The sequence below is a fragment of the Triticum aestivum genome, chromosome 3B (assembly GCF_018294505.1).
Source record: "Triticum aestivum cultivar Chinese Spring chromosome 3B, IWGSC CS RefSeq v2.1, whole genome shotgun sequence".
In the NCBI taxonomy this organism is placed as follows: Eukaryota; Viridiplantae; Streptophyta; class Magnoliopsida; order Poales; family Poaceae; genus Triticum; species Triticum aestivum.
The window spans coordinates 514,410,278-514,481,709 of record NC_057801.1 but is presented as its reverse complement, the minus strand read 5'-3'; the positions used below and the strand labels follow the sequence as shown (position 1 = coordinate 514,481,709).

The 71,432-nt window shown below is 47.9% G+C and overlaps 2 protein-coding genes and 1 pseudogene across 4 annotated transcripts; 1 reads left to right on the top strand and 2 right to left on the bottom strand.

Annotated features, from left to right (window-relative positions):
• Window positions 1-29,707: 29,707 nt before the first annotated feature.
• Window positions 29,708-36,955, bottom strand: LOC123070666 (ATP-dependent 6-phosphofructokinase 6-like; annotated as a pseudogene). The gene is made up of 16 exons (XR_006433876.1): window positions 36,371-36,955; window positions 35,521-35,567; window positions 35,375-35,414; window positions 35,221-35,283; window positions 34,998-35,135; window positions 34,394-34,552; window positions 34,258-34,311; window positions 34,014-34,082; window positions 33,762-33,891; window positions 33,423-33,463; window positions 32,995-33,219; window positions 32,636-32,681; window positions 32,389-32,540; window positions 31,260-31,461; window positions 30,737-30,763; window positions 29,708-30,638 (listed from the first exon to the last, which is right to left on the bottom strand). The product of XR_006433876.1 is annotated as an ATP-dependent 6-phosphofructokinase 6-like (transcript).
• Window positions 36,956-39,050: 2,095 nt separating this feature from the next.
• On the bottom strand, window positions 39,051-46,669 carry LOC123070665 (mitochondrial-processing peptidase subunit alpha). Of its 2 annotated transcripts, none has more exons than XM_044493956.1 (14): window positions 46,517-46,669; window positions 44,992-45,213; window positions 44,610-44,906; window positions 44,372-44,539; window positions 44,113-44,280; window positions 43,933-44,013; window positions 43,687-43,753; window positions 43,496-43,593; window positions 42,643-42,715; window positions 42,476-42,546; window positions 42,097-42,146; window positions 39,994-40,106; window positions 39,706-39,879; window positions 39,051-39,388 (listed from the first exon to the last, which is right to left on the bottom strand). In XM_044493956.1, exons 1-13 carry the CDS (start codon window positions 46,553-46,555, stop codon window positions 39,827-39,829), a joined length of 1,500 nt encoding a protein of 499 aa, XP_044349891.1. In that variant the 5' UTR covers window positions 46,556-46,669; the 3' UTR covers window positions 39,051-39,388; window positions 39,706-39,826. The 2 variants fall into 2 exon arrangements, with proteins under 2 accessions (XP_044349891.1, XP_044349890.1); XM_044493955.1 differs by having other exon boundaries at window positions 39,051-39,374.
• A 1,501-nt stretch (window positions 46,670-48,170) lies between these two features.
• On the top strand, window positions 48,171-52,114 carry LOC123070663 (phosphatidylglycerophosphate phosphatase PTPMT2). Its single transcript, XM_044493954.1, has 6 exons — window positions 48,171-48,706; window positions 49,446-49,568; window positions 49,758-49,851; window positions 51,066-51,148; window positions 51,235-51,324; window positions 51,424-52,114. Exons 1-6 carry the CDS (start codon window positions 48,485-48,487, stop codon window positions 51,820-51,822), a joined length of 1,011 nt encoding a protein of 336 aa, XP_044349889.1. The 5' UTR covers window positions 48,171-48,484; the 3' UTR covers window positions 51,823-52,114.
• The last annotated feature ends 19,318 nt before the right edge of the window (window positions 52,115-71,432 follow it).

Sequence of the window (71,432 nt, the reverse complement as noted above, 5' to 3'; positions counted from 1 at the left end):
GAATCCGGCGTTAACTGCCGTATCCTCCGCATTGTCACCGTTAATGCAGCGCTTGTGTTTGTTGCGACGCGACCTGCCATTGTTGTCCTTGGTATCCGAATTACCAGGGCTCTTGGTCATGTTATTACTACGAGCTAGCCAGCTGTCTTCTCCCACGCAAAAGCGGGTCATGAGTGTTGTGAGGGCTGCCATGGATTTCGGCTTTTCCTATCCTAGGTGTCGGGCAAGCCATTCGTCACGGATGTTATGTTTGAAGGCTGCGAGGGCCTCTACGTCTGGACAGTCAACTATTTGATTTTTCTTGGTTAGGAACCGTGTCCAGAATTGTTTGGCCGATTCATCTGGCTGCTGAATGATGTGGCTGAGGTCATCAGCGTCTGGTGGTCGCACATAGGTTCCCTGGAAGTTGTCGAGGAATGCGGCTTCTAGGTCCTCCCAGCAACCAATTGACTCTGCTGGCAAGCTATTAAGCCAATGCCGAGCTGGTCCTTTAAGCTTGAGTGGGAGGTATTTGATAGCGTGTAGATCATCACCGCGGGCCATGTGGATATGAAGAAGATAGTCATCGATCCATACCACAGGATCTGTTGTGCCATCGTATGATTCGATGTTTACGGGTTTAAAACCCTCAGGGATTTGATGATCCATTACTTCATCTGTGAAGCATAGTGGGTGTGCGGCGCCTCTGTACCTGGCTATATCACGGCGTAGCTCAAATGAGCTGTTGTGTTCGGCCTGGCCATATTTGCCATATCCGGCGTGACGGTTACCGTCACATGCCGTGGGGCGACCACGCGATCCGTAGATCGATCTTGTTTGCCTTGCCTTGTCCTCCAATATGTCTTGCAGGTCCGGCGCATTTCCCCGTGCCTTGGTATAGCGGCGCCAGGGTGCGGCTTGAGTAGATGGCCGAGAGGCCTCTCTATCGCGGCCACGAGGTGGCCGGTCGGCCGCGTCGTGCGCTGGTGATGTAGGTTTAGGTGCTTCCTCCTCTAATCGTGGTAGCAACCTGCGCTTTGGGTAGCTCTTGGAGGGGCGTTCGAGTTCATACTCTTCGGCCGCAAGGACTTCAGTCCATCGGTCGGCTAGCAAATCTTGGTCAGCTCTAAGTTGCTGTTGTTTTTTCTTGAGGCTGCTTGCCGTGGCCATAAGCCTGCGTTTGAAACGCTCTTGTTCGACGGGATCCTCAGGTACGACAAATTCGTTGTCGTTGAGGCTTGCCTCGTCTTCGAAGGGAGGCATGTAATTATCGTCCTCGACCTCTCTGTCTACCGCTCTCTCATGAGGGCTGGCTTCTCCATCCTCCTGTGCTGAATCCTGCTGGAGGGGGTTGTCTTTGGCACTGTCCGGGGTGTTATTATCTCCCGTGCCGGAATCACCGTTTTTGCTATGGCGGGATTTAGAGCGGCGCCGCTGACGCCGGCGCTTGGGCTGCTTCTTGGAGAGGTCATCCTCCGTTGTTCCATCGCCATTCCCTTCTTTTGGGTTGTCCACCATGTAAATGTCATATGACGAGGTGGCCTTCCAGTGCCCTAGAGGCGCTGGGTCTTCGTCGTCTCCTGCATCGGCGTCCATACCGTCGATGCCTTTGGAGTCGAAGTCGAGCATGTCGGTTAAATCATCGACAGTGGCTACGAAGTGGGTGGTGGGTGGGTTTTGAATTTCTTCGTCGTCCGCATCCCAACCTTGCTGACCATAGTCCGGCCAGGGCTCTCCTGATAAAGAGAGAGACTTTAGTGAATTCAGAATGTCACCAAAGGGCGAGCGCTGAAAGATGTTTGCGGTGGTGAACTCCATGATCGGTGCCCAATCGGGTTCAATTGGCAGGGACACGGAAGGTTCGGAGTCCGTATAGGAGTCCGGAACCTTGGAGTCGCGAGCTTCGCAAAGGACAAGACTGGTGTTCGGCTCGATCGCCGTATTGATTGCAGCCCCCGAAGCGGTGTCCAGCCACCCGTCCTTGATTGGCGCAGTCGGCTCCGAACTAAGGGTCGAAGCGGACACCGGGGCGGCCCCATGGGCACTGTTCGGCGGCAGAGCTAGATCATGCCCATCGCGACAGTGCGGCGCGCCCGGCCGTGGCTCGAATCCGTCGAAGATCAAGTCTCCGCGGATGTCAGCCGTGTAGTTCAAGCTTCCAAATCTGACCTGATGGCCAGGGGCGTAGCTTTCGATTTGCTCCAGATGGCCAAGCGAATTGGCCCGCGGAGCAAAGCCGCCGAATACGAAGATCTGTCCGGGGAGGAAAGTCTCACCCTGGACCGCGTCATTGTTGATGATCGGAGGAGCCATCGGGCCTAAAGATGACGACACAGAGGAACTCTCAATGAAAGCACCAATGTCGGTGTCAAAACCGGCGGATCTCGGGTAGGGGGTCCTAAACTGTGCGTCTAGGCGGATGGTAACAGGAGAAAAGGGACACGATGTTTTTACCCAGGTTCGAGCCCTCTCGATGGAGGTAAAACCCTACTCCTTCTTGATTAATATTGATGATATGGGTAGTACAAGACTAAATCTACCACGAGATCAGAGAGGCTAAACCCTAGAAGCTAGCTTATGGTATGATTGTTGTTCGTCCTACGGACTAAAACCCTCCAGTTTATATAGACACCGGAGATGGCTAGGGTTACACAGTGTCGGTTACAATGGGAGGAGATCTACATATTCGTATCGCCAAGCTTGCCTTCCACGCCAAGGAATGTCCCATCCGGACATGGGACGAACTCTTCAATCTTGTATCTTCATAGTCCAGGAGTCCGGCCAAAGGTTATAGTCCGGTCATCCGGACACCCCCTATTGCAGGACTCCCTCACCGCCTCGAGGTGTGGAACGACGAGGCGACCCGCCTCCTCCTCCGCCTCGTGGGGAGAGATATCCCACCCCGCCGCCTGTCGCGCATCCGAATCTCAGCGGCCGACTAGGTCGCCGCGAAGGAGTCGGCGAGAATGATGCCCGCCATCAGATCGACCACCTTGCACGATCCCTGACTTTAGAAGAAGATGATGATGTCGACCCGCCTTGCTTCGGCCCCCGCATCCGCGACGAGCCCTTCCCCAAAGGGTTCTCGCTTCCAAGAGACACGCCCAAGTACAACGGTTCCGTGAAGCCGGAAGATTGGTTGATCGACTACTCCACCGCAGTTCGCATAGCAATGTCCCCCTGATGCTCCAAGGCACGACACGCACCTGGCTCGATAGCCTCAAGCCTTACAGCATCAACAGCTGGCTGGACTTCACGGAAGCCTTCATACGCAACTTCACCAGCACCTAAAAACGGGCTCCGAAGCCCCGACAGCTCTCCTTGTGCGTACAAGGACCCAATGAATCAACCCGCGACTACCTCACGCGTTGGGCCGAGCTCCGCAACTTCTGTGAGGGGGTGCACGAGGTTCAAGCCATAGAGTACTTCACCGCCGGGTGCAGAGAAGGCACCCTCCTCAAGCACCGACTCCTCTGCGACAAGATGACTACCCTTGATGAGCTGCTGATCATAGCAGACAAGTACGCCATGGTCGACTCCTCGATGAAGACCGAGCTCCGAGTAGACACCTCCGGAAAGGTGCTGGCGCCGGCTCCCAAGACGCCGGCTGCAGAATCCATCTGATACCCGTACCAGAACGACCACAAGCGCAAGGCCCCTATGCCGTCTTCCACCAGCCGGCAGGTGGCCACAGTCGAAGACGAACAACCTGAAGGGCGGCCGGCACCCAAGAAGCAGAAGGGCGGCAGGGCGGCTTGGCATCCGGCTTTCTCCTACGAGCAAACCCTCGATGCCCCCTGCAAGTTCCACAGTGGCGTGAAGCCGTCCAACCACACAACTCGGAAGTGCCATTGGCTCACACGAATCTCCAAGGGTGAGGGGCTATTGCCGCCTCCGCCTACAGGCCAGCCACCTCCAGCCCCACAGCAGCCGGCCGCTCGGCCAGCGTTCGGAGCTATTCAAGACGAGTTCCCCGATGAACACGCCGCCTACATCGTCTTTACAAGCCAAACTGAAGACTGGCACAACCGGCGCCGACAGCAACAAGAAGTCAACGCGGTCGCCTCCAACAACCCCGGGTTTATGCACTGGTCGGAGAAGCCCATCAGCTGGAGCCAGGCCGACCACCCAGAGGTGATGCCGTCTCCTGGCTCCTATGCCTCGGTTTTGGATGCCACCCTCGCGACAGAAAGGCGAGCCGCCCGTTTCTCCCGCGTGCTGATAGACGGCAGGAGCAGCATCAACATACTGTACCATGATACCATGGAGAAGCTCAACATCAAGCCGAAGCAGCTCATGCCAAGCCGGACCGTGTTCCATGGCATCGTACCCGGCCTATCCTGCTCACCAATCGGCAAGATCAAGATGGATGTCCTCTTTGGGGGCAAGGATCATTTCTGCCGAGAAGCAATATGGTTTGAGGTAGTGGATCTGGAGAGCCCGTACCACGTGTTGCTTGACCGACCTACTTTGGCCAAGTTCATGGTTGTGCCACACTACGCCTACCTCAAGATGAAGATGCCGAGTTCCAAGGGCATCATCACCATAGCCGGAGACTACAAGAAAACCTCTGAGTGTGCGGCTGCTAGCAGCCGGCTGGCCGAGTCTCTTGTGATTACTGAAGAGAAGAAGATGTTGGATCGAGACGTGGCCATGGCTGGCAAGCAGCCGGCCCTGTCCCCCGACCCCAAGGAATGTGATGCTCAAGGTTCTTTCCAGACGGCCAAAGAGACAAAGAAGATACCTCTGGACCCGGAGCACCCGGAGAGGTACGCTGTCATGGGCACCGGCCTTGACAGCAAATAGGAAAGCGAGCTCGTCGATTTCCTCCGTGAGAATCGGGACATCTTTGCATGGTCTCCCAAAGACATGCCGGGTGTCCCAACGGATTTCGCCGAGCACAAGCTACACGTCCGATCTGACGCCAAGCCAGTCAAGCAGCCCTTGTGCCGCCTATCAGAAGAGAAGAGAAGAGTAGTCGGAGAAGAGATAGCCCGACTTCTGGCAGCCGGCTTCATTATGGAAGTGTTCTTTCCAGAATGGCTTGCCAACCCGGTCCTGGTGTTAAAGAAGAACAAGCAGTGGCGCATGTGCATTGACTACACCAGCCTCAACAAAGCATGCCCTAAAGATCCTTTTGCTCTCCCAAGGATTGATCAAGTGATAGACTCCACAGCCGGATGCGAGCTGCTGAGTTTCTTGGAGCTTACTCGGGCTACCACCAGATAAAGTTGGACCCAGCCGACCGCCTGAAGACCACCTTCACGTCTATGCAGACGATGTTGTGGTGAAGACGGAGAAACGCGGCACCTTGCTGGGAGACCTTAAGGAGACCTTTGAAAATCTGCGCCGGTTTCAGATCAAGCTCAACCCTGAGAAATGCGTGTTCGGGGTACCGTCCGGCCAACTCCTAGGCTTCCTGGTCTCCGAACGCGGCATCGAATGCAACCCAGTGAAGATCAAGGCCATAGAGAGAATGAAGGTGCCTACCAAGCTGCGAGACGTCCAAAAGTTCATCGGATGCCTGGCATCCTTGAACCGCTTCATCAGCCGGCTCGGAGAGAAGGCTCTCCCCCTCTACCGACTCATGAAGAAGTCCACTCACTTCGAGTGGAATGACTAGGCGGACCAAGCTTTCCACGAGCTAAAGAAGATGTTGTCCACGCCGCTTGTCTTGGCGGAACCGACTGAGAAAGAGCCCATGTTCCTCTACATTGTCGCCACTAGCCGGGTGGTCAGCATAGTTATCGTGGTTCAGCGTCCAGAAGAAGGCCGAGCTCAGCTAGTCCAGAGGCCAGTATATTATTTGAGCGAAGTACTGTCCACCTCGAAGCAGAACTACCCGCACTATCAGAAGATATGCTATGGTGTGTACTTCGCCTCCAAGAAACTCAAGCCCTACTTTCAAGAGCATCCCATCACGGTCGTATGCACTGCCCCACTCGCTGAGATCATAGGCAGCCGGGATGCATCTGGTCGAGTGGCAAAATGGGCCATTGCGCTGGCTCCTTACACAATCTACTACCAGCCCCGCACTACCATCAAGTCCCAAGCATTGGCCGACTTCCTTGTCGACTGGGCCGAGACCCAGTACCTGCCACCGACCCCCAACTCCACTCATTGGCGGATGCACTTCGATGGATCCAAGATGCGCACCGGCTTGGGAGTCGGCATCGTCCTCACCTCTCCCAAAGGAGACAAACTCAGATACACATTGCAAATCCATTTTGCCGCCTCTAACAACGTAGATGAGTACGAGGCACTCATACACGGGCTCCGGCTGGCCAAGGAACTCGGCATCTGCCGGATCCTATGCTATGGCGACTCAGACTTGGTGGTCCAGCAATCATCCGGCGACTGGGACGCCAAGGACGCGAACATGGCAAGCTACCGCTTCCTTGTTCAACAAATCAGCGGATACTTTGAGGGGTGCGAGTTCCTCCACGTGCCACGGGCCAACAACGAGCAAGCAGATGCCCTGGCACGAATAGGCTCCACTCGGCAAGCTATACCAACCGACGTCGCCCTCCAACGCCTCCTCAAGCCGTCTGTCAAGCCATCTCCGGAATATAGTTCCATCTTCGTGCCGCCTGACCCCGACGCAGTCAGATCCGACTTCAGGAACCAAGCAGGCGGCTCAGCGACTACCATAGTCGAACCCGGCCCAGGGACTACTGCAGCCAGCCCGGGGACTGCACCGACAACGCTGGCAGCGGCCGACTCCAACTCTTCATAGCCCAGCCCACCCGCCCTGGTTGTAGTAGCCGTTTGGCAATAGAAGAAGTCACAGCTCCATCATGGGCCCGGCCCATCCTCCACTTCCTGATAAACGGAGAACTGCCGACTAACGAGATCTTGGCAAGAAAAGTCCAACGCCGAGCCGGAGCATACACAATAATGAACCAAGAGCTTGTTAGGCGCAGCGTTACCGGAGTCTTCCAGCGCTGCGTCGAGCAAGAAAAAGGCATAGCAATCCTCAAAGACATCCACCAAGGTGAATGTGGCCACCATGCAGCCTCAAGGTCACTTGTCGCCAAATCTTTCTGCCATGGATTCTTCTGGCCGACTGCTTTGGAGGATGCCAAGGAGTTAGTCAAACACTACAAAGGGTGCCAAATCTTCGGCTCCAAGCAGCACCTGCCGGCTTCTGCACTCAAGACCATCCCCTCACCTGGCCTTTTGCCATCTGGGGACTGGACATGGTGGGCCCATTCAAGACGGTGCGCGGCGGCATGACACATCTGCTTGTCGTCGTGGACAAATTTACCAAGTGGATTGAAGCAAGGCTGATCAAGAAACTGAATGGGCCGACTACTGTGACATTCATTGCAGATATTACAACCCGGTATGGAGTACCACACAGCATCATCATCGACAATGGCACGAATTTTGCCAAGGGAGCACTGGCACGTTTCTGCGCGACACAGGGCATCCGACTGGACTTAGCGTCTGTTCCGCACCCGCATTCAAACGGCCAGGTCGAGCGAGCAAACGGCCTCATCCTCTCCGACATCAAGCCCCGACTGGTCGTGCTGCTGGAGCGTTCGGCCGGCTGCTGGCTCCACGAGATGCCAGCCGTCCTCTGGAGTCTGTGCACTACCCCGAACAAGTCAACCGGCTTCACCCCTTTCTTCCTTGTATATGGTGCCAAGGCTGTCATCCCAACTGACATCGAGTTCGACTCACCTCGGGTGACCATGTACACGGAGGCGGAGGCCAAAGAAGCACGAGAAGATGGTGTTGACTTGCTGGAAGAAGGCCGGCTGTTAGCCCTCAGCCGGTCCGCCATCTACCAGTAGGGTCTACGCCGTTACCACAGCCGGAAGGTCAAGCCAAGATCCTTCCAAGATGGCGATCTTGTGCTCCGGCTGATCCAGCGAACAGCCGGCCAGCACAAGCTCTCGGCCCCTTGGGAAGGCCCCTTCGTCATCAGCCAGGCCTTAGGCAACGACTCCTACTACCTGATCGATGCGCAGAAGTCGACGGCACGCAAGAGAGATGATTCCGGCAAAGAATCGGAGCGACCATGGAACGCCAATCTTCTCCAAAGATTTTACAGTTAAAATGCAGTATGTACCACGCTACCTTTTGTATTAAAGTATGAGACAACGGGCCCCCCGAGGAGTACTCGGGGACTACCCTCTTTTATCTATGAATGATGGGTATCATACCCATGATTATGCCACTACATTCGCTTTTTTCGTCCGGCACCAGGTTCGACAAGTCGGCTCGGGGACTTGCCGCCTTGAGTTATGTCCAAGTTCCACCTGCAGTCAGAAAAGTAATGTGCCGGCACCCAAGCCCTCTCTTGTGAAAGTCGCAGCTCGAAGAATCGGCTGTCCGACTGGCAAGAGCCAAAGGCGGAAAAGGAGGCCCACATGAAAAACGGCTATGGACTAACGAACTTACATAACACAAGCCGACTCCCCCCCAGCCAACCGGCTACCGAAGCAGCCGGCTAGCCGGCTTCCCTTCTTACTCTGCTACAATCTAAGAAAGCTCGAGTACTTGCCCTCCCAGACGGCCAATTCCTTACCCGACCACAGACTGCAGAGCAGCAGTCCGGCTGGAAAGGCGGCAACCAAGGGAGGGCGGCAAAGGAAAACAACCAAAAGATAAAAAGCAAGTAGGAACGGAAGCCAAGCACATGCATAGTTATATTTACACAAAAGGCCTTTGAAAGGCCGGCATTCGACATAGTTTGAATACACCCCCAGTGGGTGGAACTGCGCAAATTTAATAAAAAGTTGTTCAAGAAGTAACAAGCAGGAAAGCAAAGACGGCGAGTCAGGCCAGGGGAGCAACTGGGGCATCGGGAAGGTCGGTGGAGACGGCAGTGTTGGTTGGAGGAGTGGCCGGCTGGCGAGTCTCGGCTTGATCATCACCTGCGGCAGGTGGTGCATTTGCACGCGCCTCGTTGCTGGAGGCACGATCAGGCTGAAGTTGGCTGGCTACTTCACCATCCGGCACAGTGTCTTCGCCATCTTCTTCCTCCTCCTCTTTGCACTCGTCGCTGGAGTCAATCTCCTCCGCCGAGTCTTCACCGTCTTCCAGGTTTAGCCCGAACCATTCCTCCGGCTGAGCAACGCCGTCTTCATTTACCTCAGGAGCAAAGGTGCTGGTGTCGGTGAAGTCGGCGATCGCCGAGGCGTGCTGAATGATAGCGGGCCGCACTGCCTCCAGCTCCTCATCAGCCTCCTACCGCCAGGTGCGCAGCTGGTCCAAGTTCAGCCCAGGACAGCAAGCCCGGACGAACTCTAGCGCTCGTCGAGCACCGGACCGAGCCGCTGAAGCCTTCCAGGCCTCGAGGCGGCCGACTGTTACCTCCAGCCAGTCGGCAGTCTGGCTGGGGTGCGGGGAATCACCTCGCCGGGCCAGAGGGCGGCTAGCACCTGCGCTCCATCACACTGAAGACGGCGGAGCATGAAGTAGGCCGGCTGGAGGCGGGCTTGGATCGCCAGATGCTGCTCCTCAAGCGACCGGTTGGCGTCCGGTGTAATCTCAACCCCATCCTGCCGCCGGGCCTCACGGTGAGCTTCGATGGCTTGGTTGGCAGTGACGGAGCAGCCGGGGAAGTATTCTGCGCAAAGAAGAAAGAAATAGAACAAATCAGGAGATAAACCAAATTACAAGGACGAGCAAAGAAGTGAAGAAGAAGGCGGCCTACCGTCGATCAAATCTTCAACCTGGCTGTAGCCTTCGCTCAGCGCCTGCTTTGCCTCGGCCCAGCTCGCCGCCTCGGTCTCATACTCGGCTTTAAGGGTGGCCTCGCTATCCTGCGCCGCCTTCAGGGCCGCCTTGTGGTTCTCCTCCTGGTCGGCCAGTTTCTTGGCCAGGCAATCACGCTCCTGAACCAAGGTGTTGAGCTCACCCTCCCTGGTGCGAAGGGAGGTCTGGGCCATGCCTAGCTGCTGCCTCAAGTCGGCATTGGCTCCTGCCGATATGGAGAAGAAGAAGTTAAGGAAGAAGTCGTCAGGAAAGATCCGACCCGACTGCTCAGCAGTTGGCCCGAATCTCGGGGACTACACCCAGTGGGTGCACTGACACGCCCCCACATGAGATAAAAAACAAAAGCACTCACGCCGGCTCTCCGTCAGATCGGCGGCCTTCTGATTCACCTCCCGGGCCTGGGAGTTGAAGGTAGCAGTGTGGAGGTTGTGATAGTCCTGCAAATAGGACGAAGGTGCGAACAAGAACAAATTATTAAAATCAAAGTCTTCCGAGAAGTTCCAAGCCGCCTGCTCAGCAGCCGACTCGGAACTCGGGGACTACACCAAGTGGGTGCGCTAACGCGCCCCCACGGAAGAAATCAAGATCAAGAAGACTCACCTGAATAGCCAACCGCGTTGCAAGAAATTCTTGGGTGTACTGCTTCAGCGCGGTGGACTGAGACTGAAGCCGGCTCCGGACATCCTGCGCTGCCACATTCAGCACGGTCGTCCCACCGCCCGGCGTCCACCCGAGCGAGCTGACGCTGGCCATCTCCAGGTCATGCGACAGCGAGCTGGAGCCTACAGCCTTCTGCGGGTACGGCTGTGAAGCCGCCCTCCCTGCACGTCAACGAGTCGGCAATAGGACCACAAGATCCGCCCTCGCAGTCGGCTCGCCTCCAGCCGGCTACTCAGGCAGCGCCTCGGGCTGGCCGCCTTGGCCTGTTCCGGCCGACAGTGGCGGTGCCGCCTCTCCCTCTGGGACGACTATGTTGCGCCCTCCCTCTCCATCACCGGCTGGTCGCGGCCGGCTTCCTCTGGCGGGGGCACCGCGATTTCGGGGGCTATGGTGCAGAGGGGGATGACAAGTTGTGGAGGCTGGCTACACAGGGCCTCCGCCGCCCTCTCTGCGGCTGCGGCCTCCGCCTGAGCCTCGGCCGCCACGTCGGTCGGTGCCTCAGCCGACTCCACCGTCGTCTCCTGAGCCACCTTGGTGGCGGCTGCCCTCTGCTTCTCCGCCTCCTGCTCCTCCCGCGCCTCCCACGTGTTCCGCTCCGTCGCCGCTTGGAGCTTGGCACGGGGGTCTACGTGGCAGGAACTTGCAGATCCTCCTGCCCCGCTGACTATGGAGGCGGTGGTAGTCCGCTCAAGAGAGAGCGGAGCCCTGGTTGATAAAACAAGAAAAGGCTTAGAAGAGTGTCGACTGAAGAGAAGAAAGAAAGGCGTGCGAAAATTAACACTTACGCCGAAACTGCCTGCGGCTGCTTCACCACCTTTCGGAAGCGGGCCGCCTTCGCGGCCGCCTCGTCCCGCTTGGTCGCCGTCGCGGAACCCTTGGGCTTCTTCAGCCGCCCGCCGAAGAGAGTCGGCGCCGCCCGGCATTTCTGCGCACCGCCCCGTGCAGCCGGTCCGCCAGAAGGGCCCGCACCCTGATGGTCGGATGTCGGCTGGCGGCGCGGAATAGGATCAGCCTTGTCATCATCAGGCCAGTCATCGAAACTGGCGGTGAACCCGAAGCCGCATGTCTCGCCACCTCCCCCTACGGCGTCGTCATCTAAGGCGGCCGCCCCCAAGTCGGGGTCGTCAAGGTTGTCCGCCACGCGGTCGGGAGCAAACTCACGTTCTGCCCCGTGGTCCCGGCCGACGGATGAAGGAGGGGGTTCTGATTAAAAACAAGCCGACTGGTCAGAAGCCGGCCAGAGAGAACTCGGCAACAAGAGAAGAAGAAAAGAAGGAAAGCTTACCACAGGCGGGGGGTTGGCGCGAGAGTACGGCTCCTTGCCGTACTGCCACTCCTCGGTGAGCTTGCAGTTGGCGATGTAGTTCACCATGTAAGATACCTCGTCGTGAGGCATCGCCTTGGTGCTCAGCCGGCTTGGGTCGAAGCGGCCGCTCATCTGGCAGATCGGATGAGGGCGGCCTTGGAGCGGGAGCACCCGGCGCTCGACGAAGGCGGCTATCAGGTCGGACCCAGTCAGGCGCTCCGACTGGATCAGCACCCGAAGCCGGGTGACAGCGCCAGCCCCAGTCGGTGTCAGCGACCTGGCCCGATAGGACCACGAGGGCTGCCTCCCAGCCGGCGGGCCGGCTACGTAAGTCGGCAAGTTGACGTAGTCGCCCTGCGGAGCGATGCTCTTCAAATAAAAAATAGGATTTCTGCCAGAGCTTCACCGACTCGATCAGCGCGATAGTCGGAAACGGGTTGTCGGTTGCCAATCTCCGCATGGCGATGAAGGCCCCGCATGGAGCCGGCACGCCCGCGACGACCGTACCGAGCTTGGACTGGAAGAACTCCCCCCGAAGTTCGATGGTGGGGAGGACACCGAGGAAACCTTCACACAGAGTAACGAAGGCCGACAGCAGCACCACCGTTTTTGGAGTGAGGTGGTGCGGCAGAAGATGTGGTGCTGCGGCAGAAGATGATAAAATTCAAGAAACGAGCGGAAGAAGCCGCTCGCTGGAAGGCCAACGCCGCGCAGGCAGTGCGAGTAGAAGATTACTCGCTCGCCCTCCTCCGCCGCCGGCAAAACCTCCCTCGCCAGCGCGAGACGGACCCGCACAAGATCTTCGCCCGGCAATCGCCGCGTCTTGCAGAGGAAGTCGATGTGGTCGTCACGGACATTAGAGCCGTCCCAGGAGCTCGATGTCGGAGCCATGAGGACGGGAGGGCGACGGAAAGTGCGGCGACGGAGAGCATGCGGTGCGGCGGCAGCAAGACTGCAGCATGCTAAGAAAAATGGCGGAACGGTGGCATCGTGGAGAGCCGCTGCAGCGACGGAGAGGAAGAAGAAGAAGGTGATGGCAGAGCGAGGGCGAGTGTGCGAACGACTGCCGCTCCCCCTCCCGCGTGAGGCGAAGCCAAGGAGGCGAGGCACGGGGGGCGTGGGATTAACTGCGCCCACTTCCCCACGTCCCGCGATTATTGCGCCTTTACGGTGAGTGGAAACCATCGTCGGAAGACATGCGGTCAGTTCGGGCCGCAAAAGATCCGCGCCCGGGCCGAGGCGTGGAAGTGGCGGGCCTTGGTTTGCAGCGGCGTCCCTTCACGCGCGTGGGCTGGCAGGCCCTTCCAGCTGAAGGGCGCCACATGGCGCGCAGGCGGCGGGCGGCCAGCCCGCGGCCCGGCCAGCTAGTTCCGGCCTTCGGATTTCGAAGAAATTTCGCTGAGAAGGCAGGCATAAGTGAAGCCGACTCCTAGCTACCGGCTCTCCGGGATAGGAAGCTGATTGCACTTCTCGTTCCCCTTTCAGCCACGAAGCCCAACCAGCTTCGGGGACTACTGTCGGAGTAAATGACCACGGGTAGCCTAGCCGTCTCCCTTTGGCCCCTTGAAAAAACAACAGGCCGATCGAGCGCTTAAGAACCTAAGACGCGGGGCCGCCTTCCTCCGGCCGGCTACCTCACAAGCCGACTATCGGAAGGCGGCCCAGCCCTAAACTCTCTTGGAGGAAGCCACGATAGGGTCGACTCCAAGAAGCCGTCCATGAAGGGGCCGACTCCAAGAAGCTGGACCAAGAAGATCGACTCCAAAGGGCCGGCCCCTGGCAAGCAGCCAGGGCCATGCCCTAAAAGTCTGCACCCCCATAACGATGATGGGACGGAGTGTGGCAATAGTGGACCCTGCCACCCCCGAATCCCGGAGCACGCATGGCTACAGTATGCCGTACGGGACAGCCATCACCCGTCCGGCGTGGCACTATTGCCATGTTGATCATGACGCCCTCCACGATGGACTGCCAGTATGGCCCGCAGATGGCGGGCCCCTTCGGTCAGAGAGACGCAGGAAGGTGGCCCGGCCTCCCCCAGCCAGCCTGGGGCACGACCGGCTTCCCATGGCCGGCTTGCCCCCCTCCTCGGGGCGCGCACACCATTAAGAAGACAAGACGAGGTAAGGCTACAGTGAGAGCCCACAAGACGGCGGCACTGTAGCCATGCTTACCTCGACAAAGCCCTCATCATTAGAGACAAGGCAACAGTAACCAGCCCCCGACAAGACCTCCAAGCGGTGGGGCCGGCCTGTCATCCAATGAGCCGGCAGCCGGTGGGACCCACCAGTCGGCGGGCCCCAGCGGCCGGCGGAGAAGCCGGCGGCCATAGACGCTGACGGCTAGGGCCCGCGCCCAGCCGGATTACCATTGTACCCCCGGGGGGTAGGCCTATATAAACCCCCCGGGGCACCCATGCAAAGGGTTGATCTCATAGAGTTTTATACACTACCATAGGGAGATAAGAGAGCTAGCCTTGCCCTTCTTCCTCCTCCCACCGAACAGCTCAAGGAGCCTCTTGTAGCTTCTTATCGATTTAGTGATCATGCGGAGACCCCGCAAAGCAGGAGTAGGGGTATTATCTCCACGGAGAGCCCCCAACCTGGGTAAGATCCGTCGGCGTGCATGTCTTCACCTCATCCCATTTCCAGGCACCGGCGATGTCTTACTGGCTCCCACAATGATAAGCCATCCGTTGGCATATGTCGCACCTACCACCCGACACTTGGGGGATCATCCCAGACCTGTCCTTCCTCGGGATCAGGGGCGCATCCTCCCCCTCTCGCCTGGTGCCAGCCTCGTCGTCGTCAGGCAAGGAGCGGAGGGCCCTGGACCTGCGCCAGGGGGAAGTCTCGCCCGTCCCCTCAAAGGTCGCCTCCGAGTCATGCTCCTCATCCTCGTCGCCATCTCCCTCCTCTTCTCCGCTGGATTCACCGGAGGACAGGTTCACCGTAGCCATCGCCGCCTGACCCTCAGGATCCTCTGCCGGCACCAGGCCGACCCCGTCGAAGATGGGCATGGCGTCCACCACCACCTCCCAGTCATCATGGAGGAACAAAGGGACCGGAGCACCCGCCGGGCCTGCCACTTCCTCTCCAACCAAGCAGCGCAGGGTCGCGGTCAGATCCTCGTCGCTCAGGGCGTCCAAGCTCAGGCAGAGGATGACATCCGCATCCGCGAGCCTCCACAGCGGGCACGAGTGCACCTGAAGAGGGGCCACCCGATGCGACAGAAACTCCCTCAGGAGCGAGCCTCCACAGCGGGCACGAGTGCACCTGAAGAGGCCCCGGTCAGCTTCGCCGCCCTCGAACTGCCCGACCTTAGGTCGGCGTTCATCTTCTCCAACACCCGCTTTGCCCGCCGTTCGTTGAGCTTCGCGCGGGACCATGCCTCAACGGCCTCGGGCTGCTTTGTCGGCAGCTCCAGCAGGGGGTCGTGGCGCTTGGCATCCACCATGACCCACTTGCTCCGGAAGCCCTCGGCCCTCTTCCCGGCCTTCGAGATAGCGTTGGACTTGGAATACGCGACAAAACTCGGGCACACCGAGATGTTGCTACCGGAGACCCGGAGGGAGAAGAAGTGGCGCAGCAAGGCCACGGAGGGCGCCACCCCGACATGCGCCTCACAGTAGTAGGCGAAGATCAACAAGAGGAGGATGGAGTTGGGGTGGATGTGCAGAGCATGCAACTGATACTGGCGAAGGATGGCAAGGAAGAACTCAGAGAATGGAGGAACCAGACCAGCGATGACGGCGTTCATGAAGAGGGGATAGAAGGTGCTCCCCTTGTCCTCCGGCTGGGCGGAGCCAAGACGGAGCTCGGTCTCCCCCATCTCGTTGATCTGCGATGCCGCCACCCGTCGCGTGTGGGCAAGATTCTTCCCCGTCACATTGGGAGAGACCAGGGCCAGCGAGTATCAGGCCGATGCAGCCCCAGCCGGAGTCTTGCGGGGGGCATAGTTCGCCGGAGGAAAAAGAATGCGGCAGATCTGGAGATTTTGGAGGCAGGTAGGCGGAGAGCAAGGAAGGGGATCTGGAGCAAGGAGAACGAAGGTAATGAGGTAAGGCTAACCCAGAGCCAGCCTTTTATCAGTCGAGCAGTTGTTGAGGCAGTGTGGGGAAGCGGAGACGCCCACGTCCAATCAACCGCCACGCGGCGCCCAAGGCCGCAGGCTGATGGGGCCCGTGGCGCTCCGCACTTTCCCCTTCGCTTCTCCGCTAAGCCAAGTCCGAGCGCGCCTTGGGCCCAGGGGCTACTGTCGGCGTTCTGAGAACGGGGATCCCCATACTTGCCTGCCTGCGGCCTGCGGCATGGCTCAAGTGGTGGCCCAGTACGGCCCGTCTTCATCAGTACAAGACTCAAGACCCTCGCGAGGGGCCAAGCCTTGCGGGGCGAACGACGCAAGGCTTCCCCAGGGACGGCCTCACCAGGCATGCTTGCAAGGAGGCGGAGAGATCAAGGCAAGATACCTCGCGAGGTGCTTGTGACGCAAGCCATGACGATCGAGACCGGGCGGGCGCTAGGCGGGCGCCGGCCTGCGCAGTGTCCTTGTTTCCTCTTTGGTGCAAAGGGGGCAAGCACAAATGTGGAGTACCAAGGCATCAGGCAAAGGTTGACATTTCAGTGCAACGAGACCAAGACCAGCGGAGCGGCAGGATAGAGGTCACCGTGGAGCCCAAGACGGCGTCATCACCAGTGCTTTTAGCAGTCGAAGACCAATTTTAGTCAGGATAACTTGTACTAGATGTTGCCCTTCAAAATGGTCATTGTTGGCGCCCTTCCCGCTCGATATTTGGGAAGAGGCCCAGGGCCTCTATAAATAGAGATAGCCACCACAGAGTAGGAGGATCCAGATTTTGGGAAGACTAGAGAGAGAGAGGCGATCGAACTCACCCAAGTAGTTCATCGCACCAGCTCAAGAACACCTCTCGCGAGGCCGTTCTTCCCATGTACTGTTCGTCATCAGCCCCTGAGGCAATCCACCACACCACACACTGGAGTAGGGTATTACACCACAACGGTGGCCCGAACCAGTATAAATCTCGTGTCTCTTGTGTTGTTCATCGTTTTCAGCTTAGATCGCACGAGATGATTGGACGTAGATAGATAGGGGAGAGATCTTCATGCGCACCCTAGAGTTCGAACCTCAAGGGTCTGCCGGAACCCAACATCCGACAGGACTCATGTCTTCGATTGCCTTGACCTTCTCTGGGTTGGCCTCAATCCCTCTATGAGACACGAGGAAGCCCAGAAGCTTGCCGGAAGGAACGCCAAACACGCACTTCTCTGGGTTGAGCCACAGGTCCACCTTGCGGAGGCTCGTGAAGGTCTCCTCCAGATCCGGGATCAAGGTCTTCACCTCCCAAGACTTTACCACAATGTCGTCGACGTAAGCCTTGGTGTTCTTCCCAAGCTGCCGGCCCAAGGCGATGTGCATCAGCCGCTGGAAGGTTGCGCCCATGTTGCGCAACCCGAACGGCATGCAGGTGAAGCAGTACACCCCACATGAGGTCAGTAAGACTGTCTTCTCCACGTCTTTTACCGCCATCTTGATCTGGTGATAGCCCAAGAACGCATCCAAAAAACACAGCAGGTCGCACTTGGCGGTCGAGTCAACAATTTGGTCGATGTGGGGGAGCAGAAACGGATCTTGGGGGCATGCCTTGTTGAGGTTGGTGAAGTCGACGCACATGCGCTCTTTCCCCCCCTTTTTCGGCACCACAACAGGGTTTGCTAGCCATTCGGGGTAGCGAACCTCGCGAATAACACCCGCAGCCTCTAGCTTGCGGGTTTCTTGGATGATGAAGGCCTGCTTCTTGGTGGACCGCCGTCTTGCTTTCTGCTTCACGGGGCGTACATTGGGGCACACATTCAGGTGATGCTTTATCACCTCTCTTGGGACCCCCACTAGCTGCTTGGGTTCCCATGCGAACACATCCTTGTTCGCGCACAAGAACTTCACGGACGCCTCCTCTTGGTTGGGGTCGAGGTTGGCACCTATGGTGAAGGTGGCGCCTGAGGATCCGTCCTCCTCAACTGGCACCTGCTTGGTCTCCGCCTTGTCCTGGGTTTGCTTCTTCTTGGTTGGTGCAGTCCCCTTGGCCTTGGAGGCGCCCGTGCCGGTAGGCTGTGCTGCCGCGGCTGTCTTGAGGGCGAGCTTGAGAGCCAGCAGAGCATCCTTGGTATCTCCTGCTACTGTGAGGACGCCGCTGCTCCCGGGCATCTTCATGAGGTTGTAGGCTGGATGGGTCACCTCCATGAACCGAGCCAGAGCTGGGTATCCGAGAATGGCATTGTACGGGAGGCCGATGTGGGAAATGTCAAAGTCGATCAGCTCCGTGCGGTAGTTGTCGTGGGTGCCAAAGGTCACAGGAAGGTGGGATCTGCCCCAGGGAGCTCAGGAGAGGATGGCGCCTACGAGCCTGCGAGCCGCCCAGGAAAGCTGCGACAACCGGGGGTGCCGGCCCCGCGTGTTGGGTGAGGAAGAAGTTGCGCAGCTCCTCCCAGGAGGTCATGGAGGATGTTGGCAGGTTGGGCAGCCAAATGTGTGGCACGCTGGTGAGAGCCATGGGAAACCAGTTATCCATGACCTTGTCATCGCCGCTGGCCTTGAGGACGGCCTCCTCGTATGCCAGCAGGAAAACAAGTGGGTCCGTCGCACCGTTATAGTGCGGCGGCATCTGTGACGCCCGGATAATCAAGCTACAGTAACCTCTGCTAATGACACCACATCACCTCCGTTACTGTCGCTAATCTCGCGTTAGTTCGAAAACGATTCAAATTCAAATTTGAGATTTAGGCGAACAACAAAAGTTTTCAAACATTAAAACTAAAATGTCCAAAATGTGTCAAATAAATCATGGGTAATACTAGTGGAGAAACCACAAATTTTATAAAATGTTTAAAGGCTCTAAACTAATTAAAATAGCAGCTATAACAATTAATTAAATGCCTTTTAAAAATAATAATAATACAAACTATTTTAATTAGGTGTCAAACTTTTGGGGCAGTAGAATAAATTATAACATTAAAATAGGAGTTGTATTTATATTTTATAAAACAGAAATTAAAAGAAAATATATAAAGAAAAGAAAACAGAAAACAAAGAAAAAAAAAGTAAAAGCGCCCCCCCCCCCCCGCTGGGCTTCGGCCCACCAGGCCGCTACCCGGCCGGCCCATCCCACAACCCCCCTGGCCTATATGGCCTCACCCCTGAAACCCTAGCCCCCACGCACCACTCCCCCCCTCCCGTCGCCCCACGTTCCCCCACTCCCCACTCCCCCTTCCCCCGATCCAGAATTGGATCGGGGCGCTCGACGCCGCCGCCGCTCGGAGGCGCCCGAACCCCGCGCCCCGCCGCGCCTCCGTCCGTCCCTGCCGGCTCCCGTCGCTCATCCTCGCCCCCTCTCTTTGCCGGACGCCGTCCACGCACGTCGCCGCCGTCCTCTTCGCTCGACACCGTCGCCAAAGACCAACACGCCGGCCTGCTTCCTCCTCCCCATCGGACTGCCTCCTCGTCGCCGGCCGTCCCCGTCTCCCTCCTCACGCCCACTGCCATGACCCTGCAACCCCTTGTGAGGACCCCCTCCTTCTCCTCTTCCCCGCGCTCCAGCAGCGCACCTGCACGCCCGCGTCGTCCGCGCCGGCGCATGGCTCCCTGCCATGCTCCGACCCCCTCCCATCGCCGCCGTTCTCCGCCACTGACGCCGTCTCTCGGACCCCCCCTTGCCGGACCGCCACCTCGACCCCACCCCGGCCCTTCCCCTCGCCCCAGTACTTCGTCGATGCTCACCGAGGCCCCGGCTGGCCCCGCTTGGAGCCGGCGCCCGCGCTCACCCCCGCTCTCCCCTGCCGCACTACCGCCGCCGCATCCCTCCTCCACTGGTCCATCCGGCGGCTCCCCTCGTCGTCGGCGACCACGCCCCGGGCGGCGCCCGGCGCCAGGGTCCCTCCTCGCTCGGGTTCGCCCCCTCCTCGGGTACGGGCACCCAGCTCCACGCCCCTGCGCCCGAACGCCCAGCGCCCGTTAAGGCCCTGGGCCACTTACATGCGGGCCCCACCGCCCAGAACGTTTTATAAAATAAAAGAGTTAAAAATAATAATAACTAAATAAATAATAATAATTAAATTAATTAATTAAGGAATTAATTAAGTTAATTAATCACAATTGGATTAACCTAATTAACTAATTAGTTTAATTAAACAGTGGTTAGATTAGTTAAACACTAATTAGGCTAATCAGTCAATGACCAGTGGGACCCACACGTCAGATTGACCCAGTCAACTCCCTGTTGACTGCTGACGTCATGATGACGTCAGCGTGCACTATTCTGGATAATGTTGCACTAAAATAATTAAATAAATCTTGAAAATGATTTAAATCTTTTAAAATTAATAGAAATTAAACCGTAGCTCAGATGAAAATAATTTCAACATGAAAGTTGCTCAGAGCGACGAGACGAATCCGGATACGCGGTCCGTTCGTCCGCCACACACCCCTAACCTATCGAACCCGCAACTTTCCCCCTCTGGCTCCTCTGCCCGAAAACATGAAACACCGGGAATACTTTCCCGGGGGTTTTCCCCCCTTCACCGGTATCACCTACTACCGCGTTAGGGCACACCGAACACCGCGTATTGCCTTGATATATTTTGTGGTGCTTTCTTTGCTCCGTATTCATTGTTTCTTCCCCCTCTTCTCTCCGGTAGACTACGAGACCGACGCTGCTGCTGACCAGTTCGACTACGGAGTTGACGACCCCTCTCTCTTGCCAGAGCAACCAGGCAAGCCCCCCCCCCTTGATCACCAGATATCGCCTACTCTTCTCTATACTGCTTGCATTAGAGTAGTGTAGCATGTTACTGCTTTCCGTTAATCCTATTCTGATGCATAGCCTGTCATTGCTGCTACAGTCATTGATACCTTACCCGCAATCCTAAATGCTTAGTATAGGATGCTAGTGTTCCATCAGTGGCCCTACACTCTTGTCTGTCTGCCATGCTATACTACTGGGCTGTGATCACTTCGGGAGGTGATCACGGGCATATACTATATACTTTACATTGTTACATTACCTGTGATACTGTTCGGAGTTGGGGGCTGAAGGGTCAGGTGGCTCCATCCCGGTAGAGGTGGGCCTGGGTTCCCGACGGCCCCCGACTGTTACTTTGTGGCGGAGCGGCAGGGCAGGTTGAGACCACCTAGGAGACAGGTGGGCCTGGCCCTGTTCGGCGTTCGCAGATACTTAACACGCTTAACGAGATCTTGGTATTTGATCTAAGTTGGCTACGAGCCTATACGCACTAACCATCTACGCGGGAGTAGTTATGGGTATCCCGACGTCGTGGTATCAGCCGAAGCACTTCAGACGTCAGCGATGGAGTGGCGCGCGCCGAATTGGACTGGAACGCCACTAGGCTAGGTCTGCTTTCAGCCGCGTACGCAACGTGCAGGTGTGCTATGGGCGATGGGCCCAGACCCCTGTGCGCTTAGGTTTAGACCGGCGTGCTGGCCTCTCTGTTTTGCCTAGGTGGGGCTGCGACGTGTTGATCTTCCGCGGCCGGGCATGACCCAGGAAAGTGTGTCCGGCCAAATGGGATCAAGCGTGTTGGGTTATGTGGTGCACCCCTGCAGGGAAGTTAATCTATTCGAATAGCCGTGATCTTCGGTAACAGGATGACTTGGAGTTGTACCTTGACCTTATGACAACTAGAACCGGATACTTAATAAAACACACCCTTCCAAGTTCCACAGACAACCCGGTGATCGCTTTTCTACAGGGCGACGAGGAGAGGATCGCCGGGTAGGATTATGCTACTGCGATGCTACTGGAGATGCTACTTGGAGATGCTACTTGGGGGACTTCAATCTACTCTCTTCTACATGCTGCAAGACGGAGGCTGCCAGAAGCGTAGTCTTCGACAGGATTAGCTATCCCCCTTTTATTCTGGCATTCTGCAGTTCAGTCCACCGATATGGCCCTTTACACATATCTCCATGCATATGTAGTATAGTTCCTTGCTTGCGAGTACTTTGGATGAGTACTCACGGTTGCTTTCTCCCCCCTTTTTCCCCCTTTCCTTTCTTTCTGGTTGTCGCAACCAGATGCTGGAGCCCTGGAGCCAGACGCCACCGTCGACGACGACTACTACACTGGAGGTGCCTACTACTACGTGCAGCCCGTTGACGACGACCAAGAGTAGTTAGGAGGATCCCAGGCAGGAGGCCTGCGCCTCTTTCGATCTGTATCCCAGTTTGTGCTAGCCATCTTATGGCAACTTGTTTAACTTATGTCTGTACTCAGATATTGTTGCTTCCGCTGACTCGTCTATGATCGATCACTTGTATTCGAGCCCTCGAGGCCCCTGGCTTGTATTATGATGCTTGTATGACTTATTTTATATGTAGAGTTGTGTTGTGATATCTTCCCGTGAGTCCCTGATCTTGATCGTACACCTTTGCGTGTATGATTAGTGTACGATTGAATCGGGGGCGTCACAGCATCTCTGGCTTGAACTTGCGCGGCCACTGCACCTGCCGCAAGGCGGGGGCCAAGGCTTAGAGCCCCCTGGCCCCATCGCTGGCATCGGCCACCGGAGCTGGAGGTGCGTTGTCCGCCATGAGGATGAAACTCGATGTTGGTGGAGAGCGAGCCGACAGAAGGGAAAGCTCCGGTGCACCCCTACCTAGCGCGCCAAATGTCGGATATCGATTTCCGGCAAAACCCTTAAGGTTCGAACTCTGGGGTGCGCACAAAGATCTTCTCCCTACAGATCCATGCCCACAACTTCGCCGCGATTCTAAGCTAGCACGATGAACAACACAAGAGACGCAAGGTTTATACTAGTTCGGGCCACCGTTGTGGTGTAATACCCTACTCTAGTGTGTGGTGGTGGATTGCCTCGTGGGCTGATGATGAACAATACAGAGGAAGAACAGCCTCGCGAGGAGAGGTGTTCTTGTGGCGGTGTGTGGATGAGCTAGGCACGGATCCGCTTGGCTCTAGGCGAGATCAGATCCAGATCCCCCCTTCTACTGTGGTGGCTAGCCCTATTTATAGAGGCCCTGGTCCTCTTCCCAAATATTGAGCGGGAAGGGAGCCAACAACGGCCATTTTGAAAGGGGACAGCTACTACAAGCTATCCTGACTAAAGGTGGTCTTCGACTGCCAAAGGCACTGGTGATGACGCCGTCTTGGGCTCCACGATGACCTCCATCCTGCCGCTCTGCTGGTCTTGGTCTCATTGCACTGATATGGAAACCTTTGCCTGCTACCTCATTGCTCCGCGCCTGCGCTTGCCCCCTTTGCACCAAAGGGGAAACGAGGACACTGCACAAGATGCCGCCCCCCTGGTCTCAATCGTCATGACTTGCGTCACGAGCACCTCGTGAGGTACCCCCTTGCCTTGATCTCTCTGCCTCCTCGCGAGCCTGCCTATTGAGGCCGCCCCTGAGGAGGCCTTGTGCCGTCCGCCCGGCGAGGCTTGGCCCCTCGCGAGGGTCTCGAGCTTGGGTGAAGACGGGCCGTACTGGGCCACTGGCTGAGCCACGCTGCAGGCCGCGGGCAGGCAAGTCTGGGGACCCCCGTTCCCAGAACGCTGACAAAACCAAAAAAACAAAAATATCTTGTTGCAATTTATTTATATTTACTTTAATTTGCTCTTTTATTTATCTTTTATACCTATCTCTATTAGATCTCACTCTTGTTCGTGATCGTGAAGGGATTGACAACCCCTTTTTCGCGTTGTGTGCAGGTGTTTGTTAGTTTGTGCAGGTGCACATATTGGAGACTTGCTTATTCCTCCTACTGGATTGATACATTGGTTCTTAACTGAGGGAAATACTTATCTCTACTTTGTTGCATCACCCTTTTCTCTTCAAGGGAAAAACCAACGCAAGCTCAAGAAGTAGCAATACATCACATCATATTCATCTACTCGTGAAGGCAATGATTGCACTGGCACTCTGACGGCTCTACAGGTGTCTCCTCGGTATCGGACTCTGAGTCAGAACTGATAATGTTAACAGAAACCTCCGGAGCAAAGGAAACATGGGACGCTGACGGGATGGCTCTCCCTCGGGATCAGGTGCTGGATGACTATGCAGTATAGGAGCGGCGGGAGTAGCGAGAAGTAAAGTCCATGAGGCGGGAGACTCATGAGGAGTCACTGTCGAGGTCTCCGAGTTACTTTGAGGTGTAATTAGAATGGGTGGAGGTATTGTAACTGGGGGAACTAGAGGAACATAAGCAAGTGAAGGTGGAGCAAATGCAGATTGAGTGGAAGCAAGAGCGTCTCGAGTGCGTTTCAGCTCCTGAGTTAAGTTGTGCATCAGAAGATATCCAACCGTTATGTAACTAGAAAGGTGGCTGGCAGAACGGTCACACTCCGGATCAATGATAGGAAAACAGATGCGTCCAATATCAAACATGGACGGGTAGTAATAGAAACCTGGGTGAGTCTGCATACGGATCTCATTATGGCGCAAATCGATGAGAGCCTCGAATGCAGCAAACTGGACCGTCTGGTCTAGTGAAGAAGCCAATCCATCCTTGGTGGAGCAGGTGTAGGTACCCATCAAGGTACTGTTGTGCATGACGACCTCCACGTGGTACTCATATACCGCATCTGCAAGCTGCTCCCGGTACACCGGGTCATCACCATCGGGGTAGAGTCGGCGCCAAACGTTAAGAAGAAGGTGAGGAAAGGTAGAAGGTACTGGATCGGGCTGATACGGATATGGAACGGGAGCCATCTACACTCACAACATTAATCCGTTAGTAATAAAATAAGCTATATGCATGCAATGCAGCAACCAAGTGCAAATGCACACTCAAAGCACCCAAGGAATTCTATCTACTGCTTTCTAATGCGTCGGATGTCTAGGGCATCCTACAGTCAATGCGGCTCTAATACCAAGCGTTGTGGCACCCTGGCTCAGAGCAACCGGTTTACCTTGCATTGCCAACCCAAAGATCACGTCTTCTGGCAATACACAACAACTTGGTATCGAAAGCAACCGCTTTATTGATCTCTTGCGGATACAAGCGTTTGTGTATTACATAGGAGGCGAGGCCAAGCGGCACGCACGGTGCGGCTGAACTTATGTACATTATTTAGTAGACATCGCAAGGCCTCGGCGAAAGATGGTACTCCTACTCGGCATCAAAACGAAAAGGTAGTGGGACTCCATCCATAAGGACACTGCTGGGACACGACCTAGATCACGATGAACCGAACAACACGAACTCCTAGTACGGCTTCCCCTGCATCTGGCATGACACGCCAAGTGAGTAATTTGAATGTACTCGCAAGCTCACAGCAAGCAAAGCAAAACATGACAAAACAACAACAACAACAACAAGCCATTTAACAAGTTGAATGTATGAATATGAGCATGATACTGTATCCATGAAGTGTACGTGTTTCATGATCATGGTCCCTCAGACCAACTTAGCATCTCGGGTTACCTCATAACCACCATCGACAACTTACCATCTTGATCCTCATTGGATCACACCAAAATCAACCATAGTGATCCTCACATGATGACCAACTGCTACATGTGCCATCTCGGTGTTATTAAATGTGCTGGTTATTTATTTTTGTTGACCCATAGTGTGACCTACTACGAACTGTGCACATATCCGAGAATGCGACTATCGATAGATTATACACTCTGCAGAGGTTAGTACACTATACCCACACCACGGAATTCATGGCCTCGTGCTCCCATTTGGGTGGACCAATGACATTCCGACAAAACCAATCTATTGCATGACACTCTCCCGGCCACTCCGACAAACTCCCCTTTGGGCTATGTCCTGGATGGCCCCGATGCCAACTCTTGACATTCGACACTTTCGTGGTCGTCCACCGTCGTGGAAAAACTAAAACAAACGGTCCCAAATAGGGACAATGGTATCATACAACTTCGGGCACACAAGGTTATGGTGCCTACCTGGCCAGGGCAGTGCAAGCGCATAACCTTCCCTTGTTGGAGGCACTGGCGAGAGGCATGATAATAAACCGGATTAGGGCCTCCCTATCCAGGCAAGTGTGGTTGCACTGGTGAGCTTGATTCGGTGGCACCATAACTCGATCAATAGTTTGTTCAAGTTGCATTAATCATCATGTTTAACTTGAAAACAATGATTTGAGCCATAGTATGAAATGAAATGCATGGGTCATGAATATGAATGATGAATGCATCATTTTTAGCATGAGCATATAAAATGACCTCTACTGCACATAATACCAAGATGAAATATATTACGCTTCATAGACATAACAGGGATCAAATAATATGCACAATATTCATGTAGTAATTATTTTAACTAAATGCATAAAATGAATTTAATTCAAATAAAACCATTGCCATTGCAATGCCATCCTTGCAAATGAATGTTGTGGCTTGCCTTAGTTCAGAGGAGTGTCACAATACTCCTGGTCTTCTCCAAGGCAACTAGTTTTTTCTAAAAAAAAATTAAATGCAAACGAAAATGTCACATAAAGCATTTTATTGCACCAGAAATTATAAACAGCAAGGAAAAATCTCAAACTTTGCAAACAAAAACTTTAACTCAAGACAAAACTAATGCAAAAAGAATCAACTCATTTGGACTTATAGAATAGAATCTAGAGCTGGTCAAAGTTAGGGTCAAAATATGAATTTAAATGGATTTATATGACTTTCAAGAGAAGGCCACGTTGAAGCCATATTTCCATAATACGCTTCCACTCATACCGCTTGGGGCGAGGGACAGAGAGGCTGACAGGTGGGGTCACCCTGTCAGGTTTGAGAGAGAGGGGGAGGGAAACCGGGGAAGCGGCACCGTCGCCGGTGGTTCTCCGGCGAGTAGACCATGGCGGTCATTGAGAAGAGGGGGATAGATCCAGCGCATTGAGACGAGCACGTGTGTACCCGAACTGATGGCGGGGTTGGACGGACGGTGTCGGGGTGTTCTTCTCCAGAGACGGTGCGCAGCGGAGCTCGTCGGAGCTGAGGGTTCTGGCGCTAATCCGACGAACTAGCAGCACCGTCGTGCTCATGAGATCACCACGAGCACGCCTAAGGAGGTGGGCGAAGACAAGGAGCACCAGAGTGAGCAGGTGGCCGAAGGGGATCCGCAGCCAACTCCGGCGAGAATCAGAGGCTGGAGGCCCTCCCAACCTTGCCCCAGGCTGTGGCGAACGATTTGAGGCCAAAAGAGGTGGTGGTGATGGCTAGAAGTGATCGGGTGGGGCTCTATTTATAGATGGCAAGGTGATCGGGCTCGAGCTCCGCCGGAGATGAGCTGCAGAAGAAATGGGAGAGGGAGAAGCTCGGGCGCGACACGGAGACGAAGTAGAGATGCCAAAGAACAGTGCGTGCACACGGCCAAGACTGCAGTGCACTAAGTGGGACAGGGCACGCACGCGAGCGCACTGTTCCGAACGGACGCGCCATGTCCGCGTCCGGCGGGTGGCCTGCCGGCGTCGAGAAGGAGAAGAGGGGTACTAGGTGGAGGGAGCTAATCATGTTGAGTGGCACAGGCAAGCTACGGTGGCGCGAGGAGGGCGAACGGGCGGCGGCAGAGGGGTCCCGGCGTCCAGAGCACACCGAATGCATGTCGAACACCTTGCACACGCGCGGTCACCACGTGCACTGGCACAAATGGTACTTCTGAAACGTCCAGACCGTGCCTAGGGTGTAGTCCCTTCAACGTGGTGCTGCTTTGCGCCCTCAGCTCGACACCTAGCTCAATGGACAAGACATGAGAAGGCAGAAAAGTTTTTGGACAGAAACTTGGGAAGAAAGCTGAGAGAGAATGGCTTGGAGTTGAATGATGAAACTTGGGGGTCAAGAATCTCCTAGGAAGGTAGTTATGTGGTAAAAATTTCAGCTCCATTGGATCAAGGAAAAATACACCTGCTTCGCAAACTGACATTTCTGTCCAGAAGCAAAAATATTTTCCTTAGCTGAGATTCTCCAATGACCAAGGCATATTTTTGCATGGAGAGGTGAGGCCTGATCCAAAGAATATTTGGGAATTTTCATGGGAATTTCAGAGCAAGAAAAGTGAGGGTTGCTTCATAGCCTAGTGGGAAATATTTTGCCATTAAAGAAAATATCCCATGGCACTAAAGTGAGAGGGATGAGATCAAGTGAGGGTTTAGGGATGATAGAACCCACTTGGAAGAAAATCAAAATGATTTCCAAGTGGCAAGTCCAAAAGAATTGACTGAAAAACCCAAATGCAAATTCAAATATTCAATAAATCCAATAAAAAAAAAGGTCAAAATCTAGGGTGTCAGACTTAAAAACCAAGTCTACCACAAACCTTCTTTTTTAGACAATTATTGTACCATAAACCTTTTTTTAATAAAGCAACAACTTTATTCCCTATTAGAGATAACTAGTACATCGTTTGCAAGGACCGTTACAATTTCATTTAAGGGTTCCTCAAACCAATGAGAAGTAAGAAAATCTAGCTATTCTAATGAGCTTGTGAGTAACTTTATTTGCTTCCCTATTAAAGTGTTCAAAACTAGTAATAATGAAATCATAAGAATAATGAAAATAATCATAGAAAATAGCCGATGCCACACCCACCAACCGTGCTTCATCCTTCATGGTATCAATCACGTCCAATTGTGTAAGTTAATAATAAGATGATTGCATCCCGACCTTTGCGCCAGCGATAGACCGAATTTGAGGGCTAAGGTTTCAATCATCAAGACATCTGCGCAGTAGTCTATCTTCCTATTCCCCAGCTATAAATCTGCCTTTGTCATATTTAAGAACGGCCCCCATCGTGCCTCTAAGAAGATCATGGTCAAAAAAAGCATCAACATTAAGTTTCAGAAAGCCCACTCGAGGGAAAGACCCCCCCCCCCTCCTTTATAGAGGCCTTTGGAGATGAGGCAGTCACAAAGTTTGGCGTAAGAGCTAGTATCCCCATAGAGATCTAATAGGCATTCTGAGTTGTCTCTTTATGCGTCATTTTTTGTCTCTCCTACCATAGATACCATGCTGAGATAGCAATCATTTCACACACATTCTGATGACCCATAATCCATAATTCTTGGTCTGATAGAAGAAGTAAATATTCCAATACCACCTCTCCGGCACAATCAACCCCACATGCTTTATCAATAATACCATCCATCTCCAACCTTTTTCCAAACCTCTTGTGTTTTATTACAAAGGAATAGCACGTGCTTCGTATCTTCTGGATCAGCAGAGCAAGTAGGACAAGTGGGCGAGATTTTCATTTGTCTGTTTGTGAGCGTAACACGACATGGGAATGTGCCATTTAGGGTACGCCAGATAAATATTTTAACATTTGCCTGAAAAGATAATTTTCATACCTTGCTCCAAATAGGGATGACTGTGTTCATCCCATCTCATTGGAACTTCTCAGTTTACTTCCATGCTGATGGTCCCATTCCACAAAATAAGCAGAGTAAACCGAAAACAAACCCCTTTTGTGTAGCTCCAAGCAACAAAATCTGGCATATCATATTATGAGAGTGGGATTGCAAGTGTCCGTTATACATCAATGGGCCACATAGTTTGTCTTGTCAAGTCTTCATCCCAATTATTCGAAACAGGATCAATCAAATCCCTCACTTTACACCCCCTCCCCCCCTCCCAATAACTTTTCTAGTGCCACCATTAAGAATCCAAGCGTCTTCCCAAATACTCCCTCCGTCCCAAAATTCTTGTCTTAGATTAGTTTTGATACAGATGTATCTAATACTAAAACTTGACTTGATACATCCGTATTTAGACAAATTTAAGACAAGAATTTTAGGACGGAGGAAGTATGATAGTATTCTGTTCATTCTCCACCAAGTACCATGTTTTAGAGAATACACGTATGCCATAATACTTAGCTAGGTAAAAGAAGAGCCCTCCTTTAACTTAATAGTCAACAAATTATCATCGGGGTAGTACTTAGCCCTCAGAATAGTAGCACATAAGAAATCAAGATTCCCAAGAAGACGCCACGCCTGTTTGGCGAGCATTGCCAAATTTAAACTATGAGTATCACAAAATCTCATCTTTCTTTGTTTCTTAGGGACACACATTTTTCATGAAGCCATCTAATGCATCTTTCTCTTGTTCTCCTCGTCTCCCCACCAGAAATTCGACATCTCGTTAACGATTTTTTTAAAAAAAATAGGAATTATACCACATACCCTTATATTTACATATGGGAGGCAAACCAATGAAAACGCACCCAACGGTTCACGCACCGCGACTCTGACTACTCTAACTCGCCGTACGTACGGCACGACGGCAGACAGCACGGCACGTTCACTTCCAAAACCTTTTCCACCTCGCCTGGCCCTTGTCCTTGTCATCCGCACCGGCCTCCTCCCACGCCTTACCGTGCGCCGGCAGGTGTTCGCCCGGCGACGGCGCGCGCGCCGCGTCCCCAGACTTCTTGCCCCGTGCGAACGACCGGAACGCGAGCAGCCTCGACCTGGCGGCGGCCACGCCCGCCCGCTTCCCACTCTTGCTCGCCGCCACGCGGTCGTCACCCGAGCCGTGGGCCGGCAGTGGCGGCGGCGTGGTGCAGCCGTCGTCGGGCTTGAACGCGTCTACGTCCTGCGCCGCCTGTGCTGCCGTCTCGTCCGGACGTGCGTGCAACGCGTTTCCCGGCGGCGGTGCCATACGCTCCGGCGTCTCCGGCTGCATAGGCCTCTCCTCCCGTTTCCGGTCAGCTTCCTCGGCCTCTTGCCGTGCTCCGGTCTCTCGTTCCGGCGTCTCTTCCCGTTCCCGAGGTCCGGTTGCGGTCGTCGGGGTCGATCACTGCCACGCTGGCCGTGCCAGCCGTCGCGGATGACGGCGGTGCAGGAACCGTAATGGCGGCGGCAGGCTGGTGCAGCTGTGACAACGTCAACGTGGGTGCTCCTTGGACATCGCCGGAGGCTTCTTGCATGCAAAACGTAGAAGGTATCAAACAGGAGAAACCATCAAGAAGTGAATCATACAGACCCGCTGACGGGAACGCGTCAGAACCCATTGAAATGTTGACGATCGACGCGAACTCATTGCAAGAACAGGAGAAACCATCGAGAAGTGAATCATACAGACCCGCTGACGGGAACGCGTCAGAACCCATTGAAATGTTGACGATCGACGCGAACTCATTGCAAGAACAAGAAGCAATCCTCCCGTGACATCGCCATCACATGTCAGCGAAAAGTGCGCCGATCGTTTGCTTCTTGGGAACTACTGCTCCATACATGCAAAACTACTGACACGAAGAGCATTTCACCTGCACCATCTCTCAGAACGACCGAAGAATGGGTAGGAACTTGCTTTAAGAAAGAGAAAACTTAGCTAGCTAGGGCAGATTGACGTCCACCACAGGTAACTGGAACCCAGCACATGTTTTGATGAAGAAAATACCATAGTAGCGTGTGTTTATTACTCACTCTACATCAGCAGCATTCATGTCAACACATCGGAACAAAACCGTGTGAAACAAGGGTTCAGACCGCAACTACAGTTACTACTGTGCACAACAAGAACCATCGAAAATTTCCCCAAGTTTAAAAAAAAACTCGTACCACTATTGTCTATTTCTCACCGTTTGACAGTACCGACGCTGAGTGTTTCTTCGTATGCTCGCTGCTGCCCGCAGGCACAGGTAGCCTATTGGCCAACCTTTCGGCCTCTCGTGCCTCCATGATATCCTCCTTGCTCAGGAAGCTTGGCTGGTTTGTTGATGACAGCAGCCTTGCCCACATCCTGTCCGTGATCTTGACCTTGCTCCGTGTTGATGTCACTCTCTGTTGTCCAAATGAAATTTCAAGTTATTCTAATTGATCAGGTAATATCCAGTATGCATCAGAGGTGAAGAATTGTATTGGTGCCCCTAGTTGGGTCACGCTCGACTGATTTGCCCCTAGTTTTTCAACAATTGCGGTTTTGCCCAGCTCACTTCACTCGCCTTGTGTTTTTGCCCTTCCGGGGCGATTCCGACCAATCACGAATGCAAAAATCCCTATTCTAAGAGGTGTGGGACTCTCCAAAGTTCCCGTTCCTTTCGTATCCCACACACTGAGTCCCCGACTATCTTATGGAGGCCAAAGATAAAGAACAATTTCGAGTTGAACTTTAATCCAAGATCTGCCAACTTAATACAGAGTAATGCCACATCTACAAAAGGTTACTTATTTTTTTACAAAGAAGCTGATGTGGGGGATTATGATTGGTAATGGGGGGAAGAGGGGATCCACCCCAGTTGAATTCGGGGGGGGGGGGGGGGGGGCGATTATAGTTTACAAAGTTAGCATTGCTGCTTTAGGAAGGGAAGTTGCAAACAAAGTGTCACAACATTTGCATTTTGACTGGTGCTTTCTGAGTTGCAGACTTTGGAAGGCATTGCGACGAAGTTATACTCTTGTGTTTTGGACTATGCTACCACCTATGACGATTGCAGGGTTCAAGGTCACTGCCCCAGGGCAGCTCTCGCTCAATTTTTTTTCGCTCTTCTGTCAATGGAATGATACGCAAGCAGAAAAAATATCGCCATTTGCCGCATCGTTTCACAATTTGTGAATGCCAGAATTAAACCTTGACAGAAACTATGACTCGCCATATGAAATATTGATGGCCCTGAAGCAAATACCCCCATTTTCCATGATGAAGCGAGAGTCCCATACTACACCATAGTCAAAAGTAACTTGATAGGGGCATGTGGAAGTTATACTTACATGAAATGGTATGTATGCATGCCTGCCGTTGACCATTCCCACTGTGAAGCTATATCCTGCCATTGCACCATGAATGGCACTGTGTGCCAGCAGTGTGCAGTAGACATTGTCCGAAGCATTGCTTGGAATGGCTCGGATCATGTAGGTTGGATCTGTCAGTAATAATAACCGGCTGCTGATGTTACACCCAACAAAATGATATACCACTGTACAATCTGATGTAGAGACGCAAACAAAAGATTGTTACCTATGTATTTAATGGTCATCTCCATCTTTTTGCTCTTGCAATGATCCTACAAGGAAATGACAAAGTATACATTAGAGAATTCTTAAGTGAGGTCCAAGAAAACGCCTGTTTTGATATCACCATACTAATAATCCGTATGAGGTAAGACTGAAAGCAACAATGACAAATGTGAAGGTTCACTGCGATATTAGCTTTGCTATCAGCATCCTAGTAATTCTAGTGTACATGTTCCAAAGGCGGCCTCAAAGTGACACATCCTAGCAGTTCTAGTGTCAACAGAAAATTTATATGCACAAAATACATGCAAAGTAGTATCAATATATCATGTAAACTCGTTTTAGAAAAGAAATTATATTCACCTTAATCTTGTGAGTCAACCAGAGACCAACATCAAGAAGCAGCTTATTTCCAGATGCATCTAGCTGATCTGCTACAGGTATACTTTTGGCAATAAGATCCTGTCCTGCTCCCTCAGCCACTACAATGACCATGTGGTTGTTCTCCTTCAGCCTTCTTTCTATATACTCAAAGAGTCCACCCTCCCCCTCCAAATAAAACAGAGATTCAGGAATTAAGCAGCAGTCCTACAGAAGAAAGGAAAAAAATCCAGGTTATCCAGCCAATATAACACAAATTATGGAGAAGAAGAATGACACATCTGAACATTGGTGCTGCGTCTCATCTAACACAGTCAAAGTAAAAAAAAACAATGAAAAATATAAGGCTTAAAAAAATTACTGAGTGCTGTTTGGAATAGCTCAGATATGCATAGAAGGCACTAACTTACCACATCTCTGCTTGCCAGCGTAGCATACATTGCAATAAACCCTGCATTAGCAAGGAATCATCACATTGAGGACTAAGAACTGCATAATGCAATAGCTAAAAATTATAAAAAAAAATCCATTGTGACGCATAAGGGATAAGTACTTAATGAACATTCCACTAAACATTTTTTAGTTAATCGGAGCAAATCAGCGAAAGACAAGGTAACTCCTTTTTGGCCTGCTTTTCTACCCTTGAAGGAAGAAACAGCAAGGGGGGAGTTGGCAAATGATTCAAGAACTCATCAGTCAGCAGCAGCAAGGACCCATATTAGGATGGGCTAGGAACTAAGAGAACTAACCACTATAGCGACCCATCAGTTTCACCAAGCCTATTCCGTTCTCAGCACTTGAAGCTTCCACATGAGCGGCATCAATGGCACGTTGGGCCTCTTCTACAGCAGTGTCAAAACCAAAGGACTTGTCTATAACCTAAGAATTAATATATTACAATAATCAGTATCAATTCACATCCCCTGCATACTGATCTCCAAAATCAACCGATATTCAGTAAAAGCATCTTTGTTGTAGAAAAGCAAGCAGTCATATATTACCGCTATATCATTATCAATAGTCTTGGGGATACCAGCAACAGCGACTTTTAGACCACGTCTCCGGATTTCCTATCAGCAATTCCAAAAGTTAGAAACTGAGTCAAGAAATGTGAACATCTCAGTCGATACTCCAATTATATTTTCACTAAAAAATATTCTAATAATGTATTAATGACTTCTAAAATATGAGCCTTTAAGACGATATCTACATAAATGTGGTGGATACACTGCTGATAGTGATTACCTTGAATATCTCATATGCTCCCTTCTGAGTTCCATCTCCTCCAATAATGTAAACCTAGATAAGGGGCACATGCAGAATTTGCTCAACTTCCGAAATAAGGAAGATCGTATAAACAACGCTTACAACATACAAATACCTGATTAATTCCACGATCTTGAATGTTATCGACAATCTTATGGGTATCATGACCACCACGTGAACTTCCAAGAACTGTACCACCCCTTTTGTGGATATCATTGACACTTTTTGGTGTCATGCGAAGATAATTGCTCGAATAGAAGCCTTTGTATCCATTCTACAAAATTGATTACGACATAAGTAATAGAAAATGAACAATGCTTTTGAAGTTAAAGAACCATGCATAGATATAGATTTAATAGCTACAGTTTAGAAATTGCTTTCACCACTGCACTACAATGCTTGCTCACGGTCATGGCAAAAACACGGTGGCACAAAGTTCCCATTAATCGAACAAATTCTAGACTCATATGACACAACGAAGCTCATGGACTTCAGAACATGCAGTTATTATAAGTGTAGTACGGTGGAAATAATTTCCTAAGTAAATCTGAAGTAAAATGACAGGGGTTTTGCTCCTTCCGCACTGGCATGAAATGCAAATGCAAATGTCTATTAATTCCTGGGAAATGTTTAACAGGACAAGGATCAAGGAAGGTGGTCTTCTTTTCCAAACAAAGATATGGCATGGACCAGTCGTCTGGGATAGCAACAGCACAAACCTGTATTCCGAAGACATCGTTGACATTGTACATGTGGGATAAGCCACACACCAACTCTCTAATGACAGTATTGAGCCCAGGGCAAAGGCCACCACATGTCACAATGCATGCTTTCACATCTTCTGGCTCGAAGTAGACCTGATAAGGCTCAAAATTTATACCAGATATATGTAGACAATGCATTGCCCTTAAATGATATAGGCACATATTTAAGGCATCATACCCTCTGGCGAGGCCCGGCACGACGGAAGTGAACTCCACGTGGGCTGTTCTTCTGAACAACCACCTGTTGTGGCACAAAAAACATGTCATTTCACCAATTACCACCTTAAACATATTATTAATGTACGAAAAATCTGCTTTGACTCTTTTTTTACCTTTTCAGGTACGGTATCATCTGCATTGACAAAATATTGCCTGGTAAATATGTGAAGAGAGCCTTCATTTAGCTTATCAGATATGTAATGAGCACAAGAGATTTTGCGCAGGTGACAACAACGGCAAACTGATTGTAGATCCTTACTTGACAGTTGAATAGGCAGGGTGATCTTGCAATGGGTTAGGAAAAGTCTGTCAGGAAGGACAAAAAAGGAAACCGTCAGCTTAATTCCCATGATGTCACCTTGAAATCGATTCACTTCATTTTAACATGTAATTGAAGCCAAAAATAAATAATGAATTGCTATGTATCCAGCATTCCATGAATGCATATGCAGCTGATCTACAGGAGAATGTCAGGCCTGTTCTGTCTACTACACCTGAAATGCCACAGTACCACAACAGGTGGTTTGGGAAAGGGTAATCGAATATTTGTAAAGTGAAGCCACACTCCATTCAGCCCGGATCGGATCAAAACTCCGATCCAGGCATCCACAAGTTTAAACAACAAATCTAACAAGCGTCACCTATGAACAAAGAGGCCAGTTCATCGTAGGAATCTCACGCAAAACAGCGTTGATTTAGGTAGGAATCTACAATCTCCAAGTGTTCTACTACTATGTTATCGGATCATATCCGGCTAATGGGGTCACTCGCCAAAGATCATCAGATCAGCACTATGTAAGTGTCCGAAAATGGATCTCACGCACAACCAATCCACAAACTGACACCCAAAAACTTGGAAAATGTAAGGGGGCGCCTAAATCATCAAATGCTGCGTAATCAGTGAAGGCGAAGCTCAGCACAAATGGCAGAAGGAACCAAAGCCAAGCATAAGCGAAATTCGCGCATCCAGAAGCAAAACCACGCCCTCTCCCTGACAAGCAACAACCGCAGTTCATAGAAATTCCCACCGCGGGCGCGGGGCCACCAAATCCGGCAGCGGAGCAAAGCGGGAGCAGGGGAGGGGAGGGGGAGTGGGTGGCGGCGCTCACGGGGAGTTCGGGGAGGTAATCGGTGAGGTGCTGGACATCGTCGAGGACGTAGCCGTAGTCGCCCTCGTCGAGCTTGGCGAAGGCGTCGTCGTCGTCGCGGAGGCTCGTGGCGGAGGCGTTGCGGAGGGCGCGGAGGTTGGGGTAGGAGTCGCGGGAGATCCGCACGCACGTAGCCGAGAAGGGGAGCGCCTTCTGGGCCGGCTGCAAGTGCCGGTACCGCGGCGGCTCCGGCAAGTCGTGGTCCGCCTCCACCGCCACGCCCAGCCCCTCCTCCACCTCCTCCTCCTCCTCCTCCTTGGGGAGAATGATGTGGGACGCCATCGGAGAGCTCCCGGCGCTGGAAAGCTGACGGAGTCGAGTGGGTGGTCTGGTCTCGCTGGCGCGTTAAGAAAACCGTTTCCTCTCGCCGGAAAGGCAGAAGCCGACGAGCGAGCTGGTCAGATGGAGGTTTAAATATTCGGCCAGCGGCGAAGCGTGGAGAAGGGGAAAGACCGAAAGAGGGAGGAGGAGGAGAAGGCTCGGGACTTTTCGGTGTGATGTTTTTCTGCTGTGAATTCGTGGTGATGAAATGGAAAATGGAGATGGAAATGGTTTATGCGGCAATTATTTAAGGTGAGTGAATGGAATCGTGTCTTGTTTCTCAGGCAGACGGCTGTGGATGCATCGGTCGATCACAGTGGGAATAAATAGAGCCGGGTCATGCCTGGCATCTACTCCTACTTATTGAAGTTTCTTTTTCATTGCTTTTGGAATAAATGAGAAGAAATGTGCCACCATCATCTCTTTGCCGAACATCTCCAAAGGCAAATGCCTAATTTAAGCCCCCATGTATTCACACAATCAAGCTTCAAGCCCCATTTATATGTCACTACACCGGCGCCCTCATTTCGGGCCTCCTCATTTGTCTGTCTTAATTTTTGACGAAGTTTAAATTTGACACCTTAACTTTGAAAGCGGACAACTTGCACCGTCAACTACTGAAACCGAACAAGTTTCGTCCATGGTCACGGTTTTGACCGGTTTTGGTGTTCTCTCACCCCAGTTTTGACCGTGCCGACTCAAATTCACATACTTTTTCCAAGTTCGAACAATGTTTTAAAAAAGCATGCGGATTTGAAACAAGTACACGTGTTTCAAAAACAGTTCATGGATTTGGAAAAAGTACTCAGATTTGATAAAAGTTACGTGAACTTGAAAAAAGATAAGTGGATTTGAAAAAAGTACGCAAATTTTTAAAAAGTCTATGAATTTGAGAAAAAGTACGTGAATTTTTTAAAAAATACACAAACTTGAAAAAATATGCGGATTTGAAAAGAGTATGCGAATTTTAAAAAGTTCATGGATTTGAAATTTTATGTGAAATTGAGTCAGCATTGGTCCAAAGAGGGGTGAGTCAGCACCAAAACCGAGACCAAGGACGAACCTTGTCCAGTTTTAGTAATTGGGGGTGTAAGTTGTCCGGTTTCGAAGCTGAGGGACCAAATCTAGACTCTGTCAAGAGTTGAGGGACCAAAAATATACTTCCCTTAAAAATATATTTTCATCATATTCACTACACATTCAACAATAAATATTGCACACAACAGTTCAACAATACAATAACTAACAAGTCAAACAATCCAACAACAAATGTGATTGGCGACAGCTAATTCAACAACTCATACATACTCCCTCCGTCCATGAATAAGTGTACATGTAGCTTTTGTCTTAAGTCAAAGTTTTAAAACTTTGACCACCTTTCTAGGAAAAAGTAAAAGCATTTATGACACCAAATTAGTATCACTAGATTCGTTTTGAAATGTACTTTGATAATCTATCAATTTGATGTCATATATGTTACTATTATTTTCTATAAAGTTGGTCAAAATTTTAAAACTTTGACTCAGAACAAAAGCTAGATGTACACTTATTCGTGGACGGAGGGAGTAGCTGATAAAACAGAGGATGTACATGGAGATGTTGAAGGCATGAGAGTGAATGGAACTTGAGAAGATGAAGGCGAGGGACGACATTGATATTAAGAGAGAGAAGGTGAGGATAGCATGGATCACTGAGGAGTTGAGGACATGTTGGCCGATGCTAGCCTCATGGATAATGATGTCGTGGATCACCATCATGTGCAAAGACATCAATGCATGCAAGAAAAAAACAAACTTTGATTCATCATTCATCTCAAGTATCAACCTTGCCTCGCCCTGTTTTTCTTGAAGTCCATCCTCTCCCTTTAGACATACAAGTAGAGTTTGTACCTTTCCTTTTTCTTCTCCTCCCTAATGTCCCTATTTTTTTTCAATTCCACGTTTTTGTTGAAAAGGAGCTCCGCCCTCAAGGACGACATTTAGCTGGCTGTTCCATGACATGTAGCTCTATCTTTCTCCCACTTCTCCCCCCTCATCATCCTACTTCAATTCCACGTTTTTGTTGGGAATATATGCTAAAGGTTAAAAAAACAGCACCACTGCTAAACTTGCATCCACTCTAAGCTAATCAAATTGTTATTTTACATGTTTTATCATTTATTAAATAAACATAATTTAATCCCATAGCACCTATGTGATGCTAAGGGACATGACAAAAGATACCTAGAAGAGGGGATGGAGAGAGAAGCCTGACGTGTTTACTTAAGCCAATGTGTGCCTTCCAAAAGAATAAATTCGAACCATTCATAAAACATTTCAAATGAGAAACGAAGCCAATCATAATAGTAGGATTGCAAAGATACTCTTGTATCCTATGAAAAAACACAAGGATGAAGAGCTAATGTAGAAAAATTTGTTGCATAAGGCAAATGCTCGCTTCAATGTAGCACACATATGTCAAAGAAAAAAAATGTACAAGAAAATTGGAGGAGCGAGCAGGCTTGGGCCCATGGTAGTGAGCATCCTCCATTCCTCCTAGTCGCTCCAAAAGAAATGCTTGTTGAACCGCAAAATAATGTTTGTCAAACATCAGATAATTCTCTTTAACGCAAATACCGATCTGTTGTCTCTCTACGGGCATCCCGCTGCAAAAGAAACCCTAACCCACGTTATTACATCAAAGAAAAGATGGTCGAAATTATTCAAATGTACTCCCTCCATTCCAAAATAAGTGGCTCAACCTTAGCACAACTTTGTACTAAAGTTAGTACAAAGTTGAGACACTTAGTTTGCGACAGAGGGAGTATTTCTTATGCTTTATAAATCTAGCCGTAAGGGCTTAGCTAAGGCATAATGCAAACAAACAAGATGACTAGGTAAAAAAAAGGAGTTAAAGCCTGCTGCAGATCTTTCAAAATATGTACATAATAGAGGAAAAGAATAGTACTAACTAATAAGACAGTCAGCACCACTAACATGTGTTCAGTGAGTAAAACGATGTGTTCAGTGGGTTCCAGTGGTTAGGGCCATTGCCACAAGAGTTACACATCTCTGCACATCTTGTGCAGCCGGAACATGTCTTGCAACGGGCTTTCCCTCACTTTGAATGAAACTTCCTGCTAACAGACTCGTAGGTTGGGATATTAGTAACTGCAAAACAAACATTTTTTTGGTAAACCACAAGACCACGGTCGCAACAATGTTGCACAATCTACTTGATGTTAAAAAATGTAAAGAAGAACAATGTGCTTAGTAAGAACATACCATCACCCCATGATGCCATTGTAAGGGGTGTAGAAATAATGTTCTTGGCAGTTGAAGAAATGTCATTCAGAGTAATTGCTTCGACATCTTTCAAGAATTTCTCGATGGGTTCCCTGCAATGTCATGGAAGCTGAATCACTGAGGTTCAGAATCAAGGAAAAAGTTGAAATGGTACTTTATAGCCTTATATTATAGCTATCAAGTGCTGGCTAGGTAACAAAAAGATGTGGACAATGCTTGTCCTGCAATAGCTCCTGCACCTGAGATTAGCATAGCAAAACAGTGATATTTATCTGTATACTCCCTCTGTCCCACAATATAGTGTGCATTGGTTTGCGCAAAAGTCAAGCTTCACAAACTTTGACCAAGTTTATACAGAAAAGTATCTACTCCCTCCGTTTCTAAACAGAAGACCTTTTAGAGATTTCAATATGGACTACATACGGATGTATATATATGTATTTTAGAATGTAGAATCACTCATTTTGCTCTGTATGTAGTCAATATTGGAATCTCCAAAAGGTCTTATATTTAGGAACGGAGGGAGTACATCTATAACACAAAATATATACCATATGGAAATATTTCATGATGAATCTAAAGAAATTGACTTAGTATTGTAGATGTTCACAATTTATTCTATAAACTTGGTCAAAGTTGACGAAGTTTGATTTCAAAAAGATCTAATAAGCACTATATTTTGGGACAGAGGGGGTATATAAATACTGCATGTAATAGCTAGAATATGGTCGACGTGTTTATTCGCAACAAAAGGAAAAATGATCAATCGCTTGCACAAACAATGCAGCTGCCAGCTAGAATGCGGTAGAAGGTCAATTTCTAGCTAGACTGGATCAACAACTGGAGGACTCTGATATCATGATTTTCATATGGTGATGTGAAGTTCATTCAGCTTGGGTATAAACTACTGGACAATCCACAAGATAGATACAATAACAGCATGAAAATTCGAAAAATGCCCCAACAAGGCTTATCTGAAGCAAAGCATCCTCTGGAAAAGAATAACTGCAACCTGTCGCAGCTCTGGAAAAGAAGCAAAGCCCCTACAGCCACCTCAAACTTGGTTCACCAAGCCATTTCACCCAGATCGAGACTGGAAGTTTCTCGCTAAGTCGTGGTTATCATAGCTATTTTCTGTACATGGGCCTAAGGGCAACTCCAACTATACCCACAAAATGTCCGCCCCTTGTCAAACGAAGAGAGGAGAGAGAAGGGAGGGAAAGGGAAAAGTGGGTTTGTGGTGGGGTCCGAGGCCAAGTTGGCGATGTCCGCGGACTTCCGGACTCCCCTAGAACTCCCCCCAGTTTGAGGAATTTCGGACGTCCAGACCAGTCCGCGGACATTTTGGGCATATTTCAGGATCCACGTTGGAGATGCCCTAACCAAATTCTGCACTAAATGACTTTTTAGTTCCATTTTAGCACAGAACGTTACCTAATCGATCCACCATCAGGACTATATACAGAAAAACTATAACGTGAACTATGAAACCTCCTCATATATTTCATCGAACAAATTAAGAATATCTATTTGAGTTCCAAAACTAGTAAGCATGCTGATTCTTCAGAAAAAACATATAAATTGGAAAATACTTTCCCCTCAAAAGGGCACTGCAATGTTTACACAAGCACATATGTAAATGTTGAGAAATACTGTTAAAAGTTCAAACAGAAGAGAAGGTAACATAAAATTAACAGTGTTAAAATCAGACCGTAATAACTGCCTAGTTGGTAGTTTTAAATAGCCGGCTATAGCCCCGCTATAGCCTTTTCATCGGGGTGCCACTAAATGGTCTCATGTACAAATAGCCCGCTATAGCTGATTTGGAGGTCTGCCGCTATTTAGCATAGCCAGCTATTTAAAACACTACTTTGGTCAATAGAGTCTATCTGATTTCCAAATGATTGAATGCATAGCTAGTGCATGTGAATGTGAAACATCATGAACACTGGGGAGTTGACTTTAATAGCTACACCCCCCGTCCCAAAATATAAGATCATTTTTGACACTATGAATAGTGTGAAAAATGATCTTATATTTTGGGACGGAGGGAGTAAGTTACAGATGCCTGTCTAGCCATACCTTTCACCATAAGTCATAACCTGCCTCCCAATGTCTTCACATGCTACAGCCTGGAATGAATAATACCAAGTATTAAGTATATAATGCTTCTTCCATTCTTAAATAGACAATATTTTAGAATAAGCACAGTCAAAGTTTAGACTTTGGTTGCTAATATACATACAACTTCTAAGATTTGTCACATGAAATTCAAATTAGCAGATCATCAATAGAATTTCCATAACATGCCATTTCATATAAGTTCCATTAACATACAATTAGAAAAGGCAATGGTCAAATGGGTGTATTTGAGACCATGTGGAATGCCTATTTAGGAACAGAGTGGGGTATGAGTTAAAAGTTTGTCTGAAGGATTCAATTAGGGGTTAGGAATGCATACTCTTGATTCCAAGTCCATCAAAACTTTACACTTTGCTGCCCGTTTAGCTCGATCAAGCTGTCCTTGTGTAACTAAGTAGAAACACAGCCAAGTGGGAAGATTAATGAGTGGTCAATTTAGTTCTAGAGATGATTCGTTACACAGCAGATGTCAAATAAGATGCAAACCATTTCCAGGAGTGGCAACTTCAAGAAGTTCCCCTGCTGCCAAATCCACAGCCTTCGAGGCAAAATCTGGACTCTGTGATCACAGAACACAAAAGCATGTTAGATTAGATACAACTATATGATAGAAAATAAAAAATAGTAGAATGATGGATCTGTGCATAAGTGTGAAACCAGGTCAAGCAATAATTTGTCCATTTGACTGCACCATGAGAATAAGTAAACTACAAAAGGAAAATAAAGAAACGACACCAGCTGGAGTCTGGGCAATTCTTTACTCAACCTTTACACATTATTTGCGTTGTTTGTGTTCTAGGGAGAAGTAGACTGTGAAAACAATACAAAATGTTGGACAAAATAGTGATAGGATGGACGGGAGGTAAGATAAACAGACACGCCAAATGGCTGAAATTAGGATAGGTTACATGCTTCTTTGGTATGCAGAGATTATATCGCAATTCTAACTGGATAGCCCCCAGAAAAGTACCAGACAGTTAGCTTTTGTTATTTGCTTATTGCTACTGAAGGCATCAAAAGTTTCCACTCTTCCCCTACTCAAGCTACTTTAGCCTTTATGTTGGCTGGAGGGGCCTTTAGCTGTTTGGCTACGCATCTTTTCTCTAGGTAGGAGCAATAAGTTTCTTTGCCTTAAGCTGTTTCCATGTCATGTCGTTTCATGTAAGACTAATTACTGTATGCCATTAAACCCAATAATCAGAAAGGATAAAACATACCACATAGCAATGCACACAAATTAACTATTTCTGGGAGATACAAGACATCACAAAGTTTTATTCACATCTTGAATTTCATAGATAAAACATGAAGGATAGCTTATGTCTGAGAAGATGCTTACGGTTGTTGCAAGAATTCCAAAAAGACCAGAATAGTTGTGGATATGATTGAAAGCGGAGAATGATTCGATCTGATGGTAGTGGCTTAATATCCGGAGAGCTGTATGTAAAGAGTGTTAAAGTAAAAAAAGTAATTAGATTAATTTAATTTTGAATCATTGGCAGGGATATAGAATTGAAAGGCATGACATACATAATCGAGAATACAAGCCCTTCCCAACACCGCCAGTACAGAACCAATCACCTCCCCCCATGAGCTTCTGCAGAAAAAAACTTATTATTATAGTGGGCAGTGGAAAGTGGACACGTAGTTCGCTTTTAATATGCAAGCATATGATAATCATTAAACCACACAAAACCTCGAAGAAAAGAAACTGCTTGTCTAGAATTTTGTCCGTAAATAACAGTCACTTAAATATTTGCTAACGCCCACCAATACCTGAAGGACAGTTACAGTAATAGCTGTTTTCTCTTCATACCATCCACCTGGCACTTCAAAAGCAAGAGCAAAATGTGTGTTCTGTCCACGGGAGAGAACAAGTAAGAACTATAGAAGTAAATCATAGATACATCACCATGACCAGACAGCGCAAAAGATAGAAAAACAGCAAGAACTCACTTGACAGTCTGCTTGACAACGATAGTCTCCTCCCACATAAACTGATTTTGGCTCTTCTGGACGCTTCACAGCAGGAAGATCAGAGAGAAGTGGCTCAGCAATTGAAACTAGCACATCATGCTCAACTCCTGATGCCGCTAGGACCATCCTGGGTGCTGTGTAGTTTTCCTAAATGCCTCAATGCATACAGATTTCAAAACAAAATCTTTCTAACTAAATAACAGCAAAGATGAGTAGATGGCAGATTAATGAATCTTACAGCAACGAATTCCTTAAGAACACCACTGTCCAATTTATGTATGGCAGGCTCTGGTGCCACCAAGGGCTTTGCCAGTGCCCCAGTATAGCCAGCAGAATGGAGAGCCTCTAAAAGTAAACCTTGAGGATTAGCAGAAAATTCAGCTATTTCAGCTTTCATCTCCTCCAGCTGTAAGACAACAGGACATTAATACAATGAAGGGTAAACCTGGAGCGCTTACCTTTAAATAATGGAATACCTGCTCTTTAACCTCCCAATCAAGAAATGCTGGGTTTCTCACACTATCAATAAGTACTTCGACCATATCAGGTACATAGGCCCTGAATGCATCATAGGTATAGCACATTTGTTCACGAGTAGCTATTGCAGAAACATTCCCTCCAATGGACTCTACCTCGCGTACTAGCCGCAAATGACTCCTGTTTGTGGTGCTCTTGAATGACATTCTCTCCAGTAGATGCGATGCTCCAGATGAACCAGGTGTTTCATACATAGAACCACAATCAATATACAATCCCACTGTTGCTGCTGGACTCTGCAGTTAAGTCCCTATAAATTACCCCAATGTAGATATTTAAAAAAAGGAACACACTGAAACATCTGCAGGCACATAGTGATACCGTTGATGTTTCTGAAGCAATTTTGATGCCATTCGGGAGAGTGGTAACTTTTGCCTTGGCTGGCTCTACAAAGTCTGGTAGTGGTGGAGGAATGGTGACGCCTGGGAGAGGGACATCAAGAGCTGGAAACTGGGTTGGCTTGCTACCAAGAAGCCAACCAAATAAACCACCAGAAGACTGCTTCACAACACTTGTACTAGCAAACCTACTAGAACCATGTTGCTGCAAGCAGAAAAAGGAAACAAATTGTGCGGTGGCGAGAACATCAGGTAACATCGCTAAAACTCTAAAAGTAAAGGTTGAAAACGGAAAAGCTTGAACATGAAACCAACTTGTGTGCAAAATACATAAGTTAAGGCAGGCAACAGGTGAAAATAAAAACCAATAGGACCAAATTGCAAAGCAAAACCCACCATATGTAAATTTAAAGTAACAAAGTGTGGCTAGTAACATATATCACTCCTTGAGTTTCAACTACAATATATTGTCGATGCTCTAAGTATGATCTGAAATAAGTAATGGACACAAGGACATGATGTTCATACAGGTTTAGACCTCCTTATAAATGATAACAAAGCTAGTCGTGTGTTCTTATATTGGACATGTTACAAAGGAGGTGATGCTTGCACTAGTTAGAGGGAAAGACGTGAACAAGTGTGTAATGTCGAACGGGATACAAAATGAGGTGACATGGGAATTGTTTGTCTAATAACATATAATCATTGAAGGGGCGCAGTTCCTTGGTATGAAGTGATGCACATTGGATCACAGGGAACAACAAACTAGGGTGGTTCTTGTCAGTGACTCTGATGATGGTGCCTCTGAATGACAATTGTTTGACAGCACATTGATGAGTGTGTACGACTTATGGCACTTGGCAGTGTGAGTTTGTTAGGCACATGCTGTCTATGGCAGACAGATGGAGGTACGGATTGTGCCTATCTGATGGACCCAATTTACCCTTAAGGCTAATAATGACAAAGTAAATAGCCAACAACTACATTTTAAGCATTTTATACAGTATCACAGATTCATGATATGGATGCGCCAGAGATGTATTTTTGTGTTTATGTAGCACAGATTCATAGTGTGGAAACCGTATCACTTATTTGTATTTTCACTTGAGTTGTAACACAGCCCAACATAAGTAGTACTAGCTCAAATACCAAAATCACATCCTGCAGATCGTGGTTCTAATTGGAGTGTGGATCAAATAGACTGGTATTTACATCACCTCACAAATTTGTCTAGCTCGGTGTCTGTCAGAAATCACCTGACTTCTACTATCCGCGTCCCTTCTTCTCTATTCGAGGGATAACAAGCACAGCACCCGCAGCAAACACCATGCGTATACACTCTAGCCCCCGTTTCTAAGTGATGGAATTGGAAGCTAGACCAATCGAACATATAACCAACGGCATATGAATCGGCAGCAACTCCACGAGCACCACCCGAGGAATCAGCTCGTTTGTCTGACGAACGCTGAGGGTTTGCTGCGGGGCGGGCAGATGGGGGAAGAGGGTACCTTGAGAGCGCGGAGGTGGCTGCCGGCGACCCGGTACATGGCTGCCGCCGCCCGGGAGCTCCGAGGGCGGGGAGTGGCGACCCGGACGGAGACGAGGGGAGGGCCGCCGAGGAGCTGAGGGCTCTATGCTCGTGTACAAACGAGCGTGCGTCGGTTGAGTGATTCTGGCCGGGTCGTGGGCCGTATTTCGGCCCTGCATACAATCGGCCCATCGTGCTTATCGCGAGCGAGTCAGCGATACAACAATCGGCCCATGGCGGCTGTACTCTCTGCCGCGAGGAAAAATATTTGGAAAGATCGGATGATTCGGATCCAGCTAGTCGACTATGTTGTTCGAAAAGAAAAAGGGAAAAACTTGCCGACCACCGGTCACCCGAGTCAAAACAGTGCATCGGACCCACCAGAGTCACAGGGGCCACATACACCATGATCGCTCGCAAGGACCTGAGCCGCCACGGGCCCACACACAGCATCACCCAACAGTAGGATGCGTCCAACGGGCACCGCCCACGTGGAGACCATGGCAAAGCAGAAAGCCAGAAACGGGCGGACGGCCGGCCGGCGTGACGAGGGGGCAGCGCAGCAGGACGCACGCGTACGAGTCGCGTCGACGACGCCAGCTCGCCGCGGTCCACTCGTTGCACGGGCTCGAAAACCTCGGCTGTTTTCCCTCTCGCGGACGCGGGAAATCTCGCGGCTGGGCAATCCGGCCGTTTCGGGTGACCGGGCGGTTTTACCTGGAATTATTGGTGCGCGATTAGGCAGTCTTTCATCCGCACCCTTCAGTTCTCTGTGATTATCTTTGCGCGCCTCCCCGTGTACAAGGCTGCTCTCCAACTGGTCTTTATTTTCTTACATACTTTGAGCCACTCTTTTATAGTCAGGTTAGGTTAGTATAGTCTTCCTGAGCGCCTTGTGTAAGCTGTGAGGCAATGTCATGATCCGTTCTGCGATGCCAACTTTACATCCTTTTGCACGCTTCTATGGCTCAGTTGATGAGGGGTTTATGTAGGTCAAATGCACGTCCTTGTCACCAACAACCTTGCCTTGTTCCTCGCCGATGTGTGAAATTTTATATGTTTTCGTGGATGTGTTAATCTTGACCCGTGCTGTCCAATCAACCTATGGCTGGTGAATTATCCTCACTTCATTTATCTCTGCAAAAGAAATTGTCACACGATTAAAATCATAAAAAGTTTGTTGGCCGGCATTCAAACCAAGAATCCGTTATAAGAACATTGCTTGCCTACTATGTACAATCCCTTTATACTTTTTTTTTATAAAAGCACCATTTCTCGTTTAATAGGCTAATGGCTCATTTCGTGAGTAAATATTCTTCGTGAGTTTCGCTCCAGACTACATTATGCATTTAGTCGCTCCGTGGCAAATGAATTAGCATTATAGAAAATATTAACATGTTTTTATAAGGGTTATGTCTTTTAGAGTATACACATCATACATGGAGTCGTGAAGAAAGCTTTGAAGATTTGTTGCACCTACTCCCAAGCATGAAAAAGAGGTCGCTCAGAAAAAAAAAAGGAAAATGATGAAACCGCACAATTACTCGACTGTCAAGGGACCTGCGGAGATAAACGCACCCACGTTTTGTCCACCAATAAATCCCATCCCACCAACCAACCAACAATCCACCCAAAAACCCGGACCATCAGCCCCCTCCCCACTCCCCCTCCCTGGATCCGATTCAGCAGACTCGCCACCTGTTTTCGCCCCCGCAGTCTTCTCCTGGGGTTTTGCCTTGCCCCCACAGCCCACACTCTTCCCATTTCTCGCGTCTCCTCTGGCCACCACCAGGAGCAAAGCCCGAGCCGCAACGCCTCTCGATCCACGAATCTCCCCAGCGGATCTGCTGGTTCCGGAAGGGTTTGGAGCGCGCCGGAGCCTGGAGGCGTCTCGGCGTGCGCGTAAGGTTGGGCCGTCGAGCTGTTTCGGTAGGGGAGGGGGAGGCGCATGAGGATTCGCGAGCTGGGGGACGGCGACGGGAGGCCGGTGGAGGGGGAGGAGCAGGAGGACGCCTGGGCGGGCGGCGGCGGCGGCGAGGTCGTGCGGCTGAGGGCCAAGCGCGCGCTCGTCGGCGCCGGCGCCAGGGTGCTCTTCTACCCCACGCTTCTCTACAACGTCCTGCGCAACCAATTCGAGGCGGAGTTCCGGTGGTGGGACCGCGTCGACCAGGTGCTGACCCTGCCTTTGAGCGAATTTCGTGATTACTTTGTCTGGGATTTTAGGCCCATAGTGTATGCCTATGGAGTATATTGACTGATTCTTGTTCGGTAAATTGGTTCACTTGGCGTCCATAAGATTGGATGATAGGGCAGCTTTTTAAAACTGGTGATGAAGGGTGTGATTTTGGGCACCAGTTTTTCATCAGGGTTTTCTCGGTGCCATCTACACTGGGGGGCCTGTATATAAGGGTTACGGCTGGTTCCATGATTGCATCTGACGCAGTGACGCTCCGCTGTTACTTTTGTGCTGAAGTGCTGCTTTCGTCTTCTTCTTTTTTGTGCGTTAGAGTATTTCTTGTAATTGACGTTCGCCTGTTGGGAAAGGTATGGCCCGTGTGAGCAGTGATTGTTGTTGTGTCCGGTCATTTCAGGCTCCATTTTCGAGTGCAAGATATTTGAGCACTTTTTCTTCAGTATCTATGTTACTATAGCTTGTTCTTCTGTATGATTGTCTTTTGGTCTTCCATTTGGCACTGGTGGGTGAACATGTTTACATGCCTAGGACCATAGAAGCCTTCTGTTGATTCGGTGGTGAAAGGACGCATTCATCCCTAGATAGCATGCCTTGATTGCTGCTGTTAGGTGTTGCGATTTTTGCTTTGCACAATTTAGCATTTCGATGTATAATACTGTGACGTGTCTCTGCTATAAAGATTTCATCGTCTAATTTCTCCAACCTCCATCTGCAGTGTATTTTGCTAGGAGCTGTTCCTTTCCCTAGTGATGTTCCACGTCTGAAGCAACTTGGAGTTCAGGGAGTTGTAACATTGAATGAGCCTTATGAGACTCTGGTACCAATGTCCTTGTACCAGGTAAATTTAACATTACTTGATTTCATTGTTGCATGATTTCGTTTGTATTTTGAATTTAAATTAATAAATGCAATTCCATACATACTGTGATTGATTCGCAGCCATGCTCCATCAGACCATCACTCTACTGTGGCTTTTCAGTTAGCAAGACAAATATGTACTGATGAGTAACACACCTTCTTTTTCCAGGCCTATGGGATTGATCACCTTGTGATTGCCACAAGAGACTACCTGTTCGCACCATCCCTTGAAGATATTTGTCGAGCCATTGATTTTATCCACCGTAAGTTCATGTCATGTCCTAGACGCAAGAGATAAATCATTAAATCTACATATCAGTTCTCCTGATGTCTTTAGTACCTTGTGTTATGGAGTGCTTTTCTCCTGCAATAAGAAACTGATTTAGATTTGGGATGCAAGGAATGTAGATGATAGCTTGCGGTCAACTGTATAATGAACTGAGTACATTGTTTGTTAGGTCGTCAGTATCTGATGGAGTAGGTATAACAATATATAGGTTGCAACACTATCTTTTAATGCAAGCCCCCATCCGAATAGCAATATGAAGGATTTGTTTGCTGTCGCTGTGAATGACATCATGCATGACAGTAAGTGGAATGGGCAATATAAATGCCTATGACAAAGAAACTGAGACCCTGTTATAAAAGTCAGTCATTTATGTAGACAAGGATAGTACACTATGAAGGAATGTCTACATAATTCTTGAGCGCATGATTTATGTGCAGAAGCAACATTTCTCAACACTACACTATATTTGTTAACTATCAAGGAACTACAGTTAACAAGTAATTTCACAAACCACACTTTTTGTGTATCATGATTTTCAGTAAACTACACCTTTATATGATTACAACAGAACTGGCAGGTTTGCCCAACCCATCAGTCACAAGCATAAGTGTCCATGAAGAAGTTGCACCTGTCCCAATTCATGATGATGTGGCTGATGGGTGGGACACACCTGTTGTTTTTGTTGAAATTCCAAAGAATCGCTTTCTGAACACTGATACAGAAATGGGGTGATTCTTTAGACTATTCTTAAACATGCAGTTCTTTGATAATATGTCAAGAAACGGTCTAGTACTAAAATATTGCTCATTGAAGGATTCTTTTTTTCTGCTGCTGCTGTGGTTGTAATAATCGTTTTTATTACTAGAGCTTGTCCTGTCTTTCAGTTCTCTTGTTTTATCCACAATGCCGAAATTTGAACTCAATGACGAGCTGTCTGCAGAACGTTTTCAAACAGCAATGTCTATCTAATTGCATGTAAGATGTAACTATGTAGTATGTACTATCTTCAAGCTTCCTTGACTGTTCTATTGACCAAGGATGATCTGATCACTTATGCCTTGTCATTAGCAACAACAAATGTCCATTGAGTTTGGTTTAAATGTTAAAGAAATAAAGATCACATATTTTCTCGAAATTTCAATAGGCCTCAAATGGTTAGAAGTTAATATGTAGTTACTTGTTTTTCAGGCAATGCGTCAAAAGGTGGAACTACTTACGTTCACTGTAAAGCTGGAAGAGGACGAAGCACCACTATTGTTTTGTGCTATTTGGTAAGATAAGCTACATAAATTTCAAGCTGAATGTTATAAATCTTATTCAGTTGCTGATGAAAGATTATTATGTTCCTTGTCTTCAGATCAAATATAGGAACATGACCCCTGAAGCAGCTTTGGATCATGTACGATCCATTAGGCCCCGAGTGCTTTTGGCACCATCACAGTGGCAGGTATAAGGACTGCTGCCTTTGTGTTCTATACAAGTGAACGCCATCGTTATTCAATCATGCATCTGCTAAGCTGCTTTCGCCAATGACATGATTTTGCAGGCTGTTATTGTATTTAGCACTCTCACCACTGGACGTCTTCCAGTAAGGAGTACAAACCTAAACTGTTACCTAGAAGGCACCAAAGCCTCCATTCCTGACAGTGATATCGAGGACTGCACTGTGGAGTTCGATTATGATGATAGCGGTTTACCTCTTTGTCAAGTTATGGTACCGAGGCCAAGCAGTCCGACTGGGTGTGTCGATGCAGTGTTCATAACGGAAGCAGATCTGGAGGGCTATGATGCATATGTTGATACCGGGAAGGATGTTGTGTCATTTGAAGTAGTAGCGAGTCGCAAGCCCATTATGAGGAGACTATCTTGCCTCTTTGGATCATTGAAAGTTACAAGCAACTGTGAACCAGCCCCAAACCGATTTACCGAGGTTCGCGCCTGCTAGGCAGGCCTGCTACTCGCTTTATGCAATTTTCTCCGTGTTGTGAGTCAAGATATATGGGACATTAGTAGATAGGCAAGCAGTCAGCCAGTCAGGCATCGTAGAAATATGGAGGTTTCTACAGCCACGGCAAACGCCACCGGGAAGAAGCTTTGTGTGCATAGGGAGATGGAGAGTTTAGAGTTGTGAATGTGCCGATTGCCTTTTTTTTTCACTCGGAAACATGTGGTTTGATTTCACCATTGTTCTTTGGAATAAAAAGCTGATCATGTTTGGTGTCAGTATATTTCAGTTAGTTCATGTCTTTTGGAATAAAACAATCTTGGAAAATGTCATATATTATGGGACGGAGGGAGTAGTTTATTGCTCTCTCTAATGGTGAATCTGGTCACTTCAGTCCGGCTTAGTTAGTCCATGGGAAAGTGTTGAGTATAATGTTTATTTAGGAAACATAGGATAGTATAGGATTTGTTTCTGCCTTGACTTGTACTCCAAGATGACCATGTACTCATATATATACCCACGAGGCTCAAGCAATACAACAACTATTCCACCAATCTATCTCTCCCTTCTATAACATGGTATTAGTTTCCGGGTTCTAAACCCTAGCCGCCACCGCTTCCGCACCCACGCGCCGCCCCTGGGGCGGTCGGCCTCCATGACCGCCGCCGGGGGCTGCGCCGTCCGTACCTAGGGTTCGTCCACCGGTCGTGTTGGTCGGCTGCCCTAGAGAGTCTTTTCCCCGAGCCCTTGCTTCGGGGTTTTCTCTCTCCCGCCGGTCATCTTGATAGTCGGTTTCTTTTTAGTTTTCCGATCTAATCTTGATCGGTTTGCGTCGTCCATCGCAGCCGTCGATCCCGTGCGCCTCTACTCCAACCCCGACGCGATCGTCCGGCTTCTTCATCGACCCAGCGGCCTCGCGCGTCGTCTGCGCGTCTGCCCGCCGGTCGCCCCGACCCGGCGGCCTCGCGTCATGCGGCGGCCAATCATAGCCGCCCTGCCGCCCGCCGTCGCCGGCTTCATCTCGGCTCCGCCGCCACTCCGTCTCCACCGAGCGGCGTCCTCGACCTCGCGCGCGATCGGATTGATCACCCGCCCACCGCCGCGATCCGCCTCATCTCCTTCGTGTGACCGACCTGGCCCGTCGGTTGCGCGCGCCTCCGCAGGTCCCGTGAAGATCGTCCCCGAGTTCAGCGCATCCCTCCACCAATCGAGCAACGGGCTGCCGCTGCGTCGCCCCGTCGGGCCACAGCGCCGCCGCCCCGTGGTTCTTCTCCCGGCTGCACCGACCCGCGTCACCGCTGCGTCGTCCCTTTGGGTCATAGTGTCGCGGCCTGTGGTCCACCGCCGCCCCTAGGCCGTCCACTCTTGGTCGTCCCCGTGGTCGCACCGACCCTTGCGCCGCCGCTGCGTCGCCCCGTCGGGCCATAGCGAGCGTGGCACGCGGTCCACGCAGCCGTCCCCGCGGTTGCACCGACACGCACTCCTCCGCCGCGTCGCCCCTTCGGGTTGTCGCGCCGCGGCCCGCGGTCTCCGCCGCCGCCCCGAGGTCTTACCACCGTCGCCGCCACCTCCTTGCCGCCGCTGCGTCGCCCCTTCGGGCCGTAGCGCCACGGCCCGCGGTCCACTCCGCCGTCACCGCGCGTCGACCTCCCGTGGTATGCGCTGCGCCGTCTCCCTTGGCGCGGAAACACCACCGTCCGCGCCGGTCTTCGTCACGTTGTCAGGGTTTTCCGTCTACTTCGAGCACCGCCGCCGCGCTCCTAATCAAGCCGCCGCCGCCGCCGTCAGGCCGCCGCCGCCGCTTTTCTTTGGCCGCCGCCGCCGCTACCCCGTAGCCGCCGCAGCCGCCCGTCCACCTCCTTCGTCTTCATCCAGCACCAGCCCGTTGTCAGCGTCACCGTCATCTACCCCGACCACTTCGTCTACTCCGACCACCGTTGGTGACATTGGCCCCGCGCCGATCAACGCCGCAACCGTCGTCGAGTTCTTCTCTGCTGGCCCTCCGACTTCTTCGACATGGCATACAGCTCGTGCAGGTCCTAGTCTCCGCATGCCCGGTGCTGGCAACACCGCCGCGTGCCTTCGTCCACGATGTGTTCCCGGGCCTGGCAAGCCTGGTGCGGCGCTTCGTCAACTTCGTCTCCATCCGTCTATGCATGCCCAGTGCTGGCAACATCGGTGCGTGCCTTCGTCTATGATGTGTCCCCGGGCTTGGCAAACCCGGTGTGACGCGTTATCAACAACATCTCCTTTTCGGCGCACCACTACTTCGACACCACTGTGCCCATGCTAACTCGGCACCCCCTTGCGCCCGCGGCTCCACGACGACTTCCTCGACACCGGACACCCTGACTCGACATCGACCATAGCATTCTTCGCATGGCTACCTCGACCATGGCTCCACCACCCACGCTCTCGGCTACATCGACAAACGGCACAAAGGGCTACCGCCTTGCTTGAGCAACCTCGTTGGTTTCCGCTCCAGCCACGACTCCGCGATGCATCGCCCGTTACGACTGTGAGGGGGTGTGTCCGTCGGCTTGCCTTCGGATTCTTCTCCATTCTCATCGTCTGCGTCGCTACCATTGTGACTGTGGGGGAATGTTGAGTATAATGTTTATTTAGGAAACATAGGATAGCGTAGGATTTGTTCCTGCCTTGACTTGTACTCCAAGATGACCATGTACTCCTATATATATGCCCACGAGGCTCAAGCAATACAACAACTATTCCACCAATCCATCTCTCCCTTCTAACAGAAAGAAATGCCTCCTCCAAAGGCCACTGTTGATTTTTTTCGTGAGTTATATGAAGTCACTGGAGCTAGCAAGAAATTATAGCACTGAATCGGAAGGTGCTTCAACCTTTGTGCCCATTCACTTCCACACAACTACCCTCGTGCTCATCCATACAGACCCACATCTAGCTAGCATATTGCTTCAACCTTCGGGTGCGACCTGTCCTCCTTCCCTCAAATCTATCTAGGTTTCCCTCTCTCCCACACGCATCTCCCTTCCTCGGCTTTCGAACCTATCTCTCATGGAGCGAGACTTACTCTCATCTCATCCACTCTCGACGTCCTCGCCACTCATTTCATGTTTGTTTTTAGGCTCCCTAAGAAGATCATTAAAATGCTAGCTGTGGTTCATAGATCCTTCTTCCGGGCTCCGACGCAAAGTGTCTTATTGCCTGGAAAAAATGCAGGCCTAAAAATACTAGTGGTCTAGGCATCAAAATCCTAATTCTTCAAAACAATTGCCTCATGAAATTTGCCTTCAAACTTCCCCCAAAAACCAGACTTGCCTTGCCTTGGGTTAACTGGTTCTTCTAGTACTCTCTTGACTTCGCTAACAAACCTAACAACCCGCCCTTCCTTTGGAAAATTATACATGATCAACTTTGTCCCCTTCGAAAAATATCCTTCGTCCTTACTGATAGTGGTTCCTCCACCTTTTTCTGGCTCGACCCTTGGCTTCTCCCTACTCCTCTCATTGACACTTATGCCCACATTTTATCTCACTTCACTTCCCCCTCTGTCCTAGTATCTCATGCCATGCTTGCTGGTTTACAGACTACTCTAGAATTGCCTAAAATGTTGCTTTTGTCGAGCTTGCGTCTGTTTGTCTTTGTTGCATGATATCACCGCCAGCGACACGCCTGATGATAGGTTCCTCACCCACGGCTCCTCGTTCTCCTCGAGGTGCGCCTACTCGTTTCTCTCCTCCGACCACGAGATCGACCTCAACACGGGGAACATTTGGAGCCCCAAGGCTCCTATCAAGGTTAAGATATTCGGCTGGCTTCTCTGTCGTGACAGGCTGAGCACGATGGTGAATCTACTCCGCAAGTCCATCTCTCCGGACTCCTCCTGCCCCCGGTATGGTCTTACACTGGAGGATGCATCGCACCTCGCCATTCTTTGCCCATGCGCGACTCAGGTTTGGTCCCTCTTGGGCCTGCAGTCACCTCTCTCCATTGACCTCGTCTAGGATACGCCAACGTCGGTTGGCCTCGACATCAACATTTGGCCTACCGTCGCTTTCACCATCCTATGGAAGCTTTGGGACTCCAGGAATGCTCGTGTCTTTCACAACGAGCTACACTCATCCCTAGATACCCTTCAAAACATCATTTCGGACTTCACTATTTGGACCTTTATATTTAAGATCTGTGTAAGTATGGAGGTTGCCGTGTCTTGCGACTATACATCTCCTCTCGATGTAATCTATGATGTAACTCACCTTTTGGGCCTTTGAGTAATATATTTAGGTGGGAACCCTCTACCCTATCGGCGTTCAGGGAACCAGGGTACCCAGACTTGGCTGCCTGCGGCCTATGGCGTGGCTCCATCAACGGCCTGGTACGACCCATCTTCAACCACGACAAGACAAGACCCTCGCGAGGGGCCAAGCCTCGCGAGGCGGACGACATCAAGACCTCCCAAAGGAGCGGCCTCCTCACGCATTCTCCGGAGGAGCGGAGATTTCTATGCAAGCCCTCGCCTCATGAGGCTAAAATGACATCAGCCATGACGACCAAGGCCAGGCGCGCGCGAGCGGGTGCAGAGCGGCAGGTTTCCTCTTTGGTGCAAAGGAGGCAAGCGCAGGTGCGGAGTCCCAAGGAATCAAATAAAGGTTGCCGTTTGCGTGCAACGAGACTAGGACCGCCAGAACGGCAGGATGGACGTCATCATCGAGCCCACCACGACGTCTTGATCAGAAGCTTTGCAGGTGAAGACCACCTTTCGTCAGGATCAAGTGTACTACTTGTCCCCTTTCAAAATTGGTCGTTGTGGGATCCCTTCCCGCCTAAGTTTTGGGGAAGAGGACCAGGGCCACTATAAATATAGCCTAGCCACCACCGTAGAAAGGGGATCAGAGGATCGAATCATCGAGCCCTTGAGAGACAAAACCCTAAGAGCTCATCACAAGAACAAGCCTCCTGAGGTTGTTCTTCCCCTTGTACTAGTTCATCCTCAGCCCCCCGTGAGGGTAATCCACCACAAAGCAGGAGTAGGGTTTTACATCGCAAGGTGGCCCGAACCTGGATAAACTGCCATGTCCTTTTCCTTCATGTTCATCGAGCTAGGTCGTGAGAGCAGCGAGTCGATCGGCTTGACAGGTTGAGTTCTTCGCACACGCCCCTGAGTTCGAACCTTTCTTGGGTCTGCGGAGCCCGAAATTCGACATTTGGTGCGCCAGGTAGGGGTGTGTCGAAGGTCGGCCTCTTCATCAACCATGCTTCACCCACGCCGCTCGGTCTCCATGGTGGGCGCCGCTCCTTCCGCTGGTCCACCGGGCGCGTTCGGAGGCATCGTGAGCCTTCGGGCTTTCTCCCTCGCCTTGCGGCAGGTGCGATGGCCTCCGAAGTTCAGGTCTGAGCTGCCGCCACGCTACTACGGCGCGGCGGGCCCTGCAAAGTTTCTCCAGGCGTACGCAGAGGCCATCTGGGCAGCGGGCGGAGACGACAAGGCCATGGCCAATTGGCTCCCCATGGCACTCACAGGCATGCCTCGTTCCTGGCTGCTCGACCTACCGGAGTCTTCGGTGACTTCGTGGGAAGAGTTGCGCAAGTTGTTAATCACGCGCTTCGCGGCTCCGGCACCCCACACCGTCGTGGCCATCCTCGGCGGGTGATGTCTGCTAGAACTACGTCGGTATTTCCCCAAAGAGAAAGGGATGATGCAGCACAGCAACGGTAGGTATTTCCCTCAGTGATGAGATCAAGGTTATCGAACCAGTAGGAGAACCACGCAACACAACGTAAATAACCCCTGCACACAAATAACAAATACTCGCAACCCAACATGTTAAAGGGGTTGTCAATCCCTTTTGGGTAACGGTGCCAAAAATTGGCGCAGAGATGGGGTAAAGTTGTAATAGATAGGATAAATGGAGCGCGAATAAAATAAAGTGCAGCAAGGTATTTTTGGTTTTATAGAACTGAAAATAAAAGCAAATAAAATAGATCGTGAAGGCAAATATATTAAAGAAGAGACCTAGGGGCCGTAGGTTTCACTAGTGGCTTCTCTCGAGAAAAATAGCAAATGGTGGGAAAACAATTACTGTTGGGCAATTGATAGAACTTCAAATAATCATGACTATATTGAGGCAATGATCATTATATAGGCATCACGTCCAAGATTAGTAGACCGATTCCTTCCTGCATCTACTACTATTACTCCACACATCAACCGCTATCCAACATGCATCTAGTGTATTAAGTTCATGGAAAAACGGAGTAATGCAATAAGAACGATGACATGATGTAGACAAGATCTATTTATGTAGAAATAGACCCCATCTTGTTATCCTTAATAGCAATGATACATACATGTTGTTTCCCCTTCTGTCACTGGGATCAAGAACCGTAAGATCGAACCCATCACAAAGCACCTCTTCAAAGAAAACCATAGAATCATAAAACAAGCACACAACACAAAGAAAACAGAAGCTATCAAAAACAGAACAGTCTGTAGCAATCTGACTACTTCAATTACTTCTGTAACTCCAAAAATTCTAAAATATTAGGAGGACGTGAAAAATTTGTTTATTAATCTTCTGCAAAAAGCATCAACTCAAAAGTACTCTTCTGATAAAAATTAAAAATAATTTTGTGAGCGCAAAAATTTCTGTTTTTCAGCAAGATCAAATCAACTCTCACCCAAATCATCCCAAAGGCCTTGCTTGTCACAAACACTAATTTAAACCACAAAAACACATCTAATCAGAGGCATAATTTGGCATTTTATTGAAAACAGCAAGAAAACCAAAAAGCAAAAAGATACAAGTTGGGTTGCCTCCCAACGAGCGCTATCGTTTTACGCCCCTAGCTAGTCATAACGCGTAGGATATAAGTTTTGTCATCTTTAGTTCTAGATCCATATGAAGCCCTCGTGATTCATTCATATGGTGGCCTAGTTATTGTTCTAGGGAAGTGTTCCATACCCTTCCTTAGTGAAAATTGAAATTTAATATTGCCTTCTTTCATATTAATCACGGCACGAATAGTACGTAAAAACAGTTTACCAAGTATAATTGGACAAGACGGATTGCAATCAATATCAAGAACAATAAAATCTATGGGCACATAATTCCTATTTGCAAGAATAAGAACATCATTAATTCTTCCCATAGGCTTATTAATAGTAGAATCCGCCAAGTGCAAATTTAAAGAGCATTCTTCAATATTGGTAAGACCAAGCACATCACATAAAGATTTTGGAATTGTAGAAACACTAGCACCCAAGTCACATAAAGCAAAACCCTCATAATTTTTAATCTTGACTTTGATGGTAGGTTCCCATTCATCATGTAATTTTCTAGCAATTTAAACTTCTAATTCCAACTTTTCTTCAAAAGCTTTCATCATAGCATCAACAATATGTTTAGTAAAGGCTTTATTTTGTTCATAAGTACAGGGTGAATTTATCGGATTGCAGCAAAGAAATACAATCAACCAAGGAGCAACTATCATAATTAAAGTCTTTGTAATCCAAAATAGTGGGCACATCACTAGTTAAAGTATTGACCTCTTCAAACTCACTTTTATCAATTTTCTCAACAAGATATTCACCCTTTGAATTATTGGGACGCCTTCTAACTACAGTTGACTCTTCTCCAGTCCCTTTTTCATCAATATTAATTTTATTAAACAAAGAATGAATAGAGGAAACACTAATCATTTTAAGATCTTCATCACTTTTATGAAAGCAATCACTAGAAAACACTTTTTCTAAAAATTCTCTTTTAGCTCTAAGCATAGCGGTTCTTTTCTTACTTTCATCCATGGAAACATAAAGAGCTTTAATTGATTCTTCAACTTTAGGCACAAAAAATTTCGTCTTGAGAGTTTCTACATCATGAGAAATTCTATCAATACTTCTAGACATATCATCAACTTTATTCAGCTTTTCTTCTATCGTAGCATTGAAAACTTTTTGAGTATTGATAAATTCTTTCATATTATTCTCAAGATTAGAGGTGTTTCTATTATTATTATAAGAAGGATTACCATAATTATTGGAGGAATTACTAGGAAAAGGCCTAGAATTAAAATTACTTCTATTAACATTATTACTGAAATTGTTTCGCGAGATAAAATTCACATCTATGGCATCACTATTTTTCTCAATCAAAGTGGACAAAGGAACATCATTAAAATCAATAGGAGCACTTTTATTAGCAACCAACTTCATAAGAGCATCAAATTTTTCACTCAAAGAATTTATTTCTTCTACCGAATTGACTTTTTTACTAGTAGGCGCTCTTTCGGTATGCCATTATGAGTAATTCGCCGTAATATTGTCTAGCAATTCAGTAGCTTCACCCAAAGTAATTTCCATAAAGTACCCCCCGCTGCAGAATCTAAAAGATTACGAGAAACAAAATTCAATCCCGCATAAAAATTTTGTATGATCATCCAAAGATTTAACCCATGAGTTGGGCAATTCCTTAGCATGAATTTCATCCTTTCCCAAGATTGTGCAACATGCTCTTGTTCAAGTTGCTTGAAATTCATGATCTGGGTTCTAAGGGAAATGATTTTTGCGGGCGGAAAATACTTAGTAATAAAAGCATGCTTGCACTTGTTCCAAGAATCGATACTATTGCAAGGCAAAGAAGAAAACCAAATTTTTGCGCGATCTCGCAAAGAAAAAGGAAATAATTTCAACTTCACAACATCATTGTCCACATCTTTTTTCTTTTGCATATCGCATAATTCCACGAATGTGTTAAGATGGGACGCGTCATCCTCATTAGGAGTACGGGCAAATTGATCTTTCATAACAAGATTCAACAAAGCAGTATTAATATCAGAAGACTCTGCCCTAGTGGCAGGAGGAGAAATCAAAGTCCTAATAAAATCTTTATTGTTGGTATTTGAGAAATCACACACATTGGTGTTCTCTTGAGTCATGGTGACTACACAACAAGATTGCACTCAAAAACAGATCTGACGAGAAAACGGTGAACGAAAAAGTGGGCGAATAAAACAACAATTTTTTGTGAAGTGGGGGAGAGGAACGAGAGGCAAATGGAAAATAATGTAAATTGCAAGGAGATGAGATTTGTGATTAGGAACCTAGTTGATGTTGATGATCCTCCCCGGCAACGGCGCCAGAAATTCCTTTTGATGTCTACTAGAACTACGTCAGTATTTCCGCAAAGAGGAAGAGATGATGTAGCACAACAACGGTAGGTATTTCCTTCAGTGATGAGACCAAGGTTATCGAACTAGTAGGAGAACCACGCAACACAATGTAAACAACCCCTCCACACAAATAACAAATACTCGCAACCCGACGTGTTAAAGGGGTTGTCAATCCCTTTCGGGTAACGGTGCCAGAAATTGGCGCGGAGATGGGATAAAGTTGTAATAGATAGGATAAATGGAGCGGGAATAAAATAAAGTGCAGCAAGGTATTTTTGTATTTTTGGTTTAATAGAACTAAAAATAAAAGCAAATAAAATAGATCGCGAAGGCAAATATATTTAAGAAGAGACCCGGGGGTCGTAGGTTTCACTAGTGGCTTCTCTCGAGAAAAATAGCAAACGGTTGGAAAACAATTACTGTTGGCAATTGATAGAACTTCAAATAATCATGACAATATCCAGGCAATGATCATTATATAGGCATCATGTCCAAGATTTGTAGACCGACTCCGGCCTGCATCTACTACTATTACTCCACACATCGACTGCTATCCAGCATGCATCTAGTGTATTAAGTTCATGGAAAAACGAATTAATGCAATAAGAACGATTACACGAGACAAGATCTGTTTATGTAGAAATAGACCCCATCTTGTTATCCTTAATAGAAACAATACATACGTGTCGTTTCCCATTCTGTCACTGGGATCAAGCACCATAAGATCGAACCCATCACAAAGCACCTCTTCCCATTGCAAGATAAATAGATCAAGTTTACCAAACAAAACCAAAATATCAGAGAAGAAATACAAGGCTATAATCAATCATGCATATAAGAGATCAAAGAAGACTCAGATAACTTTCATGGATAAAAACACAGATCTGATCATAAACTCAAAGTTCATCGGATCCCAACAAAGACACCGCAAAAATACTTATGTCATATGGATCTCCAAGAGACCATTGTATTGATAATCAAGAGAGAGAGAGAGAGAGATAGAGAGAGAGGAAGCCATCTAGCTACTAACTATGGACCCATAGGTCTATCAAGAACTACTCACACATCATCGGAGAGGCAGCAATGGACATGATGAACCCCTCCGTGATGGTGTCTATATTGGATCTGGTGTTTCTGGAACTTGCAGCGGCTGGAATTAATTTTCATCGACTCTCCTAGGGTTTCTGGAATATTGGGGTATTTATAAAGCAAAGAGGCGGTGCAGGAGACCACCGAGGTGGGCACAACCCACCTGGGCACGCCTGGGCCCCCAGGCGCGCCCTGGTGGATTGTGCTCCCCTCGGAGCACCCCTCAGGTACTTTCTTGGCCCATACGGTGTCTTCTGGTCCAGAAAAAATCCACAAAAAAGTTTCACTATGTTTGGACTCCGTTTGGTATTGATTTCCTGCGATGTAAAAAACAAGAAGAAAACAACAACTAGTACTGGGCACTATGTCAATAGGTTACTACCAAAAATGATATAAAATGATTATAAAATGATTATAAAACATCCAAGAATAATAATATAATAGAATGGAACAAAAAAAATTATAGATACGTTGGAGACGTATCAGCATCGCCAAGCTTAATTCCTGCTCGTCCTCGAGTAGGTAAATGATAAAAATAGAATTTTTGATGTGAAATGCTGCCTAACATGTTCATCACATAATCTTTTCTTTGTAGCATGGACATTTGGACTTTTATATGATTGAAAGCAATAGTCTAGTTGTGACATGAAGATTTTAATACTCAAGCATACGAACAAGCAACAATGTCTTTCAAAATATCAACACTAAAGCAAGTTATCCCTAGCCCACTATGCTCAATCATTGATCCATTCATGAAACCTCACTCGAATATTAGCTACACCCAATGCTCAAGTATGATCATAGTGCCCCTTAGTTGGTGCTTTATAAGAGAAGATGGAGACTCAAATAAAAATGCATAAAGTAAAAGAATGGCACTTCGCAGAGGGAAGTAGGGATTTGTAGAGGTGCCAGAGCTCAAAGCGAAAATTTGAGAGATAATTTTTTTTGGGAGGCATACTTTTCCCACCAACGAAAAAGACTTAGAGTTCCCAATACTTTCCATGCTAGATACATCATAGGCGGTTCCCAAACAGAAAATAACGTTTATTCCTTTTTCCACCATACTTTCACTTTCCATGGCTAACTGTATCCACGGGTGCCCCCATACCCACACTTTCCAAGGAATTTATTATTTGACAACATAAAGTAAATTCATTTTTCATTTCGGGACTGGGCATCCCTTATACATTTGTTGTACTCCCGTGCAATGACAAGTGAATAAACACTCATCGTGAGAATAACACATCTAGCATGGAAAACACCGGCCACCCCTCGTCGCCTCGCGAGCGGTACGAGCACACAAAAGAGAAATTTATTTTGAAAATTAGATATGGCACATGCAAATTTGGTTAGAACGGCACAAAAATACTGCATATACGTAGGTATAGTGGACTCATATGGCAAAACCGGTTTAAAGTGTTTTGGATGCACAAGTAGTGATCATACTTAGTGAAAAAATGAAGGCTAGCAAAAAGATTGAGAAGGGCCCAACCAAGAAATGAAAAATCTCGTACCCAAGCATTAAGCATAAGTAACACCGAATAACGCACCACAAGTAGGATGTAATTTCATTGCATAACTATTGACTTTCGTGCTTGCATAGGGAATCACAAACCTAAACACCAATATTCTTATTAAAGCACAATTACTCATCAACATGACTCACATATCACATCGTCATATCTCAAAACCATTACTAAGAATCAAGTTTATTTTGTCCAATGGTCTTCATTAAAGTTTTTATTATACCCTCCTTGGATATCGATGATACATCTCCAACGTATCTATAATTTTTGATTGTTCCATGCTATTATATTACCCGTTTTGGATGTTTATGGGCTTTACTATACACTTTTATATCATATTTGGGACTAACCTACTAACCGGAGGCCCAACCCAAATTGTTTTTTTTCCCTATTTCAGTGTTTCGAAGAAAAGGAATATCAAACGGAGTCCAAACGGAATGAAACCTTCGGGAGCGATCTTTTTGGAACAAACGCAATCCAGGATACTTGGAGTGGGCGTCAAGAAGCAGCCGAGGCGGCCACGAGGCAAGAGGGCGCGCCCTAGGGGGGTGGGCACGCCCCCACCCTCGTGGGCCCCTCGTGGCTCCACCGACCTACTTCTTCCTCCTATATATATCTACGTACCCTGAAAACATCAATGAGCACCACGAAACCCTATTTCCACCGCTGCAACCTTCTGTACCCATGAGATCCCATCTTGGAGCCTTTTCCGGCACTCCGTCGGAGGGGGAATCGATCACGGAGGGCCTCTAACTCATCACCAAGGTCTCTCCTATGAGTTTTGAGTATTTTACCATAGACCTTTGGGTCCATAGTTATTAGCTAGATGGCTTCTTCTCTCTCTTTGAATCTCAATACAAAGTTCTCCTCGATCTTCTTGGAGATCTATTCGATGTAACTCTTTTTGCGGTGTTTGTCGAGATCCGGAATTGTGGGTTTATGATCAAGTTTATCTATGAGAAATATTTGAATCTCCTCTGAATTCTTTTATGTATGATTGGTTATCTTTGCAAGTCTCTTCGAATTATCAGTTTGGTTTGGCCTACTAGATTGATCTTTCTTGCAATGGGAGAAGTGCTTAGCTTTGGGTTCAATCTTGCGGTGTCCTTTCCCAGTGACAGTAGGGGCAGCAAGGCACGTATTGTATTGTTGCCATCGAGGATAAAAAGATGGGGTTTATATCATATTGCTTGAGTTTATCCCTCTACATCATGTCGTCTTGCCTAATGCGTTACTCTATTCTTATGAACTTAATACTCTAGATGCATGCTAGATAGCGGTCGATGTGTGGAGTAATAGTAGTAGATGCAGAATCATTTCGGTCTACTTGTCGCGGACGTGATGCCTATATACATGATCATGCCTAGATAATCTCATAACTATGCACTTTTCTATCAATTGCTCGACAGTAATTTGTTCACCCATCGTAATACTTATGCTATCTTGAGATAAGCCACTAGTGAAACCTATGGCCCCCGGGTCTATCTTCCATCATATAAGTTTCCAATCTACTTTATTTTGCAATCTTTAATTTCCAATCTATATCATAAAAATACCAAAAATATTTATCTTATCTTATTATCTCTATCAGTCTCACTTTCGCAAGTGGCCGTGAAGGGATTGACAACCCCTTTATCGCGTTGGTTGCGAGGTTCTTGTTTGTTTGTGTAGGTACGAGGGACTTGCGTGGAGCCTCCTACTGGATTTATACCTTGGTTCTCAAAAACTAAGGGAAATACTTATGCTACTTTGCTGCATCACCCTTTCCTCTTCAAGGGAAAACCAACGCAGTGCTCAAGAGGTAGCAAGAAGGATTTCTGGCGCCGTTGCCGGGGAGGTCTTCGCACAAGTCAAGACATACCAAGTACCCATCACAAACTCTTATCCCTCGCATTACATTATTTGCCATTTGCCTCTCGTTTTCCTCTCCCCCACTTCACCTTTGCCGTTTTATTCGCCCTTCTTCCGTTCGATCTTGTGTTACCATGTGTCTTCTATTTGCTTGCATCTTTGCTTGCTAAAAATCTATCGGTATGGATCCACTTAAAGTGTTCTACTTGGATCATCTTCGATCCTTGTGCGCTCGTGCTGAAACTCCAACTAGCCTAGTTGATGGGAAATCTTTAGATGAGCATGCTCATTTTGTGCGTCACTGTTTGTCTGAAAAAGGGAGACTCTTATGGGATCAAATAAACAGATTGTTGTGTTATGCTTGAAATCTTTGTGAAAATGAAATCTTATCTTCTTATGCAAAAGGTGTTTATAGTTACTATGATATCGAACAAATTGAAGAATTTGTTGCTTTTAAGGGTGCTTATGAAGTTGCTTCTTTGATTGAAAAGTATGATATTACTCTCTACAAATCTGAAAAATTTGACATACTTAAATATTGCTATGAAAATTATGCTCATAATGTCTATGTCAAAGAATGTATTGAGAGAATGATTATTGCTTTGGAAGAAAATAATGATATGCATGAATCTATAGATAATGATGATTCCGATGATTTGATTTAAATATCCCTTGATGAACATGATGCTTGCTATTCTTGTGGCCATGATGCCAATATTTATGAAGATGAATTTGCTATAGTTCCTTATGTTAAACATGAGATCGTTGCTATTGCACCCATACTTGGTAGTTCCTTTGATAAAAAGCATGATTGCAATGGTTTTACTACAAATTCTCTTGATGTCAATTGTGTTAATAATATGCAAAACCCTAAGCTTGGGGATGCTAGTTTTGTATGTCTACTACTTGTTGCAATGATCATGATTGGCGTGATTCTTCTTTTGATCTTGAAAATTTATTTAACCCCCATGATGAATATGAGATTGATAATAGTGTTTTCAATAATATTGAAAGTGGGTTTGGAGAGGTCATGACTTTAGTTAATGATAATCCCACTATTTTGGAAGAGTGTCAACTTCACATGCTTGTGGATCATGTTGAGAATATGTTATGTGATAGCTATTTTGTTGAATTTGCCTATGATCCTACATGTAATTATTATGAGAGAGGAAAATATGGTCGTAGAAATTTTTATCTTACTAAATTACCTCTCATCATGTTGAGTTTGCTATCGTTTCTTTCTTCTTCCTTGCATATGCTAGTTTTTGCTTGCCTTGCAAATTTGTTTGCTTATAATATGCCTATGCATATGAAGTATGTTAGAATTAGATGTGTTTGTCATGTGTTTCATGATGCTCTCTTTGCACTTCAATTCTTGTCTTTCATGTGAGTGTCATTAAAATTATCAATGCCTAGCTAAAAGGCTTTAAAGAAAAGCGCTTGTTGGGAGGCAACTCAATTTTATTTTTGTTCCTTGCTTTTTGTTCCTGTTTAGTAATAAATAAATCATCTAGCTTCTATTTAGATGTGGTTTTATGTTTTAATTAGTGTTTGTGCCAAGTGGAACCTATAGGATCATCTTGGGTGATAGTTAATTTGATCTTGCTGAAAAACAAAAACTTTTGCGCTCACGAGAATAATTTTAATAAATCACAGAAACGTGTTTTTAGTTTATTCTTTTTTGCAGTAGATCAATAGACAGATTGCCTAGGACTTACTATTTTGGTAGGATTTTTAGAGTTCCAGAAGTATTCGAAAGTTACAGATATCTACACACTATTCTGTTTTTGACAGATTCTGTTTTTCGGGTGTTGTTTGCTTATTTTGATGAATCTATGGCTAGTATCGGGAGGTATGAACCATAGAGAAGTTGGAATACAGTAGGTTTAACACCAATATAAATAAATAATGAGTTCATTACAGTAACTTAAGTGGTGATTTTTCTTTCTTGCACTAAAGGAGCTTATGAGATTTCCCATTGAGTTTTGTGTTGTGAAGTTTTCGAGTTTTGGGTAAAGATTTGATGGACTATGGAATAAGGAGTGGCAAGAGCCTAAGCTTGGGGATGCCCATGAAATCCCAAGATAATTCAAGGAAAACCAAAAGCCTAAGCTTGGGGATGCCCCGGAAGGCATCCCCTCTTTCGTCTTTGTTTATCGGTAACTTTACTTGGAGCTTGATGTCTACTACACAACCTTCTTCTTGTAGACGTTGTTGGGCCTCCAAGTGCAGAGGTTTGCAGGACAGTAGCAAATTTCCCTCAAGTGGATGACCTAAGGTTTATCAATTCATGGGAGGCATAGGATGAAGATGGTCTCTCTCAAGCAACCCCACAACCAAATAACAAAGAGTCTCTTGTGTCCCCAACACACCCAATACAATGGTAAATTGTATAGGTGCACTAGTTCGGTGAAGAGATGGTGATACAAGTGCAATATGGATGGTATATATGAGTATTTGTAATTTGAAAATATAAAAACAGCAAGGTAACAAGTGGTAAAAGTGAGCGTAAACGGTATTGCAATGGTAGGAAACAAGGCCTAGGGTTCATATTTTCACTAGTGCAAGTTCTCTGAACAATAATAACATAATTGGATCATATAACTATCCCTCAACATGCAACAAAGAGTCACTCCAAAGCCACCAATAGCGGAGAACAAACGAAGAGATTAGTACAAAACCACCTCAAAGTTATCCTTTCTGCTCGATCTATTCAAGAGTCCGTAGTAAAATAATACGAAGCTATTCTTTCATTCAATCTATCGTAGAGTTCATACTAGAATAACATCTTAAGACACAAATCAACCAAAACCCTAATGTCACCTAGATACTCCAATGTCACCTCAAGTATCCATGGGCATGATTATACGATATGCATCACACAATCTCAGATTCATCTATTCAACCAACACAAAGTACTTCAAAAAGTGCCCCAAAGTTTCTACCGGAGAGTCAAGACGAAAATGTGCCAACCCCTATGCATAGATTCATTGAACCCGCAAGTTGATCACCAAAACATACATCAAGTGGATCACGTGAATATCACATTGTCACCATAGATAAGCACATCAAGACATACATCAAGTGTTCTCAAATCCTTAAAGACTCAATCCGACAAGATAACTTCAAAAGGAAAACTTAATCCATTACAAGAGAGTAGAGGGGGAGAAACATCATAAGATCCAACTATAATAGCAAAGCTCGTGATACATCAAGATCGTATCACCTCAAGAACACGAGAGAGAGAGAGAGAGAGAGAGAGAGAGAGAGAGAGAGAGAGATCAAACACATAGCTACTGGTGCATACCCTCAGCCCCGAGGGTGAACTACCCCCTCCTCGTCATGGAGAGCGCCGAGATGATGAAGATGGCCACCGGTGAGGGATCCCCCCTCCGGCAGGGTGCCGGAACGGACTCCAGAGGTTTTTGGTGGCTATAGAGGCTTGCGGCGGCGGAACTCCCGATCTATTGTTGTCCTCAATGTTTTTAGGGTATATGGGAATATATAGGCGAAAGAAGTCAGTCAGGGGAGCCATGAGGGGCCCATGAGGGTGGAGGGCATGCCCAAGGGGGGTGGGCGTGCCCCTTGCCTCGTTGCCTCCTTGAAGCTTCCCTGACTTGCACTCCAAGTTCCCTAGATTGCTTCCGTTCCAAAAATAACGCTCCCGAAGGTTTCATTCCATTTGGACTCCGTTTGATATTTCTTTTCTTCGAAACACTGAAATAGGCAAGGAAACAACAAGATGGGCCGGGCCTCCGGTTAATAGGTTAGTCCCAAAAATAATATAAAAGTGTTTAGTAAATCCCATAAACATTCAAAACAGATAATATAATAGCATGAATGCTTCATAAATTATAGATACGTTGGAGACGTATCAGCATCCCCAAGCTTAATTCCTGCTCGTCCTCGAGTAGGTAAATGATAAAAGAAAGAATTTATGAAGTGTGAATTCTAGTAGGTGCACAAGTTTGACCAACGATAATTTCAATCACCTTTTCTAGCATCATTATATGTCATAACAGTAGTTCATCTCATAAAACTTTCTTGAAAACTAGCAAACTTCATTCTCAGTCCTCAAACAATTGCAATTCATCTTATTTTCAGGAAGGGTCTATGTTAGAGCTTTGATTTAGCAAACTCCACATACTCAACTATCATATAGTCTTCTACAATTGCTAACACTCACGCAATACTTATGGTTATGGAGTTTTAATCGGACACTGAGAAAGATAGGGGCTTATAGTGTTGCCTCCCAACGTATTCACCTTTGGGTGATGTCAACAATAATAGTTCATGCTAACTTACATCCAATTGGATATATATATATATATATATATATATATATATATATATATATATATATATATATATATCAGGATCTTTCCAACATGAGGTGCTTGCCAAAGGATAAAATGAAAAAGGGAAAGGTGAAGATCACCTTGACTCTTGCATAAAGTAAAAGACATAAAGTAATAAATAGGCCCTTCGCAGAGGGAAGCAGAGGTTGTCATGTGCTTTTAGGGTTGGATGCACAAAATCTTAATGCAAAAGAACGTCACTTTATATTGCCACTTGTGATATGAACCTTTAGTATGTAATCCGTCGCTTTTATTACTTCCATATCACACGATCGTATAAAGCTTATTTTCTCCACACTAATAAGTCATACATATTTCAGGAGCAATTTTTATTGCTTGCAACATGACAACTTACTTGAAGGATCTTACTCAATCCATAGGTAGGTATGGTGGACTCTCATGGCAAAAACTGGGTTTAAGGATATTTGGAAGCACAAGTAGTATCTCTACTTGGTGCAAGGAATTTGGCTAGCATGAGGGGGAAAGGCAAGCTCAACATGTTGGACGATCCATGACAATATACTTTAACTAATATGTGAGAAAACATAACACATTACGTTGTCTTCCTTGTCCAACATCAACTCTTTAGCATGTCATACTTAATGAGTGCCCACAATTATAAAAGATGTCCGAGATAGTATATTTATATGTGAAATCTCTCTTCCTTCAATATTCTTTCATGAATTGTTCAAGTGACCAATACAATGCTTGCTAACCTTCAATAAATTTACAACCTCTACTTATTAGATGTGAAGTCATTACTCCCCATGGGATAAGCAAATGAAACATATATAATTTCATATTTATGACATTCAACTCATTCAACCATTTACTCATAGGATATAAGTGAAGCACACGAGTAAATGACAAACTAATCCAAAAAGATATAAGTGAAGATCAATGAGTAGTTAAATAATTATGTCACTATGTGAAGACTCTCTCTCTCTCATTTAAGAATTTCACATCTTGGTATTTTATTCAAATATCAAGCAAAGCAAAATAAAACGACATTGCAAGAATAGCACGACTCTTGTGAAGAAGCAAAAACTTAGGTTCAACTGATACTAACCGATAATTGTAGAAGAAGAAAGGTGGGATGCCTACCGGGGCATCCCCAAGCTTAGATGCTTGAGACTTCTTGAAATATTATATTGGGGTGCCTTGGGAATCCCCAAGCTTGAGCTTTTGTGTCTCCTTAATTCCTTTTATATCTCGGTTTCCTAAATCTCGAAAGCTCCATCCACTCCAAACTCAACAAGAACTCGTGAGATAAGTTAGTATAAACCAATGCAAAAACCTTATCATTTTCTACTGTAACAAATCACTAAAATTATTATTCAAAATTGCATACTAAATGCCTCTGCATATTTAATACTCCTATCCTCAAATAGAATCATTACACAAGCAAACATATGCAAACAATGCAAACATAACAGCAATCTGCCAAAACAGTATAGTCTGTAAAGAATGCAAGATTCATCATACTTACCTAACTACAAAAATTATGAGAAAAATACTAAGCTGTAGAATATTTATCATATCTCATTATGCAAAAAGTTTCAACATTATATCATTCTCTGACTTTTCTAGGGAATTTTTGCAACAGCGGTAAACTTTATGTTTTCAAACAGCA

Excerpts from the sequence above, each read along its gene's own strand:
- LOC123070663 (XM_044493954.1), top strand. The coding sequence starts at position 48,485 with ATGAGGATTCGCGAGCTGGGGGACGGCGACGGGAGGCCGGTGGAGGGG. Across the intron at positions 48,707-49,445 it reads GGTGGGACCGCGTCGACCAG|TGTATTTTGCTAGGAGCTGT; the intron begins GTGCTGACCCTG and ends CTCCATCTGCAG. Across the intron at positions 49,569-49,757 it reads TACCAATGTCCTTGTACCAG|GCCTATGGGATTGATCACCT; the intron begins GTAAATTTAACA and ends TTCTTTTTCCAG.
- LOC123070665 (XM_044493956.1), bottom strand. The coding sequence starts at position 46,555 with ATGTACCGGGTCGCCGGCAGCCACCTCCGCGCTCTCAAG. Across the intron at positions 44,907-44,991 it reads TTGCTTCAGAAACATCAACG|AGTCCAGCAGCAACAGTGGG; the intron begins GTATCACTATGT and ends ACTTAACTGCAG. Across the intron at positions 42,547-42,642 it reads AGTTGCCACTCCTGGAAATG|TTACACAAGGACAGCTTGAT; the intron begins GTTTGCATCTTA and ends GTTTCTACTTAG.